A 72,089-nucleotide genomic window follows, 5' to 3' on the forward strand; every position below is an offset into this window, starting at 1 on the left:
CTGTTTCATTCTCAGACTTAATTTTGCTGTTTTCATACTAACACATCCATACCAAACTGTGTTGCCTAGTTTTACATGAACATAACAAAAGTTAGAGTCATTGAAAAAGGAGTGTCGTGGCATTTCGATTATATTTTAATTAATAAAGCTTGCCTGGGAATAAGGAAAGTAAAACAACCACACTGGTCAACCTTACAGAGAGGCAGCAATGACATACATCTTTAATCCCAGTAGTCACAATAACATGCACCTTTAATTCCAGTGGCCACACTAGTTGCCATAGAAACCGGGCAGTGCGTGACTTTAATCCCCAATGGTGCCCGTCTTTCATTCCAGCCCTAGAGAGGATTATAAAATGGGAGGAGACAACTCTCAGTCACAATCTCATTCTGCGATTCCTGGAAGCAGGATCGCCATTTTCAGAGTGAGGTCAAGGCTGACCAGTGGGGCTGTTTTACTCTCTGATCTTCAGGCAAGCTTTATTTATTACAATACAAATGAAATGCCACTATAAGGGAAAAGTCAATTAAGGGTTTTAGTTAATAATGCCATGAAAAAACTGGGCTGCAGGCAAGCCTGTAGGGCATTTTCCTAATTAGCGATTGATGTGGGAGGGCCCCGACCATTATGGTTGGAGCCATCCCTGTGCAGTACTCTGCCATAGCCCCACCTTCAGTTTTCCTTCCCTGTTTGAGTTTCTGTCCTGATTTCTTTGATGATGAGCAATGAGGTAGAAACATAAACCAACTAAATACTTTTTCTCCCCAAGTTGCTCTTTGGTCATGGTGGATTTGTTTTTTTTTTTATTTTTTTGTTTTTGTTTTCTGACACAGGTTTTTCCTGTAATAGTCCTGGCTGTCCTGGAACTCACTCTGCAGAACAGACTGGCCTCTAACTCACAGAGATCCTCCTGCCTCTGCCTTATGAATGTTGGGATTAAAGGCATATGCCACCATGGCCGTGGTGTTTTATCAATAGTAACCCTGACTAAGACAGTAATACTACTGCATTGAAGAAGCCCAACCAATAATTTGAGCATTAGCAGTCTTTTTTGTCAATTAAAAGTCTTTTGATTACTACTCATCACAAAAATCTGATCCCAATGCTGAAATGTGAGTTCAACAATATACAGTTACGACAAATGTAAGCTTCAGTTAAAGCAACCCCTCCCCAGATGTAGAAAACTGTAGTGTTTATCAAATAGTTCCAATCTTCCTTCTCTGTGCAAGTTTACAGCTCTGGAGTCTGGAGGTAAAATATCCTGACTTGTTGGGAAGTCAGGCTATACCTACACCTGTGGTAGAGTGTTTTTTTTTTTTTTTCTTTCCAGGGAGAAGATTTTCAGGGAGAGAATTAGTCAAATTTCAATTCCTTTGAGCCCGGGCAAGCCAGATGGCTAGATTTGTAGGATTGATTGGTTTTCTGCTCAGGTATTGGTTGGTTTTCCTGCTCAGAGATTGTTTAGTTTTATGCTCAGTTGATCAGGAACAGATTTGGCTCTGGCTTTTTCTTTCAATGGCCTGTTTTAGCATTTTGACTCTAGTTTCAGGGCTTTTGTGTGTTTCTTTCACTAACTCTAGTTCCAGGGTCAAAGTGTGTTTCATTGGCTCTGGTTTCAGGGTCATGATGAGTTTCTTTGGCTGGCTCTTTTACCCTACACCCTATCTTCTTAAAATAAATGTCTCTAAGTTAAGTCAAAATGACCAGTATAATAAAGGCTGAGCCACTTTGTATTCAGGGTGACTTTGGATTGCAGGGGTGCCCCATCAACCCCTGAGGGCTTTTATCCAGAGATATAATCTAGAGTCACCTCCTCAGTGTAAAGCTTGCCCTCAATACTCTTCTCAGAACCCTAGCTGAACCACAGGACCCCACCTGTACCCAGTTCACAGACCAAAGGCAAGGCTTTGCTTCGCAAGTGCTAGCATCTGGTTCCTATGAACCATGCAAGCCAACTTTTCTGGAAGGAAGTTGTGGAGGATCCAGCCACCTTCTGTGACCTCAGCTTTCCCTCCGGTTCACCAGTAATTACAAGATGGATTTCTGGGAAAAGGCCAACCACCAGACCATGTGAACTTCAGGGGGTCAAAACTACCTACCGCAGTCATGGGTCAGGCATAAGTGTATTCAGGGTACAGCCATCCCTCTGAAAGAGCATCTCCTCATGAATCCTCTCCAATCTGTGTGCTTTGGAGTGGGTAAGAATTTTAAGAGTTGTTCAACTGGTTTTCTATAATCTGTATGGAAACTTGGCATCTTGTTTGGCACATTGTTTTGGAAAATCACAGCTTTTTTTCTTAGTTCCTCAGATAAACTTCTGACTTAATCATCTTTTGGATTTGTTTCATAATCAGTCACATGTCACAAAAGCTCTTGTATCACTGAAAAGCTGAAAATAATGCCTGCACATATCTATCCATGAAAACATCTATTGGAGTTTCTTAAATACTTTTAAAACCCGATTCACTTTCTAAATGAGATTTTCTTTTAGTATATTCTAAAATATATGGGATAATTTTAGCATAGTTACATAATTGCATAAATATTATGTTCAGCACTTAAAATGTTTACCCTTCCTTCCATTTTGAAAAATTTATTTCACATATTGTTTTTCTATAATGCCAGATTCCTTTTGGCCTCTCCTGTACTTTATTTATGATCATGTATCATGATTATGTAATATCATATCCTATATAATAAGAATAGGAGTATTTTGTTACTTTGAAGTCATTGTATATTGAGTATTAAATTGCCTAAATTGGACTGATGTTTTGATTAGAATAGTGCTAACCTATAAATTGATTTAGACAAGGATATAATCGGGATAAAAAAATTAAAATGAATATTTATAGTCTTTAAAAGACACACTGTAATTTCTTAAATACTTCTCAAATATTAAATTACTTCATTCTCAAAGCAACTACTGTAGATTTAATTATCAGTGCCAATTCATTGCCCCTCCCTGGATCCACAGCTTTTTCATAGCTTCACTCTAGGAAGGACGTATTTCTTACTCCTTGACATTAGTCTTTGTTTTGTGATTTTGTTTATTGAACAATGGGGTGTAAGGAGGTAGGCTGAATCTTCATGTGTGCCTCCTTCTTTGGACTTATATTCCTCAACTAATGTGTCAGTGTCACTGATCACAGAAAGACGAAAAACGCTAGGAGGAAAGCTAGCCTAATTCTGAGATTTGTAAAATTGTATTATCTTTGCCTTCAATCATTGAACTTTGTGGAGATTATTTAATAATAGCTTCTGGCAATAGCTAACTAACATTACACATCTCAGAGTAGGGACTGTTTTTCTTCCTACTTTACAGATGAAAAAACTAAGGCAGATATAGGGCAAGTAACTCATTAGCTAGCAGGTAGGTAGATGCCTACAGTTTTTCATCATTATAATATTTAGTGCTGGCTTTCAAAGAAAAATATTATTCAAGCACATTTGCTTGAATTTTTCAACTTCTAATGAAACTGTACTGCTTATTATGAAGATTCTTTAGGGCTCACCCAGCAGTCTAATACTTTTATTATTTGTCAATATTAATTTTTATAGATTGAGTTAAAACCATTTCCTTCTTAATCCTGCTTCATGGATGTCAATGTGTTTGACCTTGGAATTCTTTTTTTTTAATCAATGTTTGTAAACTCATACAAAAAAAAAAAACACCTGTAAGCTATGTGAGGGACTTTATCCTAATAAGGTGATACCTGACACCCAGGATTTACATTCTATGCCATGGGTCCCCCTTACCATGCCTGGCATTCCTGACAGCCTCTCCCACTTCCTGGTGTTTTTTTTTAATTGTTTATTTTCTTTCCTTTCTGGTCTTTATGTATTTGATTTTCTGCTCTTTTACTGTGTTCCTGTCTTAGCTCCCACCCCTTTATACAAACAACCTTAGCTTCTCTCATGGGCCTACCTGAATGGAGTGGTTCTGGAAACACTACGATCCTTCATGGGAAGCCACGCAGCAGAGTGCTAGCACCAGTCTTCTACTGGGTAACATTTAATTGATGGTGATTAAAAATATTTAATATATATTTACCATATTAGCAATAGGGTCATATTTTTAAATTATAGAAAATTTCAGATTTTGGCATTATAATTTTTTTTCTTTTTTTTATTAAATTTATTTATTTATTTTTTAAAGATTTCTGCCTCCTCCCCGCCACTGCCTCCCATTTCCCTCCCCCTCCCCCCATCAAGTCCCCCTCCCCCATCAAGTCCCCCTCCCCCATCAAGTCCCCCTCCCCCCATCAAGTCCCCCTCCCCCGATTAAGTCCCCCTCCTCATCAGCCCAAAGAGCAATCAGGGTTCCCTGACCTGTGGGAACTCCAAGGACCACCCACCTCCATCCAGGTCTAGTAAGGTGAGCATCCAAACTGCCTAGGCTCCCACAAAGCCAGTACGTGCAGTAGGATCAAAAACCCATTGCCATTGATCTTGAGTTCTCAGTAGTCCTCATTGTCCGCTATGTTCAGCGAGTCCGGTTTTATTACAGGCTTTTTCAGACCTGGGCCAGCTGGCCTTGGTGAGTTCCCAATAGAACATCCCATTGTCTCAGTGTGTGGGTGCACCCCTCGCGGTCCTGAGTTCCTTGCTCATGCTCTCTCTCCTTCTGCTCCTGTTAAGAGTTTGGTTTCACATAAAAATGTTAAATTAAAAAAAGAAAAAAAAAGTCTTCTTTGGCAGTTCAAATCCCCTGGCTTTTTGATGTCAAAAACTTTGCTATTGTTGGGGGGTGGTTAATTTTGTATATTACATATTGAAAGTTCCCTACCTCCTACATCTTTTCTTTTAAAGTGTTATAGTTTATGACCAAAAGTTTCCCCAGAAGAAGAGATGAGTGTCACACACAATTACTAACCCAGGTAGTTAACCTTTCTGGTCTTATGTAACTCAAGCAGCATTACTCAGTAATGAGTTTATTGTTCAGGATTGTGATGGTTTGAATGAGCATCCCCTGAAGATTCATTCACAAGTTCAAGGATCCATCTCCAACCGATACCACCGTTAGGAAGCAATGAAAGAGTTGAGATGGTAGTTAATGGGAGGTTGACAGTCACTAGTATTATGCCCTAACTGTGTACTGGGGAGCCCTGACCGTTTCTATTCTGTCTTTGATGCCCCAGCCTTCCCCACCTTGATGTGTTGCTTTGCCACTAGCACAAAAGCAGCAAGGCCAAAGATCATTGACTGAGCTCCATAAAACTGTGCCGAAGTAAACCTCCCTCTTTGCACTGCCTCCCTTGGGTAGTCTGTAATAGTAATGCAGAGGTGACTGACACAGTCACCCATGTCAAGAGGACCACATCAGGACAGACATCTGTTCTGTATTACTCATGCTTTAACTTAACGTTCGCAATATTTCTTCATTTTTAAGTTTTTAATGTACTCATCAACCTAATGAAGCTCTGATGAGGTTTTAAACCTCTTGTGTCATCCGTAAGCGATTAATGCACTGTTTGCTCAGTGTCTAAACCTGCCTTTGAAATGGGTTGTATCTTCTAAACCTCCGAGTACATGCTTATTTGAAAATAAGCATATATTGACAGAAAGAAAAATGAAACGGCAGGAATACTGTCTGATCGCCTTTTGTAAAACTTAAGCATGCGCAGTTTGTAAAGCTAAAGCAAGCCTGTCCTCACATTACAGGAATGAACAGTGTCATTTCTATGGAGAACCTGAACATGAATGCCACAGAGTGATACTTGTCCAGTTTGCCTGTGGTGTTCTTAGCTTTCCTACGCTCAGATGGGTCACTCATACTAAATGCTCTACTCTGTTCTTAGTTTCAAGGATGTGTCACCCAAGTCTGTCTTTGGATAGAGCTACAGGTCTGTGTGCTGGCCTTATTTAGACTGTAGTAGTGATCATCCTCCTAATTTGTCCTAATTTTTATTTTCCTTTTATATTATCAGATTAAAGTTCTACTTGGAGTTCCCCACATTTGCATCCATTTCCCTCTCTCGGTCGATTAATTTTATTGAGCCTTCAGTGAGCATTCGTTCTCATAACCTAAGCATAGTATTTTAACCAAGGAACGGATTACTGTAAAGAATTCAAACTCTCTAGCAATTGTGGGATTCCACCCTGTACTTCTCCAAACCCTGGCTGAAAAAGAATTCTCCAAGTTCTCCTTCTATACCCTTCATCACTACTTGTTCTAATAAAAAGGTTTCACAAGTTTTAGCCAACTTGAAAGAGCATTACAACCAGTCATACTCATGGGCTGACGTTTCGTTTGTTGATTCTATCTCTATAAATCCAGCCCAGAAGAGCCCAAGCTAAAATAGCATGTCCTACTCAAAAATTATCCATTTCTAATGTCCAAAATGCCAAGTGCCAACTCTTCAGAACTTTCTGGTCCCCTCAGTATCTGATGTTACAGGAATTCATTCATCTCTGTTCCTGTACTGGCCCAGATGGTTCTAGCTAGTTCTCTCTCTCTCTCTCTCTCTCTCTCTCTCTCTCTCTCTCTCTCTCTCTTTCTCTCTCTCTCTCTCTGTGTGTGTGTGTGCCTCTCTTTCTCTCTGTGTGTGTGTGTGTATACGTGTGTTCCCCTCTCTCTCTTTCTGTGTGTGTATGTGTGTGCCTCTCTTTCTCTGTGTGTGTCTCTCTCTGTCTCTCTGTGTGTGCCTTTCTGTGTGTGTGCCTCTCTCTCTCTTTCTCTCTCTCCCTCTCTCTCTCTCTCTTCCTCAACCCTGCCTGCCTTCCTGCTGCCATGGTAATTGACTCACTCTCTGAAACTGTAAACAAACCTTCAATTAAATGCTTTCTTCCTGAAATTGCCTTGATCACAATGTCTTTTCACATCATTAGATCACAATGTCTTTTCACATCATTAGAACAGTAACTAAGACATGTGTCCACTCCATAATGAAATGAAATGGGCTTTATTTATAATTAAGTATTCATAAGCTGCTGAAATAAGCTTAAGAATAGATTCCATGGAAACAACTGATGCCTGAGTATAAGAAAGTTGATTCTAAAACGAGGAAATAACTACTAAGCCGTACATATATTTCAACTTGACATTTCATGAGAGTGGCAAAACTATTGCCTAAAACAAGAGTGCATGAAACCCAACTCCATAGTAGGAAATGTTGAGTGTATGTACACATAATCCAAGCACACAGTCAATAGGATCTTAGCTGCCAGTTGTGATCAGTCAGTGCTTCTTGAATGGGAACAATTTTAAACCCCATTTGTAAGATCTTCTTTTAAAGAGAAAAAGCTTTAAACTCACATTTATATGCACAAATTTTCTGCAAAAAAAGAAGATAATAAATAAAATAATACCCCTTCAGTTTAAAGGTTATTTCCCTGAACTATCTCACCTTAACCGCATACAGCATAAACATAAGCTTTGTGATTTCTTTGAGTTGTTTTTCTCTTCTCCAGAATGCTTTTTTCACAGTAACAATTGGGGCTTGGGCTGGTAGCTGAGCAGAATGTTTCTTTCCCACCATAGTATAGGTTCTAGCAGCAGAAGCATTCTGATTCAGTTGCTCCGTACCACTGATAATTCTGGCTCAGCTGGTCCAGTGTTGTGGAATGGAAGATTGCTCCTCATGGCTGGGGGAGAATGATAAAGTATATGAGGCACTAACCACATCAAGACTTAGCAGCACATGCATGTGCATACAAGTGTCAGTGTCTAGGGTACCATGGCTAGCTCACAGGAAATAGTCCATAAACGTTGGCTTAAAAATTTCTTGCCAGAAATATAAATTGGAATTAACTGTCCTTGTCACACAAGAACACAAACAGTCCTTCTCCTACTTCATTCATGAGCTCTCCAATTAAAAGTAGCTGGGTCTGTCAGAGGATTTCTGTCTTTTCGGCTCTAGCATCCCATGAGGACTAGTGAAGCCTGGAGCCCTGCCCCCTGGTACTCTAATCTCCAGTAGGACTTTCCTTGTAAGTCTAGAAATTTAAACTCTCAGAATTGCTACTCCCAGTTCTAAACATATCTTCTAAATCTCAACATCTCTCCCCTGAGCAACCAGAATAAGCAACCGCCCTTGAGTGCTAAAGAAATTAGTTGCATGAAACAGTAGTCCATCTTCCAGGTTCAGTTTCCGTTTCACCAGCTTCGCCTGAGAATTCGGCAGGAACTGAAGTACCAGGAGGGAATAAAAGTTACAGTTAGATGAAACTTAGAACTCTGACTTCACCATTAATTGAGTCCAACGTGTTGTATGCCAGTCCTCAGGAGGTGTTCAGTGAAGTAAGTGTTAAAACAAATATGAAAGAAGCAAGCAAGCAAACAAACAAACAAACAAAAAAGCATATCTGAAGGATTTTTGACGGCCTCTTCCTTAGAGATCCTGCCTCTGAGCAGTGTTTTAAAAGGCTACAATTTCAGCAAGAGTATGTTTTCTCAAAGGAAACAAGCCACTGTTGTGGGGAGAAGAGAGAGGGAGATGGAAGAAGAAAAAGGGGGAGAAACAAAAAGAAAGAGAGGGCAAAGGGAGAAAACACGAAGGTGCTAGACAGGAAACAATGTTTGCTGCAAAAATTCCAAGGCACAGCTCAGCTGACAAGTGCTGAAGGACTGACCCAACACTACATGAACCTGGCTTGGAAGAATCTTAAAATTGGGGGAGTGGAGGTGGTAGGATCAGAAGTTCCGAGTCATCCTCAGGCACACAGTGAGGTCCAGGTCTCAAAACTACACACACAGATGGGCTTCCCATCTTGACGGTGTAACCCCCCCCCCCATCTCTCGTGTGTGTGTGTGTGTGTGTGTGTGTGTGTGTGTGTGTCTTCCTCCTTCCCTCCTCCCCCACTCCATTCCTGGCCGGCAAATCCCTGAAAGTTTGGAAAGAGGAGGAAAAAAGCTTACACTCTTAACATCTTCACTTAGGAAGAGAGTAAGGGATAAATCGACCGGAGAGGTCAACTGTTGATAGAAAAAACACTACTTGAAAGGTTGTAATTGTGACTGTCAAAAAAAAAAAAAAAAAATACGGAGAAAAGAAAAGGCAAAGTCAGGGAGGGATATAAAAGGAGGAGGCCAGCAAGGAAGAAAAGTGAACAGTCATCTGTTGCTCTTCTCACTTGTTCCAGTGTCTTCAAAAGTTTCGGGATGGGCAAGGGGGGACTTCTATTTGCATACCTAAGGAAAGACAACCTGCACTGGGACATCGCATAGGGGACCCCGGGAGCCGCCCTGCAGCGAAGAAGCCGCCCTTCCAGGGTCCATCCTTCTCCTAGCAGAGAGGAGGGCGGAGAGCCAGCGCCTCCCCCGGCCTGGGCCCGCCCTCAGCCAGCAAGCATGGTTCTCCGGCCGCGGCTGCCTGGCGAGTAGAGAGAGAAGGCACAGGAGTCAAAGTTAAGTCAGCCACCCAAGCTCACGCTGGGGCAGCTGCAGCACCTACGGGGCACGTGTGCGCTGGCGATCACAGGCCAGGATCCCGTGAGTGTTCCCAAGCGCTGCGGGGCAGAGAAGGGATAGCCGAAGAGGTGGGAAGGCCGGCTCTAGAACAGGATCCTTTCTTCGCCCCTGGAGAAGGGGTCCAGGAGATTGACTAACGCACAGCGGAAGACGGGGAAACATCCCTGAAAAAGCCGGGAAGGCGGCCTGCCAGAAGCAGGTCCCCTAGGCTCAGTCTGTCATCCATCCAGAAGCAGGGAGTCAGTCGCTCAGAGCAACTTGGCAAGTCTTCCGGAGTGCCGGGGCCGCGGGACTGATGCCAGCCAGTTCCACCACCCCTGGTGCCTGCCTGCGCATGGGCACAGTTCTACTCCAGGACGAAGTGTAGAGAACTATGTGAACACCAGACGTCCCTGCCCTGTGTGGCTATCAAGTCCTCTCTTGTTTGTTCTTTTCTCTTCGTGAGAACTTTTCGGCGAAGATACTAACTTTTCTGTGGAAACTGCTGGGCGGTGTTAGGCGAGGAAAAAGTGCAAACTGATGGAGAGGACCTGCTCCTTTCTACTTTTTCCAGCATCCGCGGGTTAAACTATCACCTCCAGAGCATCGAAGTTGTGGGAAGTGGAGACAGCTGGGAGGGGAGCAGGATTTCCTTGCCACCTTCAGCTGGATCTAGCCCTCCGCATGCATGAGTGTGCCAACACCAGAAAAGTGGGCAGGGTTCTGCATGTGGCGTCTCTGCTGGGACCCCAGTGAATGGCCTCCAGGGACAGCGCGGAGCCTCAGCCTCCGCCACCTCCTCAGGGCTGGGTGTGGCCTGGAAAGATAGTGGCAGTGGCGATGGGTGCCCTGGCAGGCTTCTGGATCCTCAGCCTACTCACCTATGGCTACCTGTGCTGGGGCCAGGGCTTAGAAGAGGAGGGGCTCCTGGGTGCTCAAGCTGAAGAGAGACCTGAAGCAGGCGCCACGGGCACCGCCCAGCCCCATCTCATTTTCATCTTAGCTGATGATCAGGGATTTAGAGACGTGGGTTACCACGGATCTGAGATAAAGACGCCCACTCTTGACAAACTCGCTGCGGAAGGAGTTAAACTAGAGAATTACTATGTCCAGCCTATTTGCACACCGTCCAGGAGCCAGTTTATCACCGGAAAGTAAGTGTTACCACTTCTAGTTACTATCTGAAAACGTCGTAAACCTTCATTTACATTGGTTTCTCCATCTAAGAGAGAAACAGAAAGTATGGGGCGGTGGGAACAATCCAATGAATAAGGAGATGAGTGGGTGAACGATATACCGTCTGTCAATATTAGTGTGAACAGCGAGGTCCTGTTCTCCCGCCTTTCCTTTCCCTGACAGCCAGCTGCGAGCTTTGGAGCCATGTCAGGCTTTTTATATTCATCCAGCAACCAGAGGACTCATTGGTTGCTGCTTGGATCCTGGTTCGATCCTCAAGCATGTTCACATTTTGTTTCAGGTACAGAGCAGAAATCACAAGGCAAGGTGTCGTTTACAAACTCTTTGTTACAAAAATCTAGAATTGCATGACCAAATCCTCAGGTCACAAAGAAAAAAGAGGCAAAAAAAAAAAAAAAAAAAAAAAAAAAAAAAAAAAGAGACGTTTAGTATGATGGATATAGACTATGCCTCTGTTGGTCTCTTTGTTTCTTTGTTGGTGTATTTTTTTCTTATGGTGCCATATCTAACTGCCAAGGTAATTCTGAAGATGCCTTGAAGTTGAGTGGAATTTGCTGTTGTTTCTCCGAGTGGGGTGGAAGTCTGAGTGACTGATACAGTGCAGATACCTGAAAATGCGTACAATGCTGTCAGTCTGCTAACTAGAATCTTCTTAAGGTGTTCATACATTTTTCTGGTTTTACTCTGTCAGAATATCCATGATCATAACTTGTTTACGTGGTGCAAATTCAGTTTGAAAGGCAGGTAAAGCATTAGGGTCAAGGATCAAGCTACTCCTGAACAGTTCATGCGTCAATCTACGTGTCTTGTGAGTTTGGTTTCAGGACAGAGAATCCTTGCTTCAAGTGAAGTTGTTCTTGGAGTTGGATGCTGTCAGAGTAGCCAGTAACCAGTCTGGAAAAATCAAGACTCCAGTGTTTTGTAGGAATCTTGGTCTTGCAAAGACTTTTGCTTACAGCATAATTTCCACTGCTTAGCACGCTGTCAAAAGTTGCCATCACTAGGATAAATTATTTTTTCATCCTTAGAAGAGCTAGAGTGCAGGGCATGGTGGTACACATTTTCAATCCCAGCACCCAGGAAGCAGAGGCAGGCAGACCTCTGAGAGGTTGATGTCAGCTTGGTGTATATAGTGAGTTCCTGGTCAGCCAGAGTTACAAAGTGAGATCCTATCTCAAACATAAAAAAGAAAAAAATGGTAAATAAAAGAAAGAAGAGGATGGGGAGGAGAGGAGGGAAGGGTCTCAGTGTCCTCAGAGTCATTTTCATTGCATCATAAAGTCAAGAGCATTTGATATTTATAAAAGAGCAATTGTTGGCTGGAAAAATAAGCCCATCTGTGGCCTAGGATTAACTTCTTCATCTCTGTTCCCAGCCGTCCTTATCCTTGGCTCATGAAACGAGCGTGTCATAAAGACACTTCAACTGATTTATAGAATTCAAATTTGCACAGAGAGCCAACAGAAGTTGAAAAAATTATGAAACTGAATTATATAAACTTACTTTACTCAATAAAGTACGTTCAAGGCTTTCCACTGAATCAGGACATTTGGTCCTGAACATCTTATACTGATAAAATATCTATCCTGCCTTTATGGTTATCTGGAAGTTTACCCAATAAGATGGAAGAAGATGAAGATGGAAACGACTCCTGTTTTTCCCCTTTAATCAAGGGCTGACTCAGCATTTTCAGGGCAGCCAAGCATCCAGTAAGAAGATGCTGATTCCTGCTAACATTTCATGTTCGGTCCAATAAGTTGCATAATTGCTTTGTAGACAAGAAAAGTTCAAATTGCTCCTGTGATTTGCTACAGCTTTTTACTTGAGTAAAGCGGTGAGAGATGTCTCACTTGGAGTTTTCCCTGGGACTTTCCTGTAAATGAGTACAGTTGTAAAAAGGCCGTCATGAGTGCCTAGTTCTGGGCTTAATAGCAATGCTTCAGGCCCAAGAATATGGCACTTATCCTGTCTGTGAGAACATGTCTGTGCTTTCCGCATCCTCTAAAGAAAAGAAGGAAGGAAGCGATAAAAGTCCCGGTGGGATGGATTATTTCAAGAGGAAAGTAGGTTATGGGAAATGTGAGAGGAGTCAAACATCTTTACGCCAGTTGAGCAGAGTCTAATGTCTGGGGCTGAATTCACATCTATACCATCAACACAACACTCCTTTTTATGTTTTGGGTTTTTCAATTTTTTTGAATCCAAATGTGAAACTGTTTTTTATGCTGCCTAGCTAATGTAACAAATTCCCTTTACAATTTATGTCACACCGCTCTGACTGCATATCAGTCACTGTCAGGAAGCCATTATTGTGTGCAGACGGCTGCCTGCAGACTGAGGAGCCATTGAGGAACCCTGCTCTCTAGGTGGTGGTAGTTCTCAAACTCAGAAATGCAGACTGAGTCACCTCAAGGGCCAGTCGAAGCGCAAATCTCTAGGCCCACGCATCATTCAGCTTCAGCAGCGATGGGGGTCTTTCCAGAAATCACTAATAATTTTATGAATACGTTCCATTATTCTGATGACAATGATGTTTATGGTGAATTAAATCAAATTCTTTATTTAATAAGCATCTTTGTTAAACACCAGAATCTAGAGAGCGATCATTGTTACACACGTTCCTGTTTTACATCGATTTGGTAAGAGTCCAAGAGGGATAATGATTCAGTGTGGTCAATGGATGCTCGTAATTGTTCTGATGACAGAAAGGACAATTGAGAAAGTGACTGCCTGCATTCAATCCATTTCAAGCTAGCTTTATTATTCTTAAGAAATTGTTCCAAGTGGTAACCCAGAGAAATAACACCACCTCTCCTTTAAGAAGATCATAATGATAGCTTCTGAATCATGGACTCTGCAAACCTTAGACACACATTTCCAAAAACCCAAGAAAGAGAGGCAATCTGAATTGTATTTCTCTCATAATAAGTCAGTGTCTTCCTCTTATGGAGTTCTCCATGCTGTCGTCTATTGATGTAACTTGTTGAGTCTCTCAGTGTGATAGTGTTCCTTTGCGTAAATATGCTACCGTGTTTACCCCTTCTATCATCAAGAATGTTGGTGCTTTCCAGTTTGATACTAGTATGATAAAACTGCTAAACAGTTGCCCATGCTTTGTTGAGCATATCTCTGCATTCGTCTTTTTTTTTAATCAAGTAGAATTGCTGAGGTACAGGTCCATGGTGTGTGACTTTTGTAGATAACTGCCCAGCAGTTCCCAAAGTCATCACTTCTGAGCTTGAACTATGAATCACTGCAACTCTGTGGTAAATTCCATCTGTGCCAACAGCCCGTGCTGTCTCTTTCCATTTTAGAATTCATGGTCATTGCACACTGGTATGCTGTCCTGATTAAAATTTCCATTTTCATAATAACTAATAATGCCGAGTGTCTTTTAGTAAATATTCATGCAAATTGTCCTTCTACTTTCTGTTTAAGGGCCTGTTCATTCCTTGATGGAGTGTGATGATTATTTATATAATCTCTCCCTTTTTCTGTTTGTACTGCACGACTCCTCCACTCTCGCTGGTTCAGTAATGGGGTTGTTAATGACTAGGTTTTAATTTTATTGTAGTTTAATTTCTGTTATTTTCCTTCCTTGCTTATTTAAGACTCTAACTTATACTATATCATCATAATAGCCTTTTCCTCCTAAATCTTTTATTGCTTTGTTTTTATATTTAGATCAACTGGAATTAACTTTTAATGTAGTGTTAAACCAGAATTTCAAAGTATTCACTCTCGTTTGTCTGTCCATTTGGCCTGACATTAAATTTGATCCCCAGAACCCACAAGGTGGCAGGAGAGAACTGACTCCCAAAGGACTCCCTAAAATTGTCCTCTGATCTGCATGAGCAGGTCATGATGTGAGCATGCATGTTGCTGTGGCACATGAATGCCTGAACATGCACACACACACACACACACGCACACATGCATGCACACACGCATGCATACACAGAGGAAGGGGAGAATGAGAGATAACTTTTAAGATCACATGTTCTCCATAACATTGCATAATCATCATCAGCTGTTATGTTTAGTCCATTTCTAGACTCTTCTGTTCTAATAACTATCCTTTTCTCCAATGGAACCTTCGTTGTATGATAAATATTAATGTGTAGACCAGTGGTTCTCAACCTTCCTCTTACTGTGACCCTTTAATACAGTGCTTCATGCTATAGTGATGGCCAACCCTAAAATTATTTCATTGCTACTTTGTAACTGTAATTTTCTACTGTTATGAATTATATTGTAAATATCTGCAGGACATGCAGGATATATAATCCATGATCCTTATGAAAGGACTGTTAGACTCCCAAGGGGTTAGATTGCCAGAAGTTGAAAACCGCTGATCTAGAACGTAAGTCCTCCTAATTGTCCCTTAAAATCACATTGGCTGTTTTTTTATCTTTTCACTCTTTAATGAAAGGAACAAAGATGGTTACAAAGTGCAAAGAGATTGGAAACTTGATTGGAGGACTATGGAGGAGTTCACTTTGGAATCATTCTGCTTTCTATGTAACATGAAAAGTGAGATCACCAACTGAGAATTAAAATTTAGATGTCTGAGAAAGTTGGATATAAAATGGTTTCTAAAGGGACTGAAAAAAAGAAAATGAACTGAGCAGGGAAATGTAGTCAGAAAGCCGGCAGTCCAGGAAACCCACCTGAGCTTTGTGGCTTAGTTTTGCTGGGGTCAGACATAGTGGTTTCTCTCCTGCTGCATTCAGGTGACACAAGGGGAAGCACCTCAGTTGCAGAGCTGGATTGAAGCGGATTGGGAGATTTCCAAAATGAACACAGTGGCTGATCAAGGACTTGACTGTGGAAAGAAGACATATAGGGGATTTATGTTCTGACAGTCAGTGGTCTCTGAGTTTGTGGATACAGGTTGAGTGAATAGATTGCTAAATGAAAGGACAGGAAATAGTGGCTGGGAAAACCCATGATGGGACAAAATTCCAAGTAGGGCAGTGTTTACAAATGATAGAGAAGTGAGGGCAGAGTGAGCTAGAGGGTGAGTCTTTGGAAGTGAGGAAGTTAAGATGTTAGGATAGAGTTCTCAATACCTCATTCCTGTGGACACCTAAACCACTGAAAATTGTAAGAACAACCATAGAGAAGAGGATGGTGACCCAGTGCTGGTCCATATCTTAGGGATAAGGGGTGAGGCACAGAATTAGCCAAAAGACTGTGAGACTAGTCTGTTTTGCTGCTTTTATTTATTTCTTTTAAGGAATTATGCTTCTGAAGGAGACAATAGCAATAGTTGATAAGAAGTGTTAATGAGAAAGTAAGACGATGAAAAAGCAACTAAATTTTGGAGTGACTCTCAGCATAAAGGGAGAAGCTTGGGGACTAGATTTAATTAGCCCGTTGTATGTTGTATGGCCTTGTGTGTCGACACACACACACACACACACATACACAATTCCCATCAACATCAAGGTCGAATATGCTTCCTACTCTACCTACTTGTTGAAAATCCTAGTTGTAAGTAGTGTTCTATACCCAGATAATGTTCAATACTAGTTATTAAAAATTCACTCCTTGCCTTCACAAATATTTAGTTAATGCCGAGGCACTTGTAAAATTTAAATGTTTATAGTTATCTGTAGATAAACAAGAATTTCTTTCAAGCCTTGCTTCACCTTTAGAAGATGAATGAATATAGCAAGCGGAGAGTGCCTTTCAGGTCTCTCTTAGAACATCAATAAAGAACCCAAAGCCAAGGCCATCCAGCAGATAGCTGCTAGTCCTACTCAACTTTTGGATTAGCTGAGAGTAGACGTGTTGATTAGGTAGGCTAGTGGCATACATTGATGATCAAAGTGCTGAATATTCAATGAGCCTCCAAAGACTCATTTAAAATTAGACATATTCATCATCTGGATAAATATCTGTCCAGGTAATACTGTTGAGTTTCTTAAATATGCTATTTAAGATGGTTGAAATGTATCCAGGTGCAGAGGGCTAAGAACTACGAATTCTAGCAAATTTCTACAGACAATTGTGATTTCATCTCACCCTGTGGCTATTTTACTATGATGTAATTAGTTTGATGAAATGTTCTTTTAATAGCCTAAATATTAAACATCCCCACTAGTGGTTTTTCTTTGAGGCATCTGTTTCTTTGTGTGCTCTATTGTAATTAAAAGAAGAAGGAAATCTTTCTTACTCTTGTCTTTTAGCTTTTACCCCTTCCCTCTTCCAATTCATCTAGTACGGTTGCTTTACTAAAACATGAGACCCATAACAACAGCCCCTTCAGCAAACAGCGCCCTTGGTCCCCCAATGTATCAAAAATGAGAAAAGAAATTAATTTTCTCTGAGGGGTTTCACGTGCCTGTTTCTTTTCAAGCATCCTGCCTTTTAATCTTCACACCCAATATTTGAAAATATTCATAAAATATTTAACAAATGTTCTCATTTTTTATGGATAGAATATCAACATTTTAAAGAGTTATATAAGCAGACCATGAGTACATAGCTTCTAAAGTGTAGAGCATGCATTTTGAGCTTAAAGTGTATGGCTCGGCCAATGTCCCCCAGGCTTTCTTCAATACTTTCTGCCTTACATATAAGCTATAATCATACCTTGGCCTAGTTTTTGAGCAGTTTCTTCTGTCTCTACATTTTCAAACTTTCCACACCAGAAGGGACAAATGGCTCAAGGTTTCTAGGGTTCCTCTAACCGCTCCCCATCTCTTTGCTTCACTTCTGGAATTCACACCTTTGCACTGTTTGCCCAAATGCCAGCCACTAGTTAAGATTCAGCAGAAACCCCACATTCCTCATGCAGCTTCCCCTGAGCTCTTAGCCAGAAATAATTTATCTTAGCAGTGACCTTCCACAATTATTCCTATAACTGTCTTATTAGGCATGATTTTCCACTCCTTCACAGCTCTTAGGAAGCTTTTTACCTCCCTTGCTGGCCCTCTGAGAAGCAAGATTCTGATTTATAACTCCATAAATTTCACAGGACCCAGGCCAGGGCTCTGTATTCCTAGGTGCTAAGTAAACATCTGAGGAATGAGAGAAAGAAGAGTTGAATAAGCAATTACTTATTTCCCTTATGTAGAGAATGTGATCAAACCAAAAAAAATGGTCCAGAACTTTTTTATTGAAAATGGATTTTTTAATAAAATATATTCTGATCCCTGTTTCTCTTCCCCTAACTCCTCCCAGATTTTCTCCAATTCCCCATCCACCCAAATCCACACTTTTTCTTTTTTTATTTTAAAATACTAATGAGAAATAATTAATAATGTAAGTAATAGTAATAATAGTTAAAAAAACAGAATAGGACAAAACAAACACACAGAAGAAAAGTAGCTAAAGAAAAGGCCAAGTAACGTGTGGATATAGAGATGCACACATTTACACACACATATAAACTATAGGAACACAAAACTGGAAACCATAACATATATCCTAAGGACCTGAAAGGGAAAAGGAAAAACAAACAAACAAACAATTCTGACAAAGTATTATCAGACAAAGTACCTCTAGAAATGCTAGAGAGTTTGTTTTGTGTTGGCCACATATACAAAACCTGCATGAGGCCTGCCCTTAAGACTGGCCTGTATACACAGTGAGCAGTGAGACTCCATCAGAGAAAACTAAAGTTTCATTTGCGAATGGTTATCAGCTGTAGATAGCTTTTGTGTTAGAGATGTGAGTTTGTGTCCACTTTCACTCTCAGGGCTGGGACCCCATTCATCAAGCCCAGACCAGTGTAGGATGATTTTTTTTCTTAGTTCCATTCATTTACTAGCAAATTTCATTTTTATAAGAGCTGAGTAAATGTAAATACATAGTCATGAATGTATGGGGGTGGGGATTTGGAAAGGGAGGGTCAGATGGAAAGGGGGAGGTAAGACTGTGGGTAATTTAGCTTTGAATCCAATATTGCTTTGTGGTTGACACTTAGTAGTTGCATCAAAACTAGTTTTGAATTAGCACATAACCTAGGCATGGTGGAAATAAAACTTCATGTGCTTGGTGGCCACTATTTCAATAACCTCTTAAAAGACAGGGAATGCTTGCAGCAGAAGAATCCACCCCTACAAGGAATCGGAGTGAAATTCCCACAACACAGCACTGGTCCTGCCAGCTAACACTTCAGCACTTCCAATTCCCCGGAGGCTAAAATCCAGTTCCTAAGTCCATCCGAAGACCTACAAAATCTGGCTCAACATTGATGAATCTACTCAGGGTCAGTCAGCACTGCAAAAGTTCTAGCAATTTCTCACAGGGCTGTGTGCCCTTCCACAGTCGTCTTCCTTGTAGGACAATTCTCCATTCTCCTCTGGGAAACTCCACTGTGTGACTGCAGGCCCTCTACCACTTTCATCTCCTTTCCCAGAGTTTTCTGATTATTTTCTCACCCTATACCAGCAAAATGGCATTCAATTATTGCAATAGGTTGTAAACATGATCTTCTTTCTTCCTAATTCCCAAATATGCAATATTACACTGAATTTAAAATCACATGCAAATATAAATTTTTGACATGGAGGTACACCTTTCATCCCAGTTATGCAGTTACTGAGCCAGGAGAATAATGACTTCGAGGCCAACTTGGCCTCTATACTGGAACCCTAACTCTAAATAAACACAAGCACATGCATATGGACAGCTTTATTTTTAACGCAATTCTGGAGTCAATTTATTTAGGACCAATAGAAACAAATATTTCTCAAATCTCAAGTGTAGAACCTTTATCTGAAATTATGACCATACAGGGTTCTCTTTTTTGATATTGTCTTAATCTTCAGAACTACCATTTTTAATTCTTTAAAATGTGTGTGTGTGTGTGTGTGTGTGTGTGTATCACACATATTCAGGTGCCTATCAAGGATAGAATAAGGTGTTTGATCTCCTTGAGTTGGAGTTACAGGTGGTTGTAAGCTGCTCAGTGTGCTTGTTAGGAACCAAACTCATCTCCTTTAAGAGATCAATAAGTCTTTCTGACTTCTGGGTCATCTCTTCAGCCCCCATTCTTAAATTTCTTAATACTTTTGTATTTGCTTGGTTTCTATTGTTGTGAGGAGACAAGACTATGGCAACTCTTATAAAGGAAAACATATAATTGGGGATGGCTTAGAGTTTCAAGGGTTTAGTCCATTATCATCATGGCAGGAAGCATGACAGCATGCAAGCATACAAGGTACTGGAGAAGGAGTCGAGAATTCTACATCTTGAGCCACAGACACTGAAGGGAGACTGAGTGCCACGCTGGATGTAACTTGAGCATATGAGACTTCAAAGCCCACTTCCACAGTGACACACTTTCTCCAACATGGCTACCTCTACTCCAACAAGGCCATGCCTCCCCCTGGGTCAAGCATTCAAACACATGAGTGTATGGGGACCATACTTATTCAAACCATGCCATCTGCCAATATTGTAAAAGATCCCTGTAAACGTCATCTCTTTCATATTATTGATGGCAAATTTATAAAGCTGCTATCATTGCTCATAAGCCATTTTCTATCTTCCTTCTCGTCTGCCTCAATGTATCAAGAAAAGACAAAAGACTTGACTCCTTCCATTATCTCTCTCCCCTTTATAATCTATATTTATACCCCCCAAATCTTTCTATCAACATTTAGATGAGTTCAAGATGGTTTCTTCCATCTAAAATAAACCAAAGTTCTATAGACAATTGACCCAAATTCTATGCCGTCTTACTTAAGAAAAAAAAAGAGTTATCTGTTCTTGTTAACCCATTACATTAATAACCTATACTTTAATAATTTATGCTGTAAATTTGATAGCATATCTATACTTGTATAATATTAACTAACAATAACTATTTTATACTCTAATTTTATGTAGATCCTCCAATAGATGGATTCCAAAATGTGTGGACCTATCTAAATCTGTGTCTCTATACATTCTCTAAACCTCATTTTGTGTGTGATGAACTCAGACATAGAGAGATTTGTTATCTTGGCCAAAGTCCCAAAGTAATGAAAATGGGATTCTAATTTAAGAACTGATTTTTCCGCTCCATTTCCTAGATGATTGATAGGACAGACTTGGTTTAGCTGCATAGGTTATCTTCAGGGTAGAAGTCAATAATATGTTCCTCCAATAAAAACAACTATAGCAAAATAGACATAATTACTTAAAAATTCATTTTCTAACTGGCTCCCCCATTCAAATTTGGTGCATTGATATAAATTCTTATTTTGGTTTGTTTCATATATAAATTTAAGATGACAATATCAATTTATCTTCCCTTAGTGAGAGACAAAATTTGTTAATATTTTATCATCACTCTGATAACTTAAATGTTCAACATATATAGGTCCCCTAAGACAATTAAAATGTATCTGAAATTCAGCTTTTGTTACTGTATTAGAAACAGCAATTATCTACTTCCTGTATTTTAACTTTGAAAAATTTAATTTCTTCAAATATATTGCTGATTCTAATAGCCTCCTTTTAATGTTTTTATTTGGCTTTGAGACAGTATGCCATGCTGCCCAGGCTGATCTCAAACTTTCTATGTAGCTAAGAATGACTTTAAACCCTGACTCTTCCTGCCCCCACCCCAAAGTGCTAAAATTACAGGCATTTTCCACCACACCTAGTTTGTTTTTAACAAGCTCCTAAGTGTTAATAATTAGAATTTATGACAGTAAATGGCACTGAGAATCACATGAAGGACTTTTTCTGCCTACTGCCCTTGGTTTCTACTCTAGCGGTTCTCCTGCAGAAGGTCTAGCGTGGAATGTGAGGTTTGTCTTTAGCAGTAAGTTCCCCTGTGGTGGGGAACAGGTGTTTTTGAGGGCCATGTTGAGTGGTACAACATCAGAGCTCCAGTCCAGTGTTCTGTATAAGTATGTCTCTCATTTTCCCACTGCCATTGACATAACACCTAATGCAATCGCAGGAGGAAGTTGGAAGACTTGTGTATCGGATTTTATAGATCCCATGTTTTGGAAAGAGATTCCTTTCTTAGGCAAAGCAATTTGTTTAAGATAAAAAGGCAATAGGCTTTCTGAGAACTAAGGCATAAAACTAAAGGTATTCAGACTTGTAAACATTTGGAACATTGCCATTTCTGAACTTTAATACCTCAATTCCAACTGAAGAAAAAGTCAACAACACAGTATGTCAGAGGTAGTTGACTTCTTTGCAAAAGATGAGAAGGCAGGAAGGAGGGTTTAAGTCAGAAATTGTGGGCCAGCAATATTACAGAGATCAAGGAATAAAGGATAAACTTGTAGCTAACTGCTCCAAGAAAGAAGAACAGAAAATGCACAGGTCTTGGGAGAGTGGTACCTCTGATGTGCTCAGGCACCACCCAGAAGTGATCCCAGTGAAACTGGAACAGAGACAGGAGAAATGAAGGGGAAAAATGGGATGGAAGAAGTAACAGAAGCCATCTCCTAAAGGCAAGGAATTTTCCTCTAATTAAGCAGAAGTTTTTATCTTAGGAACACTATGATCTCAAGTAGGTCTGTGGGATTCCTTTAGTAGCTGCACTGAGGATAAATTTAGAGGTGAGGTTTACCCAAGGAAGACCTGCTAAGGATCCCTTTCTTCTGCCCTATTCAAAAATTAATGGTGTCTAGACATTAAGCAATGGGTGAGCTCTGATTGGTTGCTGAACAGATCCAGCAGGCATGGACATCTAAAAGAAACAAAGGGAGAGATCAAAAATCTTCAAAGCCAGAGGTTATTGAGCAAAACAGGAAGTGTTTTACTGAATGGATGTTGTTCAAACAGCAGTTAGAACCAATCAAAAGGGAATGACTGAAAATTATGCTTTTTGTCTTCAAAGCCTACAATAAATAATAACCTTTGGCTTCCCTTTGCCTTTTCCTGGTCCTTTAGGTTTTATAGCTTGAGAAGTTACAGCCATAAAGATGTTTTTAAATTAAGCGCAATAGATGGAGCATAATATCTGCATGAAGTTCTGACATGGACACTCAGTAATATTTTAAAAGAAGACACAGCCACACTGGTGACTATGACCAAGAGGTGTTGCCAAGGGAAAAGTGTTTGTCTGGCCATGGTTGTCCAGGGCAGCATTAACTGAGTGAATGTGAGCTGTCCCTCGTTGGCTCATTTGTCTGAATGATCTCTTTTCAACCAGTAGGGACTATATGGGAGGTGGGAGGCCTGCCAGCTGGAGGTGAGACATCAACAGAGGTCCATTATGAGGTCCTAGCTTCTCCCTGCTTCCTGCCCACCAATATATGAGCATACCGCACTGCCATTGCTGCCACTACCACGGACCAAGCCACCCCACAACCCTGCCTTTCCAGAAATGTCAAAAGAAACCTCCCCTTCAAGTTCTCCTGTTGAGCATTTGGTTACAGCCCTGAGTAAAGTAAAAGACTATGAAAATGAAAGTGCTGTGCTTTTAGATATTAGTCATATTAGATGTCAAATGTCCATCCGTGCATACACAGGCACGCACGTTTGCTTCTTTTCTCTTACTGTAGCAAACGACTGGGCAAGCTGGTTCCACATGGGAAATTTTAGAGTTATAACTTTTAGGGATTTATTTCTGAGAGTATTGGCTTCTCTTTTAATTGTGGCACATATTTTTTCTCTTTGTTTCCTAATTTTCATATGTCTAAAAATGTGCCATTTTGCTTTTATTTTTAGAAAGTGATCTTTAAAAAAAAATCTTTTCCACATGGTGATCTCTTCTTTGTTCTCCAGGACACATCACTGGTTGAGCAACCTATGAGCCAGCCTGGGAACTAATACTGCTGTGTTCTGCAGTGGCTTCTGGGCCAAAGAATAAACAACTGTGCCAATAGTGGAAACAAGTCTATAAAGATAAATGTTTCCTACAATACGCTCTTAGTTACCACAGCAAACTTTGAAATTAAAGTATACAGTCTGTCCAACCTAATGTATAAGCCAAGCATCCATTCTCCTGGATTTTAAAGACAAATGTTATAAAGTCTCTTTCTAATACAAAAGAAAGTTCAGTCTTTCTTAAGTGAAACAAGGTCTAAGGAATTCACTATCGTTTTGAATCTTTCTGTGTCTCTGTCTCTGTCTTTCTCTCCTCTCTCATACTTAAAATTTTCCCAGGCTTTTTCAGACCCAGGCCAGCTGGCGTTGGTGAGCTCCTGATAGAACATACCCATTGTCTCAGTGTGTGGGTGCACCCCTCGCAGTCCTGAGTTCCTTGCTCGTGCTCGCTCTCCTTCTGCTCCTGATTTGGACCTTGAGATTTCAGTCCGGTGCTCCAATGTGTGTCTCTGTCTCTGTCTCCTTTCATCGCCTGATGAAGGTTAATATTGAGGAGGATGCCTATATGTTTTCTTGCTGAACATAGCGGGCAATGAGGACTACTGAGACCCCAAGAACAATGGCAATGGGTTTTTGATCCTACTGCATATATTGGCTTTGTGGGAGCCTAGGCAGTTTGGATGCTCACCTTACTAGACCTGGATGGAGGTGGGTGGTCCTTAAACTTCCCACAGGGCAGGGAACCCTGATTGCTCTTTGGGCTGACAAGGGAGGGGGACTTGATTGGGGGAGGGGGAGGGAAAGGGGAGGCGGTGGTGGGGAAGAGACAGAAATCTTTAATAAAGAAATAAATAATTTAAAAAATTCCATTGGTTACAGAGTGATGCTCTCTGTGACAGTTGGGTTAAAATATATCATATTTGGGTATTCCCATTCCCTCCTGCTATTTAGTGTGAAACTCTGAGAAAGTTAGTTGTCTTATTCTATGGAATTTTACCACTCCCAATTTCTCGAAGCCTCCTAACCCCCCACACCCTCATTGGCCTCTTATGTTGGCCTACCCACTGTCTACACAGAACCACACACTAGTCTACTTCTCCCATCATTCCCATTGCAGTTTGGACTACAGGAGTCGGCAGGTTTGTACACGTTGTCTGCCATAGGTATGTTGGCTTATTTCCTTGTTGGGCTTGAAACTTGTTCTGTGATTTGCTCTTTCTCATTGGGGATCTTCTCGTTCAAATGCCATCTTTGACAGAAAAGCCCAATACATCAGACATGAAAGCAGGGTGCCTGGTAGGTTCCCAGACACCAACTGCTGCCTTCTAAGGCAGATTCACAGCCCGTCCACCCAGGCTTCAGGGCTCCTAGGTCATTGTTTGAAAGACTCTGGTTTTTTTCTCTCTCTCTCTTTCCTTTTTAACATATTAAGGAAGACAAATTACCAAGTTATTTGCTACAAATTAATAAAATGTTGAGCCATAATCATGTTCCAGAAATAGGCATCAAAGTTAGAAAACATAAAAATGACAATCCATCAACATCAGAAACAGAAAGCTACCAGGATCTTAAGCATGTATTTTATGAGGAAATGTGTTGTTGTGGTGGTGGTGGTTTGGTGCAAAGTACGACCTTCATTTTAATGTGTATGCCAGAATTACATGTAACTATTAATGATGAGGTAGTTCAATGACAATATTTTTCATATCTGTCTTAGATATAGCTCTTTATAGTTAAACCATTTTGAATTTGTTTCATCCATGAGAAGATGCACTTAAGATGCAGGTACTATCATCTGTTGCTCATGCACACTCCTCAGTCCTGTCTGACAAAAGCTAGGGGTCACATGCATGTATAAGCATAGCCTTGTCTGTTGACTTTTTGTGGATGGTGATGCTCTGCTCTGCTCTGTTTCTAGTCCTTTGCTATACACCCAGGTAGTTCTAGGGTAGAAAAGGAGCAGGTGGAGATGATAATCTGTCTTTGTTAGGGTTTCTATTGTTGTGAAGAGACACCATGACCATGGCAACTCTTAAAAAGGAAATCATTTAATTCGGGGGTTTACAGTTCAGAGGTTTAGTCCAGTATTATCATGGCAGAACATAGCGGCATGGGAGAAGGAGCTGAGAGTTCTACATCTTGCAGGCAACAGGAAGTAAACTGAGATACTGGGCTTGCCTTGAGCATACATGAGACCTCAAAGTCCACCCCCACTATGACATACTTCCTCCAACAAGGCCACACTCCTAATAGTGCCAATCCCATAGGAACCATTTTCTTTGAAACCGCCACATAATCTTATGACATTGCAGTGCTCCAGAGGATGTAGACAAGAAACACTTAGGCTCAGGTCTAGGACACAAGGAGTATGTGGAAAATAATAACGAACACAGTTACTTCTGGGGTGTAGAGTTTCTCAGACGTCAAAATGCCCAGTTTTTCAAGCTGTTCTCCAATACCATAAAATAGCCACTTAGAAAAGAGTATAAAGTGACAAACTATTGATCCGTATGGCTGAAAAGATGTAGCAAACAATCATAGGGCACAGGACTTTGATGTCTCTTGTGTGGCATGCCTATTGATGCCACATTATACCAACACCTCATATTTAAACATCTTACCATTGCCTCGTCACTGTTCACTTGTTCCTTTCCAGTCCTGTGAAACTGCACTGTTGGCAAAGAAAAGGGAGCTGCTGAATAAAACCTGCAAAAGAAATAAAATACCAACACTGCTAAGAATGGAGAAGTAACTAATCAGGAAACAGCCAGTGATAGAAAGAATCCTACTGAAGAACAGGGTCATCAGAACCTTCAAATAAAAACAAGGGCAGCTAAAAGTTTCAGAAAACATTCTGCTTCATGTTTGGTGGATCAAAACATTAACCCAAATAGACATGAGCCATACTGTGAGGTGGGGAATAACTTTAAACTATGCCATTTGGTTACATGTATTTATGTAATCTTTCAGGGAAAATAATCCATTAATACTACAGTGCCAAAAAAAAAAAAAACAACCAAAACTAAAAAACGGTGAATTAACATAAAGTAAGATACAACAGCTATCTGTAAAATCTTTGTTTAAATGCCACACATGGTAACTGTGAGCCTTTTATGGAAAATCATGATAGGACTTGAGATTATCTGAATAGATGTTTAAGTTCAGGAAAGATAAGACAGGAAAACAGCTTCATGCCGTTTCTCTCTTACTCTAACATCTCATAACAGCTAAAACTTCTGTCTCCCTTGAGACCGAGAAGTTGTTCACAAGTTTACATATTTCCCTCACGTTCAGTTAGCTACATGTCTGTCTGCAAGAGTTCTATTGCTCTGACTCATATTTGCCTAGATGATTCAATACTGGGGATTTGAGTCACCAATTTAAGAGTCTGAATTTGAAACATTAAGCAGACGGCTTCTGAGGAGAAATGGCAGGCGTGGTTAGAGGCTGGGCTGTTAATGAGACAGAGCACTGAACTGAGTGTGAATAGAATTATTTCCCCACAGTCTAACATTGGATGACGTGGTTATGTTCCACGTGAGCCAAGCAGCACAATCCCCTGAGCAACTGGTGGCATATCGCTTAATTCCACAACGTTTGCCTGAAAAAGAAATGTTCTATTCTGAACTCTAATCGTAATTCAGTTTTTACTGTGCTTTAAATTGGCAAAACGGAAGATCACTTAACTACCCAACCCCCGCTACCACCATCACCACCACTACATACTCCTTAAGCAAATGCTTTGACTCTTGAAGGATGCTTAAGTTTGCTGATGGAGTAGAAAAGGAGAGTGTTGTAGGCTAGATGTGGGTTTCAGCCTATAGTGAAGGAGGGAGAGGATACCACGATAATTAAAGGGGCCAGAGGTTCAAAAGGAAAGTGTTTCTGAGATGCAAAGACAAACTAGTGAAAAGTCAATGATTAAATCAGCAGGAGGAGTGAATTTGAATAATGAAACCTGATTGAAATTTTACTTACCCTTGAAAATGCATCCAATGTCGTCATTTTCTTTTCTGCTCTTCCGTGCTTTAACTGAGCTAAAGATGCAGTTGCATGTAAAAATAACACCTAAGATTGAAATAGGCAAGTTCACAGACACAGAGAAAAGCAGCAGACCCATGATGTAGGGTCTAGTCTGAATTAAGGTATAGACATCATCTTGTCTGCTTAAGGGAGCATATTGCAAATAAACATATTAATCTTATACACATAGATAAACATGAAGTCACATGCTACCACTAGTCATAACATTGATGACTCTTTGCATTGCTAGAATGCACGCAAGTCTTTGAACACGGGTTTTTGCTTCTCTATATCTCTTGCCTATTAGACTTGGTTTTTTTATAACATAATGCTTTAAGTCTAGAAGCACTCATACACTGCTGGTCCTAATCTTTCCAGACAAGCACCCTGACCCCAATGAGAGTGAAAGAGAGAAAATGTCACTGGTTGACCAAAACCAGGACAGCTTCTGAAAGCCTTAAATGCTGGGTCCAGTTTGTGTTCTCATCATAGACTCTAAAAGACAAGGTAGGATGGGTAGGATTTTACAGATGCTTACCTAGTAGTTAGCAGGTTGTAAAGGGCAATGACCCATAGTTTTTATTTACCTGGGTCATTCTGATTGAGGTAAAAGTGAAGTCATGCTTGGTAAATAGGCAATACAAGCAGTTCCATAAGTAAATCAGTAAATAAATCATAAATCAATATCTGATAGTTAGCCTTTTCACCTTATTCTACTTAACTCTCCCTCTCCTTCTCCCCTTCCCATTCTCCCACCTCTCTCTTTTTGCTTTTAACCCCATAGTATGTTTTGGAGGAAGAACTCAGAAGAGGCTTCAGATACTGGCAATAGTTGGAAGGCATCCCTAGTTAGATTCCAGCTAACCTCTGGCTGTATTTATAATCTTCCATGTACTGGCTTACCATTTCTTTTTAACTGGTTCCCAAAACAACATTCAAATGTACAAAGATGTGCTGTACTTGTATATGTCATTCAGTGTGGTTGTTTTGCTTGGGCACCTAGGCACAGAATATGAAATGGTAATGGCTAAGGTTTAACCTGGAAGATGTTCCAGACAGGATGTCAGGCTCATGTCGTGAATCAGTGTGCTACTTATTCATAAAACTTTCAAGACTGCCATTACATCATAAAACTAAGAGAGGTACTTAAGCCTTGCAGATGAAGTCCTAGCTTGCTTTTAAGGTTTTTCCGTTTATAATCTTTTCTTGCAACTTGATGTTCCTTTTTTTAAAAGAATCAAAAATTACATAAAATAAGAAAGCAAATCATGTGTTCAGTATGTAAAAGGAAGTCAGTCCCATGAAATATAAAAGCACATTTGTGGACTGGGTTACATGTCTGTGCTCAAGGGGACTCACAGTATACATCCTTAGAGGCTCCACCATCCAAAGGTTGATTTGAGCGGCTTCAGTGGAATTCTACATTGCTACAGAACAATTTGAAAAAAAATTGTTTTTCTTCCAAATAAATAATCATGCTGGGTGCTTTCTTTTCTCCACTCTATTTTACAGTGTTGTTGCCTTTCATACACAAAGAGTTATTTTTTTTTCTGTCTACCTGTCTCAGAAAAGGTCTTTTAAACTTAACTTTTTTTACAAAAGAAAAAAAAAACTGGTGCTAAATTGAATTGTAACAATACTTTTCCAAAAGCAGAATATAAAAGAACCATTTCTGTCACAGACATCAAATACCATGTTGAAGCCTCTGTTGCTATTAACTTTTTGTATAATGAATCTTCCCCAAGGGCCCTGCTCAAGACTAGTGTTACTGAAAGCATTCCACGTGAGTATTCCATGTTGTGAGTGCCCAATTCATTAAACATGTATTTTTAACTCATCAAAGTATGCTTTATTGCTTATTTAGGTTAACATGAAAAGCAAAGGGTTTCATCGTGGAATCTTCATACTGCATGTCATATAATTTTTTTGTGCTTCATTACCCTCAGGGACTATGATCACCCATTTCCCCTCCCCTTTCCCAAACAACTGCTATCATATTACATTGTATTCCTTAATTCCTTAACTTCACGAATTCCCAGCTTCCTTAAGATCTTTTTATTCTCTCTCATGTTCTCCTTTCGAGTTTTGTGAACTACAATAATTGCAATTACACTTGCAATAATTACACACACACTTATACATACACACATACTTTAAATGTGAGTTCATGTGAGAAAAAATGTCATATTTCTTATTCCAATTCCTTTTGCTTGCCATAGTAACTTTTAGTTGCATTCACTTGCCTCCAAATGTCATTATTTCATTTTTCTTATGACTCCATAAAAATCACACTGCATATACATGCCACATTTCCTTTTTCCAGTGTTGAAGGACATCTAGGCTAATTTCAAACCTTGCTATGGTGACTTGTTTTGTAATAGACACAGATATGCAAATATCTCCGTGGTATATTGACTTAGAATCCTTCCGTTTTATTCCCAAGAGCAGGATGAGTGGATTGTGTTTGGGTTTTGTAGGGAAGCTCCACAGTGTTTTTCATAGTGACTGCGCCCGTTTGGAGTCCCACCAGCAGGGAATCTGATGTCCCTTTCCCTGCGCCCTCCACCATTTGCACTGATGTATTTCTTCATGGCAACCATCAGAACTAACCTAGATGGCATCTCAAAGGAGCTTTCATTTTCATTCTCCTCTTGACTTAGGATATTGAAGATTTTTCAACTTGCTTTCGTATTTCTTCTTTTAGTCTCAACAGTCCATTTACTGATTGGATGATGGGGTTGTGGCTGAATATATCCAGTTCTTTATATATCCTAGATACTAATCCCCCTTTGACACACAGTTCTTCCCATGTTGAAGGACACCTCATCACTCTGATGATTTGTTCCCTTTTTTGAGCAGACACCTTTCAGTTTGAAATAATCACAGATGGCAACTCCTGAGTCTTTCCTGTGCTGCTAGATACTTGTTCAAAAAATCCTTAACTATGTCTGCATCCTGAAGGGTCTTCCCTAGGGTTTCCTCCAGTAGCATCCAGTTAACAGTTCCTACCTTAAGATCTTTAATTTCTAAAACTGTATTTTTGTGCAAGGTGAGAAATATGGTTCTAATTTCATTCTGCCTTTGGAAACACAGTTGTACTGCAGAAGACATAACCCCATTTGTGTGAACAAACAAACAAACAGGCAGTCGTGTGTGTGTGTGTGTGTGTGTGTGTTTAATAACTTTGTCAAAAATCTAAGTGGCCATAACTGCAGGAATTTATTTCTTAACGTTAATATTCATCTTCATTTCCTTTGTCCAGTGTGACTCCATTGCAAATGTAAGATTGGTTAACTTGGGCTACATGAGACCATCTTAAAACAAAGTAACAAACAAAATGAAAGTGCTCACAAAATTAGTTAGATGGAATGATTTTAGCAATAATTATAAGTGTTCACAAATTAGTTAAAAGCAATGATGTTAGCAATAATTATAAGTGTTCACAAAATTAGTTAAATGCAATGATATTAGCAATAATAAAACATGAGAGTTAAATAAAGAGAAAAAAACCCTAAAGCGAAGTCAGAATACTACCACAGGCAAGCAAAACTTTAAAAAGAAAGCTTCTGCCAGGCCCCCGGCCTAGGGTACCTGCCTTCCCCACGATCTGATATCTGACATCTGACATCAGACTTTGCCTTCTCACCCTCACCAGCTGGGGGGATGTGTCAGGACCCATGGAGCCCGGATGGGTAGATGCTCGGACCTAGTAAGCTTCCAAAGGCCTCCAGGGGTCTGGAATCCAGCTAAGGGTTGGACCTGGCTCAAAGGTATTGGGGATCACCCTTTGTCCCTGCTATATGAGTTCCATCGAGGATGGCATATTGGGGGACCTCAGGTTGGACTGGGCCTAGTGCTCCAGTTGGCCTGCAGACTTTGCAGCCTGAGGGCCAGGAAGGAGCCAGATTGGAGAACAACTCAGAGGCGGCCTTTCCTGGGCCCTGCACTGTCTACTTACTGCTGTGAAGTTAGAAAAGGTGGAAATAAGACCCAATTATCTCAGCTCTAAATGAGGATTTTAACAGTTAGAGCAGTTAAACAAAGCGACACTAGACTGAAAACACTGCAGTGGAAAGTGCTGCATTTTAATCATACTTTACTTGGTATTTTATTAAGCACTACCCTTGGAAACATGGGGCTTCTTTTACAAGAAAAACCACATCCTGGCCCTTGCAAGATGGACTAAAGCCTGGTTTCTGAGTGTTTCTGTTGACTTTTCCCAGCCCGATTCCTTATTTAATTATACCATCACTGAGATGATCATACACAGTTAAGACCTTATAGAGCTTGGTGTAGTGTGCGAAGTGAATATCTCCATAGCAACCAGGATGCTCCTTCATTTTGATAAATGTTTGCTTACAATTGACGGAGGGAAGGCCAGTGTAGCGTTTCTCCTGGGCTATTAAAAGCCAGACTCATCCTGAGTTTATAAGATGCCTCTTGTTTGGTGGAAGTGGTTTCAGTATATTCCTGACCAGTGTGTGTTTTCCTGGCCCCACCATCCTTTCACCCTTCTCATCCTGCACGTTGTAAAAAGCACGCTGACTTTCTTTTCCTCAGATTTTCCCAGTGATGGATTGTATCCATCTGGCTTGGGCTCTCAAACAGGTGCTCACGCAAGCTAAAGAAAACAGTCCAGAAATTGAGAAAAAAAAAAAAAGAGAGAGAGAGAGAAAAGAGCAGAGCTCCATCTACAGAAGGGAACAGAACAGTAAACTAGGGCTAGACAAATAAGTGCACAGGGATCAGCGAAAGGAAGAGCGCTGCTGCTCTAGGACGGATCCCAGGCCATGTCTATGAGGTTGCATGGCTCCTAGAACACAGGCAGAGGTTGTCTGTGGGCCTCTTTAAAACAGCCCCACTGTCGGAAGCTGCACTTTGCTGCCTGGTAAAAGCTGGGAGCAGCTTTCCTGCTGCTATGAGATTAATTTCCACCTATTGTGCTTGTACATCACAAACACCCATAAGAACTATGGGCATATTCATCCTTGGAATAGTATGTACAGTGAAAGACAAGAGAGAATGTGTTTAAAGTACCTCTGTATGGTTAAACTTTAAATGCAATAAAGAAAAAAAATCTTTTGCTATTTGGAGTTTCCTAGCTGTTCTTCTTGAGGCCAACTTTGGAATACAACATTTTTTTTTTTGATTTTTTTGGTACTCATGATTAATTTTGAATAATATTTTACAAAATTGAAAACATAAGCAAAGAATGTGAATTAGGAGCCAATAGTCCTTAAATAGAGAGCATTTTAAACTTCATACCGCCTGAACATTAGTGGAACTTTTTTTTTTGAGAGAAAGCAATTATGGAAGTGACATGTGTTAATTTTAAAGAAGAATTAGGAATTAGGTAAAAGTAATGTCATATTTGTGTGTGATAGGAAAGAGGAGGTGGAGCCAGGGGTGGTCATTACTACTAGCTTTTATGTATTTAGATATGTAATGAATTAATTCAAACATTTACAGCATTAGCCACTCTGGGAAACCAAAATACTGGTTTTTCATTCAGAAGACTCCAGATAGATTATTGTCCTAACACAGTATTTATTTATTATTAATTATAACTTGATAATTTGATATTTTAATTATTAATTAATTATTATATAATTAACACATTAATTATGCTTTTGCTAAGAAAGCTCCTAAAATCCCAGAACAGTAAAACTACAGAGAACTGTATTTACAAAAGAATTCTGCTTGTTACAGTCACTTATAGTTCACTATATGGTACTTCCATGATGCATAGAAATACTGCCTTTTGAGTTGCAGGCCTTCTCAAACAATTTTATTTAAACGCATGCCATGCATCTTTGACCACAGTCTCCTTATCATTTTGAATCATGTTTATTTTTCAGAGTACTTGGCCTTTGCTATTTTGGTCAGTTCTTTAAAGGTTCGTTATTAAGCGTTCACTGATCATCTTAAACAAAGATGTATTTATTATCCATCCACCCAGTTTTATAGATGAACACATTAAATGTGTTTCTAGCCTTCTAAGCGTACCTACCCTTAATTTTATTTGAACACATCTTCTCTAAAGTTAGAATTGTTACTGAAACTTCTCACTGCACTTATTTATGAAATTCAGAGAGTTAAACTAAGTCTTATTTATTATACTTATATGGCATATGCTTTCCTTATGACTTTCAAGAAAACCAAATGTATCAGTAATTTTGTTTGCATCGCCAGGTATACAATGAACTTCCAATTGTGAAGGATTAATGAAGCCCGAGTTAAGAGAGAAGACAGACCACCTCTTTACAGAGACTCACAGGGATGGCTGGCTCTTGGGAGCAGATTTTTACCACACTCCTCCCTGCTCATGTTTCCTCCCAGGCAATCTCATTACTAAAGTCACGTGCCGCAGTCCTTCTCCACACAGTCAGTGTTCTGCAGTGCAGCTGACTTTTCCTTGTATCTTACATAGCTCTGTTGTCTAAATTCATGTGGTAGATAGTAGGTGTGTTTAGGCTATTAGTGCTGACTCTGCACTATTTTGATCTTGGCTTTAAATAGAAATGTCCACATCAACCATCACACCAAGGCTTCCATTGTCAAGACTATTGTCTGACCTCCATCCAAGACTTAGTGGTAATGTCTGACATTACTTTGTGATTGGTTAAGTGTCTCCTAGCTGATTCATCCTACATTCTGGTTCTGTCCAAGTCATATCCATGTCCTCATGGGATTCTTATCTAGACTGTAATTTGGGGATAAGCCTGAGTGAGATTAGCCTCCCCTACAAAGAGGTAGGAACTGGTGTTTACTCACCCATCTGGAATGGTCCTATTTGTCTATTTGTCCTTTTGACCAGGCCACTGCTTTGTACTTATTTCTTAACCCTCTATTGCCCTCTAGTGACCACCTCCAGCACTACCTCGCCAGGGTTTAACCTCCCACAGAAACCATTGATTGTCTTTGTTAAGGTACTGTAAGAAGTTAGCTGAATCGAGAAGCAGAATGGATTCAATTACACACTATGTTTAAACACAAGTACATATATGAAATTATTAATATAAGACATTGAATACTCACGACAATCAAGGATATAATACTGAAGGTGTAGAACGGGCCAGTGTCAAAAGGACAAACTCTGAACCTTAGAAATAGGACTGATTATTACAGTCACCATGATTAATTTTTTGTTAAGTAATTGATTGCATTGAGGAAGTCCCTAAAGGCATTAGCGATCACTAAGAGGTACCCTGTATTATTTGCCAAGAAACCATGCTGCAAAACATCATTTGAATTTGTTCTAGTATAATGACATCAGAGAAAGTTAAAGGTAAGCTATTTCCTAGTTTCAATATGGAAGACTTATAGAAAAGGGTAATTAATTTAAATAAAAGGCAACAGTGAGCGATGAGTAAAATGCTGTGCCATCCAACGTGATTTTACTATGTATCATTAACTGAAGTACTGTTACTGCAAGCTCTAGCATGGTTCAGAGGAAGGCACGCGATCCCTAAAATTCAGTAGAGGGTTTGGTGATACAGTGAGTGAGAAAACAAACACTTCAAGAAGCAGAGAGTGCGGAGAGGAAGACTCAGAAATGGGAAAATTCTATAAAGATCAACAATTGAACCGCTGTTCTACAAGATGAAGGAAACCTAGGTTAAGGACAACTTAGATGGAAAGAAAGTATCTTGGGATTTTTCTCTGCCTGGCAGTTCACAGGAAGATGCCGAAACTTCCCATGGAGGAAGGTGATAGTCCCACTGAATGCTACACCACTGAGAACACATTCAGAATACTACATTCAACTCAAAGTGAGATGTTCTTATAGAAAAAAAAAATGTTCATTTTGAAATAATTTTCATTTAGAAATAGAAAACCTCTTATGGAAGAGGAAATGAAAGAGAAACACAAAGTATACAGGCAGCATGTATCCTGAGCTTCTCACACCCCATTTGTTCACGAGTTTCCACAATGAGCAAGCTCTCAGCCACCCTCAACAATGTTATTCATAGGGATATGGGCCAGTTTCATAAAGAAGTCAATGAGTCCCGTGATAGCAAATCCTCTGGCTGTGGCTATGGCAATCTTCTGGGATTCTTTTCTATTGGGTTTGGTGTATCATTTAACCAGCCAAATTGAGTCCTTTATGAACTGCCAACTTGACTCAACAAACTGCATTACCTGATCATGGCTGAATGCAGGATGGTGATTTGAGAAGGTAGAGACACCTAGCATAGAAGAGGATTCCACCGTACCATGTTTTAAGAGCAGATTGACACAATGAAACATGTGCTAAAGACAACTGACAACCACGGAGCATGATGCTTGGCAAAGTAACAGACAACTCAGAAACATGTGAGCAATCATTACAAGCGTGAAGAACTATAATCTGGGGGTGGGGTTGGAATTCTGCACTTACTGAGACACCAGGCAAGGAGAACCTGGGTGAAGACAAAAATAACAAACTCATTATTAGTAAATAGCTCGGATGGCCTGGAGAGGTGGCTCGGTAAGTTAGTAGTGCCTGCCGGGCAACTGTGGATACCTACTTGAGATTAGACTCAACAAGCCAGAGCAAGTCTGTGTGTGTGTGTGTGTGTGTGTGTGTGTGTGTGTGTGTGTGTATTCCCTGCATTGGAGGCAATGGACACAGAGGATTGGCAGGGCTTGTTGGTTATCAGCCTAGCAGAAAACACAGGAGCTCTGGGTTTAATGAAAGACCTTGTCTCAAAGGAACAAGGAAGGGAGTGAAAAAAAGGACACCTGGTTCCCTCCACTGGTTTAGTATGTTTTCTGGGATAGTTTCATAAAGCCCTGATTGACATCAAAAGCTGATCTGCAGTACATTCATACCATGGATTTCTATTGGCAGAGCTCACAGGGTTAATAATACACCTTGAGGTCACTTAAGACGGAGGTCCTACTCTATATTAAGCCCATTTGGTTAAACTTCCTTGACGAGAACAATTAACCTTACATGCCTTGTATTTACCAGGTAGTCAGCTACCTAATGCAAAAAAACACCTAAAATCTGATGCTGTGTTCTACCATGCTCCTGACCCACGGTAATGTGTGATAATGATCATTTGCTGAAAAAAAAGCAAGCACAGAGGTTTGAAGCAATCTTATGCCATGAATATCCACCATAAATATTGAACGCAACAATCAGATATTAGTATATAAACAGTGATGTTTGTAATACTGTTATCTGGGGCAGTTGGAGTCAGTGACTCAGTCTATTTTAGAACCCTGTTACGATTCCTCTAACTTATTCCTCATTCTTTCCCAATGTGATCTTTTCTGTGCTGTTTAGTAAAAGTGAAAGAAATACTTTATTCAGAACCTTCTTTGGAGTTAACAAAGATTTGAACACTTCTCAGAACCCTAAGGGTACATTAAACCTTGTGTTTTATAGTTTCTAGGAAGTTGTAAAATAAAATGTTAATAGTTTAGTTTATCTAGATAATAGTTGGAAATATTCTAATATTTTGCCCACCCACCTTGATGATACCCTTTTGAATCACTTCTCTATTATGCTTTCGATTTAATTATCTCTGTGTATCCAGGACACCGTACTTTAGAACTAAATTCCAGTGGACACACTGGAATACCTAACAAGTACATGGCCATAGGATTTCAAAGAGACACGTGGTGCTCCGTGCTATGGAGGAGTCGGCAGCAGCTCTCCTTTAGCTCTTTTTTTTTTTTAAATCTGTCTGAATATTCTCATGTCCTCATAACACCTAGTCCTCATGCTCTTAAGGAACTATGGTAAGAAGCCTGCTGCATCTTCCAGGCCTGTTTTTTCTGCTTATAGAATTGAAGATATTGGTGCACATCAGAGAAAAGAACAGCTCTTCTTTGTGCTTGACTCTCATCAAAAGTTGGAAAAGGGTTACATAGATATGATGTGTGGCAATGCACAGTCGACTCTCTTATGGCTAAGGGAGGTTCGTGATCGGTGAACACTCATTGAGACCAGTGCTCAGTGAACATCCATTGTACCGTGGGTACTACAATTCCCAACTTTAAAATGGAAATCGTGTGAGCAGCTGAATGTTATGGAGATATTCTCCAGACCAGCCTCTGTGTTAAGGGCTTTACCTCCCCATTCTCCACTTCTCACCAAAAGCACCTCACAGGATAGATGGATAGATGTATTATTTGCACATATTGGTGCCATCTTGAAAATGAAGAAACAAAGATGTAAAAACATGGAATAGGTTCACTATATGGAAAGGTGCTGATGGCACCTTTGAAATCTGTGCCCTTCTCCATGTATTATATCTGCCAACACGTCTGTGAGGTTAAAGGGCACCATCATGGCTCCCAGTCTCTCCACTTGATGTTAGAAGGTGTTCTTTAGAGAAACACAAGTATGGAAGATTTCCCTCAGTTGGATTTTCCCAGTTTTTGACCTGAGAAGAAAGTTATACACTTTAAAATTTTAGGTATATAGCAATGCATGGCTCGCAAATGCAGAGCTATCTGTTTTGGGGGGCAGTAAAAGAAGTCCTGATAAGATCTATTGAAAAGTGGTTACACAGACTATTCCTGCCCAGCTGCTGACAGGCAGCGCAGTTCTCAGCTTGCCTCTTCTGAAGTGACTCCAGCTGTCGAGGCTGCCCTGAAGGGAATCCATCACAGAAAAGAAAGGAGCTTCCAATCTTCTCTTGCCCCATTCCTTTGAGGTTCCCCAATACCTGCACCCAGTAACTATACCCTTACCTCTGCTTTATGGCCTGAAGAGAAATACTATTCCCATCACAGCAGATGCAGAAGCACCTTCCAGAACTATGAGTAGTATCAATTTGGGATGAGAAAGGGCTCCAGAGAACTGTAGGAAAAAAAAAAACTCTGAATCACAGGGTTGGAGGGGAGGGGGGAGAAACACCAACATCTGGGAGACAGACCTAGAAATAAAAGAGTGAACGGGGGAAAAATAAAAAGGGGAAATGAAGCCGGGCGGTGGCGGCGCACGCCTTAAATCCCAGCACTTGGGAGGCAGAAGCAGGTGGATCTCTGTGAGTTCAAGACCAGCCTGGTCTACAGAGCTAGTTCCAGGACAGGTTCCAAAACCACAGAGAAACCCTGTCTCGAAAAAGAAAAAAAAAGGGGGGGGGATGAGAACAAAGGGCTGGTAATGAGAAGGAGGTCAGGAGGGCAAAGTGGCAGAGGGAGAGAAGATAGAAAGACACACTTGCTGATTCTGAATGCAACAGAGAGTCTTCCAAGTACAGTCTTTTCGAATGTGAGAGAGATTATTCCATCCTAATACATGGCCACACTACATGTCACTCCATTTGCTAACTCTTCGACTTTAATGGATAGGATTTAATATATTGGCATGTATTTTGTTGTTTGTTTTTATATTTGTTTTTGAGGGGTGGCTTTGGTTTTTAAGGAAGAATTTCACTATGTAGCCAAGGCTAGCCTTGGATTTGTGATCCTCTGGTCTCAGCTTCCTGAGGGCTGGAGATACAGACTTGCATCACCAGGCCCAGTTCTGAAGGCATTAACCTTTAACTGTGGTTGAAATGATGTTCCGACTTGACGCTTGTAATTTAAATAGTAAGTACGTATAGAAAGAGGAAGTAAGAAGCTAGAGACTTCTGTGCAAGGAGCAGGAGAGACACACACATGTCACATCAGCAACATAGCTGCTGCTTCTTGATGTGAAAGGTACTGCTCGACTCTAATGCTGTGTAGAGAGGAATTATATAATTTATGCAAACAAAATGATGAATATATTGCTATTATTATCAGGCAAAGAGAAACGTAGACTATGCAAATTAGAATGGAACTCGGAGCTTGACATATTAAAGACATAAATTATTTTCCCTTATAGATGTATGTATGTAAAAAGAACCTTTTATTTTATTATTATTCTTACTCTACTTGTTCAGTGTTAGAATATGAGATGGTAGCTCATTGTTGAAAAGATGATGGTTTAAAGTTATTGCCAGTTTCTTTGTCGTTTGGTGCATTTGCTGCTGCTGTTAAAATGTCATTTTATATATGTCTCCTTCATATAAAACCCTTCTGCGACTGCATTATTGTATTTATGCTGGCTGCAGGTAAATCAAGGGTGGTGGCTGCATTAGAAAGTCTGCTTGCTTTAATTATGGACTAGAACGAGCACCGTCCCTGCTATGTGAAGTTCAAGGTAAACAGAGGATGCATGTAACAAAATTGAAAAAACACACCAGAAAGGGTGAAGAAGGAGACTGAATTACTTCTCACTGTCTTTCACTCACCCCGGGGAATATGGTTAAATGTGATTTACACTCCTTTATTTTAACTTAACCATTCCAATAGCTACAAAGCAAATTACTTTTATGCCAGGAGGGAAAAGTGATTCTGGAGGGAAATTTTTTTAAAGAATAGAAAGAAAAGTATTTTATGAGAAATTGTTTTCCTAAATCACTCTGCCAGCAACTCTGAACCAATCGATATTTTCAAGCCCCTCGGGGGTCCCATCAACAACCAAAATGGTTGTTGGTTAAAATTACAGAAGAAGCTGTGTGGAAACTACATAAGAGAAGTGTTTTTGCCTTCCTGCAGAAAGAAAGAAGACAAAGACAGACCGTATGCATGAATCCAGGCAATTTCTAAACAATAATGATTGTATTTTTTTGTATAACAGATCTATACAAACTTAAAAGTAGCCTATGTCAAGCACGTTGATATTTCAGAGAGTTTCCTGAGGGCAATTAAGTGAGTTTTGTCATGAATATTTATAATGTCTCTTTGAAAATTTCAATTCCATCCCTCAACCCCTCCCCCAATTGGGATCAATTCCATAAGTATTCCATGATGGGAATGGTATTATGAATGTCAATAGGAAAGCTTGTTGTATTTCTATTCTATCTTGTCTCATTGTCAGAAAAATATTTGAGAATGAGACTAAAAAATAACTAAAGGCATCATTTGTCTATTTGAACTCAGAAATGTTTGTTAGTTTTTCTGTGCACAACTGTTTTCCAGGCTAACACATAATTTCAAAAGCTAAAAATGTTATTCTCATATGCAGAATTAAAACATATCCAATATTTTATTAAAGCCATAGTTTTAAGAAATGAAAATACCACTATTTCAAATGAGAATGGGGGAGTTATGTATATCATCAGAAATGTTCAAGTGAATTTGATGCGCATAATACCATTTAGCATGCTTTAAAACATAGTATTTGAGGTAGTTTTTTATATGAAGAAAAGTAAATTTTATCTCTATTGAACAAATTCAGTTGCAGTCATATGGGTAAAATAGTTGGTAATGGCCTCAATTCTCTACCACTTATAAAATACCTTTGGCAGCCATATCGAAAGTATGGCTCTCGTGATCTCAGCTAAAGCCCTCTGCCTCCCGTCCTACACCTGAAAGGACACTATGTAATCTCTTTTTAGGCCACAGACAGCCTCTCTTTAGCACAGGACATAATTTCACTGGACATATTGGCTTCAACTTTCTTTTTTAGTGAATGGGTATCGTTGGTGGCTAGCTGATTCTACAGTTGTGAACTGAGCCATTATGTGAACTCCACCAAATGAAGCAGCTTCCAACATCCAGAAAGATACAGGACTTTAAAAAATGGTATTCTGTTTTTATTAATTCAGGACAAGGGGAACTGTGCTTCAGGCTAGGTGAACATTCCAGAGAGTGCAATGTACTAGCAAAACAGGGATGAAAACAGAAAGAGAAATGTGGGGAGCCAATGGGAATTATGGATACACAGGTGCTCAGTTCATCTGGGGTGTGTGATTTGCACAAGTTAAAACTCAGGTGGTGTTAGAGTTGAGCACAGCAGTGAGGAGTGATGCAGACATTGGGGTGATGAACATCATCAACAAAGAGGCTGGAAAAATGGGTGTTTTAGGGAATGGGGTACTTGTTTTTTGATCCCTGAGTGGATAGATAGAGTATGAATAAATTCTTAGGAATAGATACATATATTTCTCAATGGTTAAGAGTGTTTTGTTTTACATAGTGACATGGCATAAGCATGAATTCCCAGATAGCCACATAAAAATCTAGGTATTGCCATTATGGTAGGCAAACATGGAAGAATTCCTGATTCTGCTATCCTGTTGACTCTTAATCTCAGGGTCATGGGTTCATGGCCCACATTGCATGCCAATTTTTTGTAGGAGGCCGCTTGTTTGTTCCCAGCTGCTCAGCCCTGAAACAACCACAGAGAAACTATATTATTTGCAGTACTATTTGGCCAATAGCTTAAGCGTATTTCTAGCTAACTCTTATACCCTAAACTAACCCATCTCCATTAACCTGTATATCACCACATGATTGTGACTGACCGGCAAAGTTTCGGCATGTCTGTCTCTGGTAGCGGCTCCATGGCTTCTAACTCAGCCTTCTTTCTCCCAGCATTCAGTATAGTTCTCTCGGCCTAGTTGTTGTACTATGGCCTATGAACAGGCCAAGGCATTTTCCTTATTCGTTAACTAATAAAAGCAACACCTAGACAGAAGGACCTCCCACACCACCATCCTAATTCAAGTTCATTTAGAGATCCATTCCTGGGGAAGGAAGGGGCAGAGTGACAGAGCAGGACACCCAATGTCCTCTTTGCAGCCTCCACAGCATTAACGGCCACTTGTGCCAGCATACATACGAATGCAAGCACAAGTTATGCACGAACAAAAGCTAATAAATAAAAATGAGATAAGACTTTCAAAATGTGAAAATATTTAACATTCACCAGAAAACTCTACCTCGAGCCATTTACAAATTAATGGGCTGGGAATTTAGCCTAAACTGATTCAGTTTACAAAAGAAAACTCTTGCTTAGGGAATGTTTTGTGTGAGTTGTGTCACATCTAGGTTGTCATCGTGACTCCAGCATTCCATACATGTTGTTATCATGTTCTCGAGCAGATGTGCTGTTTCACTTTCTGTAACAGAGATAATTTCCTGCCTCCTCCATTCCCCTTCAGTTCCTTAGAATCTAAGTCTACACTAAGTAACATTCAGCTGGAGCCTGGTTATGATGGATGTAGTCCTCTGGCTGAACTAATTTTCTGGCCCAAGTACGAGTGCTAATTAGTTAAAAAATATATCTATTCTCAAATTCTGCTTAGCAACAACATTGAGGCTGAAAATTAGATAATTGCCAGTTGTCTAAGTAATATCAAGTTGTTCTCCTCTCTGAGATAGTTCCTGGCTCCTTTCCTCCCTCCTTTCCCTTCCTTCTGACCTTCTGATGAATTCTGTTTGTAGTCGTTGCTCCTGAACAGCTCTGCCAAGAGGCAGACTGGCCCTAGATTATACAGAGTAGAGTTTGTTGGAAATTTCCAACAGAAGCACGGTCCTAGGGGACAGCAAGACCAGTAGGATCTCTGGAGTTTGGATCTAGGCGACTTCATTCAACCTACTATGTACCTGGTTTTTAGTTTATTGTAATATCAGAGTCAAGTACATTCCTGATACCAGGTTTAATGTGAAGATACACACATCACCCATATAATCTGAGCATGCATGAAAAAATCCAGCTGGAACAGAATTACTCTAGGGCAGTCAAGGGGCCACAGTTCATTACGGTTGCAGCCATGCTAGCTGAACCCACTGCCATCTATCTAGTAGCCCCTGTTTTACTTTTGTGCCCCTTTGTCTATACTTATTTTTTTCATAGGTTCTACGTATCAGAAAAAATGCAATGCCTACTTTTCTCAGTCTGCATTATTTCCCTTAATTCAATGACCTCCAGTTCTATCCATTTTGTTGCAAATGCATTAGTCTTATTCTTCTTTAAGATCGATTAAAACTCCATTGTGTGTGTTGTGTGTGTGTGTTGTGTGTGTGTAGGGAGAATATGTTTCATATTTTTGGTTCACATGAACACCTAGGATATTACCATAATTATTTAGCTATTGCTAATAGTGTCATGATAAGTGTGAGTGTGTATCTTTCTCTACAGTGAACTGACTGATTCTTTAGAGTATATACCAATAAGCAATATGGGGGGAAAACACCTAATAATTTTATTTTATATATTTCAAAGAACCTCCATGCTTATGTCTCTAGATGGTAGACTAATTTACACTCTCACAGACAGTAAATAAGTGCCACTTTTTCTGTTCATCCTCACCCAATATTTGATGTTGTTTTCTTGAGAGAAATTTCTGACTGAAATGAAGTAGAACTGTTTTATCTTTGATTGGCAACTCCTGGCAGCCAACAAAGTTCAGCACCATTCTGAGTTATTGGTTTATTGTAAGTTACCATCAATGGTTCGTGATTAAAACTAATAATTTCCCTTCTTTTACATTTCAGTTCATCTTAAATAAGAAAGTAAAATTACACTTTAATATCTTCCAGATGAAGCTATCTCTCACATTTCAGCCTTATTTTAATTTTTATTTATTTGCCAGCTAATGCCTCTTTGTTTTTACAAATGTTCCCATCCCCACAGCACGACACTTTGTTTGCATATGTCAAGATTCATCACAGGAAAGCCATTTAACCTCTTCTCACTTCAAAATCTAGAAGTTATTTTTAACCATAACTAGGTAAAAATAGTTTCCTAAATACTTATTGAAAAAAATTCTGGCAATCTAGTATCTTTGGGCCCCTTTGTCAGTTGGCTTCACTCTTGTCTGCCTTTCTTTTCCTTTGATTATCTCATTGCTAATTCCCTTCCCCTTTTATTTGCATTTACCCCTGGTCAAAGCAGAGAGCAAAGCTGTTTTAAAGAAGAGGGAACGTCCAGTTCTCTCACTGTCCTTCCTGTTGAACATGGGTGTGTTTCAAAATTGTAAAGCCTGAGCCTTCAGCCATCTTTGCTGCTGCATGTATTTACTTACTAGACTTTATTAAAGGGATATTTCCAAACAGTTAGTAGAATCAAATACATATGTGAACCATGTTGAAAATTAGTATTAGAAAGCAATACTTAATTGTTGATACTATCATGTGATATTTTCCTTTTCAATTTCCATGGTTCATGGGCTAGTATTTGGATTTTAGAAACTTCAGTGAAAACAGATATCTTTCACGGGACCTTAAGTAGCCAGATTCATAAGGCAAGCCCATTTATCGGCGATTGCTTATTTGTCAGTCTGAAGCATAAGTTTTTACCTAGTAGAGAATGTTATTGTCTTTTCATAGCCATGGTTTCCCAAACGAATAGGAGGACGTTATAAGCAAAACCCTATTCAGTAAGCTTGAACTAATGAAGATGCTTGAGTCAAGTGTTTTGCAGTTTCATAAGAACAAATTCCTTTGAATGAAAGAATTTCTAGCACATATCTGTAACATTTGTCTCTAATGTATATGTGAATAGTTATGTAAGCATGAATTGCAAATAAAAACACATTTAAATATGCAATGTATGAAATAATAGCTTTGACAGAGAAATTTTAAAAGAATTATAAAATACATACAAATTTTAATCTTTGTGGGTTTTGCTTTATAGCCACCTTGATGTGATTATATCCAGTTTGTAGATTACTAACCAAATACCTGTCATAGCATCTAGACAGAATGAGGGTCGGAAAGCCAATGCAGCTGAACTACTGAGCACTCGGGGAACACAAACATTAACAGTGTCCCCCTGGCTCCCCTTTCTAGGTTATCAATCCTCACCTTTAGTTGCACACTCCTTTTGGAGGAAGTGTGGCTGTTACTGTTCGTCAACAGTAGATGCATCCATCCAATGCCTTTGACATACGTCTACATTCTTCCCTTACTTGGTTACTTTTGAGCTCTAATTTTTGAAGGGAATAGCTTTTGCTTCTTCTCGAGTCTGTGATGTTATTCTTCTCACACACCCCAAACAGCAGCTCACATGTTTGTCTGTCTGTAGAAAAGCTAGCCTTGATTTTAGAAGATCCTCTAAGTGATTGAACATTGTCAAAAAAGAAAGAGAGGAAGCTGGCTTCTGGAACTTGGACTATTGGCTTCAGGCTCTGTTGTAGGAGGCTGCTTGTTTGTTCCTGGCTGCTCAGCCCCAAAATTACCACATAGAAACCGTTTTTTATATGTAATACTGTTTGGCCAATAGCTTAAGCATATTTCTGGCTAACTCTTATATTTTAAATTAACCCATCTCCATTAATCTGTGTATCGCCATGAGGCTGTGGCTTACAGGGTAAAGTTCTCTGGTGGGGCTACATGGCTTCTCTCTCTGGATGGCATTAATCAAGATTCTATAAAAAACAGAACAAATAGGAAAGATGGGGAATGATTTACGTAATTACCTTATAGAATTGTGGCTGCCACAATCCCAGCTTCCATACGATAACCAGGCACCCAGCAGGCTGGAGACACAGGAAGGATGTGGTGATGCCGCGGTTTCAAATCAAAAGGTGTTCTGCTGGCAGAATTATGTTTTCAAGAGAGATTCACTTTTCCATCAAATGTCTGGATGATTCCACGAGACCCACACATATTGCCATGGGTAATCTGATTTATTCATAGTCAGCTGACTTAAGTCAATCTCACCTAAAATTAATCTCAGAAACAATCTAGAATACAGGGGAATGAAATATCTGGGTGCCTTGCCTTAGCCAAGTTGACTTGTTTCATCCCACAGTTTTTGTACATACAGCAAATTGTATTCTTCCATGGAGTACACTGGAAGGGAATTTGATTAAAGAAAATTGCCTTATATAATCACATGGAGCTCCATCACTAGGTAGAGCTTTCCAATTCAATTTTATATTACATAGTTTCATGGTATCCTAAGACATTTGATACCATAATTTCTTGTTTGCTATAAGATAGGAGTATGTGTCTAAAGACCATAAGGTTTGCAATCACCCTAGTGAAAATATAACAGTGATTGATGAGAGCTAAATCCACCATTGCTTATATCTAGTACCTATAAAACATGCCTATATATTAGGTGAAGTGTAAGAAGACAGAAACGAGATCAGATAGGATAATACTGTACTACACAGGCCATTATTAAACCAGAACAATAGCTAATCACAAAAGAATATAGAAATATTTGATAGTAACTCTCTTCTTTACATTTTAAGTATGAAAATTAGGTGTTGAATTATATTTATTCCTTGATTACAAACTCTCACAAATTAACACTAACTAAAACTGAGTGACAATATTTAATTTGCACTGGTTTACAATTTCACACCCCAAACTCCAACATCCAAAGGGATGAGGTTTAAGTTAATAAGACTGTTGATTTGGGAAAAGAGTTAGAGGCATCTGTTTCATGGGTTTCTTAAATGTTCTAGCTTGTCATCAACACCGTACTTTCCTTGCAGTGAAGTGACATTGATGGATCCTAAAATGAGCTGGATCGTTGTGTGTTGCCGAGGCACGCTGCCTGTTATTTGACTTGTTCTTGCGGCTCCTTACCATGGAATTCCTTGGTAGAACCCCATTTGGGTAACACAAGAGGCTCCACTCAGTGCATGTCACTCACCAGGCTGTCTGAATGTGTTTGTCTGCTGTGAAAGAGGGAGATGTGGTTAGAAACTGCTTGCTGCCGCCCTTGTTCAGGTAATCTGTGGAAGAGAAAGCTGAACTCAGAAAGCTGAACTCAGGGCATCTGCTCTCTGACTGAGAAGCAAAGCTAACACAGGCTGGGAGACTGTTCCGAGGGCTTCCGACTTTTCCTTAGGCTACAGCAGCAATGCTTTCCATAACAGCCTGTGGAGTGAGCGTGGTGGTATTTGGAGCTTTGAACCTCTTGGTTAAATTTCCATCTCTGGCAATTTAAATGAATTTTGTCGTTCTGGATGAGCAACTGTGAATGTGTCCTCTCTCCCTCTTCACGGGCATTTAACAGAGAATGGGAAAAAGAGGACACAAATTAAATGAATTTTACTGGCATTCTCTCCTCAAGATGGCGGGCTGACTTAGGCCCTGTTCTCTCCACTCTTGTGTCCTGCCAACAGGAGTGATGCTCAGCATGGTGGCTGTAAGGCTCTGTGCCAAGACTCCACTCTCAGGGCTTTCTATCAAATATTGTTGTGTCCTAGTATCACCCAGTGCTTGAAGCTTCTAATATTTATTCTTTACCGTTTTCCTGGGGGAATGAGGGGCCCAGACTAGCCTTAAACTCATTGTGTGCTAGAAGCTGATGTTGAACTCCTGATTTCCTTTCTCCACCATCCAAATGCTGGGGTTCCTGGCAGATATCACCATGTCTGGGACAGATGTCTAATTCTTATTTCTTTACTTTGGTTTCCCAGTCATGGACAATTAAAGTAAGAAAGTGTGTGTGTGTGTGTGTGTGTGTGTGTGTGTGTGTGTGTGTATTATCAGGGCTCCAAATTTGATTCTTGGCCTCCATTCTGTCTCTATATGATCCGATGAAACTGTGTCAGCAAGCTAATGAGTCTCGAATCTCCCCTGCTTCAGTGTTACCTCTGAGGCAAATATTCTCTTCTAAGTACTTCTAGCAATACAAATAGGACTCACCGTCCTCCACTTCATACCTATGCATCTTCCTGGGTTGCAAGAAACCTCCTCACACCCAGTGTGTGCTGGCTTTGACCAGTGTTTCCCTTGCTCGCACCCAGAGTTTATATCCCTATCCAGAGTCTACCATAAACTCAAACATTGTATCTCACCTTCGCTTAACCATTCTGTTTCTGCTGTCATTGTTTGTCACAATTATGCCTTGTTTCATTAGACTCTGTCCTCACTACCACCTCGGTGCGTTTCCTAATGCAAAGGTTTTACTGTGCATTCTGTTTGGAGCAGCACCGCTGTGCCTGCCCATGACCTACATGAAATTGGTTTGCTCTGCACTGCAATGCAGTCTGTGTCGTTTCACAGTCTCCTTTTTCTGTTGAGCACTGGTTCCATCAAGGCGTGTGTGAATCTTTTATATTCCAAGTGATTCATCAACAGAGGGCCACACTGTAATACCTGCATTCTGCCCCTGTTACTGAAATATTCATTCTTTATTTTTCTTTGAGCCCTCACCGGGATGATGCTCCATTTTGAATGACCTGTCTCAGATGTGGGTCCCCATGACAATGTGCTTTATTGTACTCTTCCCACTGCTTGTGATACTTGCCTCTGATCAGCATCTCCAGATACTCCATCTGTACTGAGTTTCTAAACAGAGACCGTAAGGCGTGGTCTCCAATCCCGCCTGGAAACACTTAAGGAATCCTTTGACTTTTAGCTGGGGGTGCTTGCTGCTAATCAGGTGGTCCTCTAATTGCTTTTGTTCTCATCCACTAAACTGAACATCTTGAGAGCAGAGACCATTTTAATTATTTCTGTGGCCCCCAAAGTAAGCACTGTGTCTGGGAGATAGTAGGAAAATGAGTGTTAAGTGAGTAATTTATCCTTTCATTCACCAGATGAAAAAAAATTAGTCTTTCTCTTGTGACACTCCCACCCAACTGCACCACCCTCCAGGGGGTAATTAACTGAAAGACGAAATTAAAGCCTATAAATAGAATTATTTTGTGAGACAGCAGAGTCCACTGAAAGCAAGTGATAAATGAATACATTCTTCAATATGTAATATTAATTGTTTTGTGCATTATGAATATCTGTTACTTGATTTATAAAATACAATCTCACATTATCTGTTTCCCCCATATTATAATCAATTTGTACTGAACTAGTGTCAAGTAACTTTTAAAATGGTTCAAGAAAAAAAGCATTTCTGACTATCCTTGCAATTTTTTTCTATAAATATGAGATAGTTTCAAGGATAGTAAAAATATATAAAAATAAGTATAATAAGTGAAAAATATTTCTGATAAAAATTTCAGTTAGACTTGGCAGTGGTGGAGCATGCCTTTAATCCCAGCACTTGGGAAACAGAGGCAGGAGGATCTCTGTGAGTTCGAGGCCAGCCTGGTCTACGAGAGCCAGTGCCAGGACAGGCTCCAAAGCTACAAAGAAACCCTGTCTTGAAAAATCAAAAAAAAAATCCAATTAGTTTAGGGACTATAAATGAATCCAAGGAATTAGATCCCTTAACTATGAATTCTTGAATTCAATAAATAAAAATAGAAAACATAACAATGAAAAAGAAAAAATAAGATCTAAAATGTTAATAAGAACTATTGGGATTAATTTTATATGCCATTAATAAATGTAAATTAAATGTGAAATATCTAAAAATAATAATTGAGCTTATATTTACAAACAAGAATGCATTCTCTTTTAATATAATATAATTTCTTTGAATCATAATATCTAATACTTAGTGATACAAATTATGATTTTTGAAAGATTATAAACTTCCTCATATGTTCTTCTGCCAAGCTGAAAGACTCATTTAGCTTGTTTCTTTTAAATTGACAGACAAGTGATGGCTATTGTCTTCAACAGAGCTGGCATCAATGCCTGGTTCACTCCATGTCTTATCAAAGTTTCTTTCCATGACAGAGGGACAAAAAAAAAAAGTCCACTATATTTCAAGAATATTTTCTCTATTTAACATAGGTAATGAAAACTTTCAAGTTATGATCTATAAAGAATATACACTTACATATTAATCACAGTTAACACAAAAAACTCATTGGTATTTTAACACACATCATACAGACAGACAGAGAGACACCCATGCACCATCTACTGCAAGAAGAAGCTTCTCTTGATAGTGGCTAAACAAGGCATTGATCAATGGGTATAGCAATACAATTGGGAGTCATTTTATTGCTATGTTTTTTAGCAAAATAATAGTATTAGGCTCCCCCCAGGGTTCATGATCCATCTAGTTTCAGGCTCTTGGCCACTTTAGCAATGTCGAGCATGCATTCCACCGCATGGACTAGATCTTAGGCACAGTCAAATGGAACTTTCTTTTGGTTACACTCATTGCATATTGTACCAGTATATCTTGCCGGAAGGTCACTGTTGTAGATCACAGGGTTTGTAGCCAGGTAACAGTGATGATGAACTTTTTCTTCCAGTAACATACAGAGTCCCTTCAGAACCGTGAATGCTTATCAGCAGGTGTAAAGCATCCATTAGGAATCAGCTTGACCTCTCTGTGGTTGATAACATGAATAAGTGTTGTAGTCAGCAACAGGGACTTAGTGTCAGGTTGTAGTTAGTGAGCAGCCAATAGCCTTGACCATAGCCTGTAATGTTAAGGGAGTCCATGGGACCACTTTGATCAATGACTCATGTAACTCATTCTTGCCACTGGTGATTTTACTTTGTAGAATAAGATGTCAATCTGGAGCATTATCTCCCTCATTATGGGTGATCTCATTTAGATTACTTTCATATATGTATATAAATTAGGATACTTATAATATAGTAGGTACACATATGGCTTTTGAAAGGGCTTTTAGTATTAGTGCTTCCTCTCCATATTTGTTCCTTTACACTGCTCTTTCATCCCCTTCCTCGTTTAGCCCTCCTATTCCAGTTTCAACTTTATCTCTCCATAGCACTAAATTCTTTGTCCCCTCCCATGGGAGATCCTCTTATTCTCTTGGTCCCTTACTCGGTACCTAACTTGTGTGGTTGTTAGGTTGCAGCACTCACATATTTTTTATTAAAAAAAAAATTTCCGCCTCCTCCCAACATCCCATTTCCCTCCCCCTGTCTCCCATTTCCCTCCCCCTCCCCCAATCAACTTCCCCTCTCTCATCAGCCCAAAGAGCAGACCAGGTTCCCTGCCCTGTGGGGAGTCCAAGGACCGCCCATCTCCTTCCAGGTCTAGTAAGGTGAGCATCCAAACTGCCTAGGCTCCCAAAAGCCAGTATGTGCAGTAGGATCAAAACCCATTGCCATTGTTCTTGACTTCTCAGCAGTCCTCATTGTCCGCTATGTTCAGCGAGATGGGTTTTATCCCATGCTTTTTCAGACCCAGTCCAGCTGGCCTTGGTGAGTTCCCGAAAGAACATCCCCATTGTCTCAGTGTGTGGCCCTGGGTTCCTTGCTCGTGCTCTCTCTCCTTCTGCTCCTGATTTGGACCTTGGGGTTGTAGTCTGGTGCTCCAATGTGGGACTCTGTCTCTTATGTTTATTGAATTTATAGTAAAAGGGAGCTAATTCCTTGGATTCACTTATTTCATTAAACTAGTTGCAATTCTAACAGAAATAATTTTCAGTCATTATAATTATTTTTATATATTTTTACTGTAGTTGAACCTATATCATATTTATAGAAAAATGGCAGGGATAGCCTGAAATAGTCTTCCAGATAGTTGCTGCTGTCATGTGCAAGTCAGGTGAAAGTCATGCTCATCCCAAATAGTCAGGCAAGTATTTCTTCCCCTTCCTGTTCTCAATTAAAACAATCTACCAACGTTCTTGACCAGAGAAAGCTTGCTTTCCAAATGACTGGCAAGCACTGTTCCCATCACCACTTGGTCTTGGGGCAGGAGGAGTTGTACCTTTATGTTGCCTCCACTGTTAGTGCTGTCTTGATTGGGACACCCTAGGAAATAGCAAAACTTTAGGAAGGGAAGAAGGCACATGTGGGGGTGGGCTGGAGACATGTGATGTAGGACAGCAGCACTTTCTTTTTCCTTTGCCCAAATGGGTCCTGCCCAAAATGCTCAATCATTCATCTACTTCAAAAATTTTTCTCAATTATTTCTGGGATAGGTGTAAGCCTCACTATCTGGTTCACTTTCGATGGCCCCTGGATGTTTTCAGAAGTATTCACAGTAACTAATAATTTAAAACACTGAGTGAGTAACAGACTTAGTGATGCTACTCCAAAATCAGTAGTATCACAGCTTGATGGGAAGTTAAGGCGATTCATAAAAACACCACAAATCCATTGTGTAAATGTACCACATTTTCTTGATCCATACTTTAGTTGAGGGGCATCTAGTTTGTTTCCAGGTTCTGGCTATTACAAATAATGTTACTATGAACATAGTTGAGCACATGTCTTTGTGGTATGATTGAGTTTTTATTGAGTATATACCCAAAAATGGTATTGCTGGGTCTTGAGGTAGATTGTTTCCTAATTTTCTAAGAAATTGCCATACTGATTTCCAAAGTGGCTGTACCAAGTTTGTTGTCCCACCAGCAATGGAGGGGTATTCCATTTACCCCACATCCTAGCTGGAAGAGTCTGTCATCAGTGATCTGGTCTTGGCCATTATGACAGGTGTAAGATGGTATCTCAGAGTTGTTTTGATTTTCATTTGTCTGTTGGCTAAGGATGTTGAGCATTTCCTTAAGTGTCTTTCAGCCCTTTGAAATCATCTGTTAAGAGTTCTGTTTAAATTTATTCCATTTTTAATTGGATTATTTGTTCTTTTGATGTCAAGTTTCTGGAGTTCTTTGTATAATTTGGAGAACAGTCCTTTGTCCAATGTGGGGTTGATGAAGATCTTTTCTCATTCTGTAGGCTGCCATTTTGTCTTATTGGTCGTGTCTTTTGCTTTACAGAAGTTTCTCTGTTTCAGGAGGTCTCATTTATTAATTGTTGTTCTAACTGTCTGTGCTACTGTGGCTATATATAGAGAGTGATCTTCTGTGTCAATACATTCTAGTGTACATCCCACTTTTTCTTCTGAGAGATAAAAAATAATGGCATCTTGAGATTTTCAGGCAAATGGATGGATCTAGAAAAAAAATATTGAGTGTGATAACCCAGACCCAGAAAGAAAATATAATATGTACTCATTCATAAGTGGCTTTAGACATAAAGCAAAGAAAAAGCATCCTACAGTCCACAACCCCAAAGAACCTAAACAACAAAGAGGACATTAAGAGAGACATTCATGGGTCTAAATAGGAAGAAGAAAAGGAAAAGACCTCCTGAGTAAATTAGGAGTATGGGAGTCACGGGAGAGAGTAGAAGGGAAGAGGGAAGGAAGGGTGGGGAGCAGAGAAAAAATATATAGTGCAATAAAATCATTTAAAAAATGCAAAGCAAAACAGAAAACACCAAAGCTCTCTGCCCATCTGCTTTCCCGGTCATGAAATGATGACACAGAGTGTGAGTTGCCCTCACTGCAGTATGGAGGATGCGGTGCAATTGGACATTTGAAAGAAAATCTGTAAAACTTTCTACAAATGTGTCATAACATAGCACTCTACACTTTGGGGTAGGCACAGTGACAGTTGCCATTTACTAAACTGTTCTCCTTAACCTAGACTCCATGCTCCTCTCCAGGGCCTACCATGCCCCAATATATCTCATCACTCAGTGTTTCTGATGAGAAAACCGAAGATCAGAGTTAATGTCTGCCCCCAGTCTCACAGGTAACTGGAAATCCAAACTCAGTTATGTCAGATGTCAGCACCTGACAGTGACCCACATTCTTTTCCCAACTCAACAGTAGTCTATAGTCTCAGAACTACCAATAGAGAAACCAACTTGAGGAATTTCTCATTTGTTATGAGTTGATGACAAGCCTTTATGTTATTGAGTCTACATTTCCCAACGTGGAAACAGTTCTACCTTCCAGAGAGGCAGAAGCCTCTTGGTTCACTAGTGACCCTAGGACTCTCATTGATCTGCCAACGTTACACCGTCTCCTGAAAGCAGTTTTCTCTCCTCTCCCCTCCACTCCCCTCCTCTATTTTCCCTTCCCTCCTCTCCCCAACCCAGAACATTTTTTATATTTCGATAATCATCTTTTTACTTTACCACTAGGTGAGAAATAATCAATTTAATTACAAAACTTAAAATTTTTAGCCTTTTGAACAATTAAAAAACCATTCAGATTAAGGATAAGATAGTTGTATGATAACTATTTATTTAATAATGTATCCCTGTGAATTGATGCTAAAATTTTTACAAATAAACACTTCTCCCCCTTCAGTTTTTTTTCCCCAAGTTTACATTGGTAGTCACTTCATGACAAGTGATTGTTATGGATCCTAAACTAGACCAAAATTATGAAGAACACCTTCTGAACTGGATGTGTAAAAACACTTGTGAAAGGTCTTTACGAGTATATCCATCTCCCGTGACCGTGATTGCTAGGACATGCTAACTACTAATGATGAGTAGAGTAAAGGGCAGATGCAAAAGCAGCTTTGAAGAGTGAGAAGTCCTCACCAGTGCCGACTAACTCATCAGCACGCATGTGCCATCAATACTCAAAAGTTCACACTTGCATGACATTACCTGCTAGGCATTTAAACACAAATCAGACTAGTCACCCAAAGTATATAAGACATGTTACCCTTGCAGAACAGAATACATCACTGTAGACAAAAGGTGTCTGTTTGGGAGGCTGTGTGTGTGTGTGTGTGTGTGTGTGTGTGTGTGTTCTGGGAGGTCTATGTGTGTGCAAATCTGTGGAGCTCAGTGAATCAGATAGACGTCTGGCCACTTAGCTCCAGGGATCTGCCTGGCCCCGCCTTTGCTGGGGTTACAGACGAAAGCCACCATGCCCAGCTTTTCCTATATGGTTTCTGAGTCTCTAAACTCAGGTTTGCATTTTACCCACTAGACCATCTCCCAACCCAAGTTTGGGTTTTCTGTCTTAGTTTTCCTCTTTACAATTCATTTGATTCCAAGACCACTTTCACATTTAACACCTTCCCCTAACTGTTTGTATAGCCTTTGTGTTTCTGTTCTACTTTAAAAGTTATTTAGGGAATATGCGATAACTTCTGTCAATTCCTTTTTAAAGAATCACGAATGAACAGGTGTAAAGGGATTCACATGAAGCTCACATGTTTAATATGCTAGCAACCAATTCTCAGGGGAAATCTCTTGGGAAAACGTGTAGGGAAAAAAATCTGGAAACCAGCTTCCTTGTCATTTTAATATAGAAAGGTTACCTTGCTTTCTTAGATTCCATTCCAAGTGATTTATTGATGGAGGCAGGGGAGACACAGGCCAACAGAAGCACATTTACTTCCTGTGGCACTGGAAGAACTGTTGCCAACACTAGCTACAAACACCAAGGTTTGGTATAAGCAGCCAAAGCCACTTCCTTTGTCAGAGATCCAACGGGTCAGGGGTGAAGTGTGAAATGATGTTTGACAAGCTACCGGGAGACTTTTTCATAATAATCCTGCCTGTGTTCTAGAACATGAGAGTTAGTTTGAAACATACGCTCTCAGAAGCTACTGTGGCATATAAGACTCCAATTCTGTGCATCCTTCTCTGTCTCGCTAGCACTCTGTCGTGTAATTAAAAGACTAAATTTCATTGTCGTTCATTCCCTTGTAAGGACTTTAAAAAGACTTTGAGATAAGCGGTAAACATCTTAGTTGCCAAAGTGCTGAAAATGTACGCCACCTGTTAAGCATGAAGCCAAATTAAAGCTTTGGAACGAGAGTAGAGCTGATCTTATCTATTTTGAGGTTGAGTTGATCTTCAGAGAAACTTTATAATTTTAGAATCATCTGTATAAAGAATTTCCCTTTTACCCTGCCTTGACAAGATGTTTACTCTTCCCTTAAAGGTATCAGATCCACACAGGACTCCAGCATTCTATCATCAGACCTACCCAACCCAACTGTCTACCTCTAGACAACGCAACCCTACCTCAAAAGCTGAAGGAGGTCGGCTACTCAACTCATATGGTTGGGAAATGGCACTTGGGGTTTTACAGGAAAGAATGCATGCCCACCAAGAGAGGATTTGATACCTTCTTTGGCTCCCTTTTGGGAAGTGGAGATTATTATACACACTACAAATGTGACAGCCCTGGGATGTGTGGCTATGACTTATATGAAAATGATAACGCTGCTTGGGACTATGACAATGGCATATATTCAACACAGATGTATACTCAGAGAGTGCAGCAAATCCTAGCTTCCCATGACCCCGCCAAACCTATATTTTTATATGTTGCTTACCAAGCTGTGCACTCACCACTGCAAGCTCCTGGCAGGTATTTTGAACACTACCGATCCATCATCAACATAAACAGGAGGAGGTACGCGGCCATGCTCTCCTGCTTGGATGAAGCGATCCACAATGTGACCCTGGCTCTAAAGCAGTATGGCTTCTATAACAATAGCATTATCATATACTCCTCAGATAACGGTGGACAGCCCACAGCAGGAGGAAGTAACTGGCCTCTCAGAGGTAGCAAAGGAACATATTGGGAAGGGGGCATCCGGGCAGTTGGCTTTGTGCACAGTCCACTTCTGAAAAACAAGGGAACGGTGTGTAAGGAACTTGTGCACATCACAGATTGGTACCCAACCCTGATTTCATTGGCAGAAGGGCAGATTGATGAAGACATTCAGCTGGATGGATACGATATCTGGGAGACAATAAGTGAAGGCCTTCGTTCACCCCGAGTGGATATTTTGCACAACATTGACCCCATTTACACCAAGGCGAAAAATGGCTCCTGGGCAGCAGGCTACGGAATCTGGAACACGGCAATCCAGTCAGCCATCCGGGTGCAACACTGGAAGCTGCTCACAGGAAATCCTGGCTACAGCGACTGGGTCCCCCCTCAGGCTTTCAGCAATCTGGGCCCAAACCGATGGCACAACGAGAGGATTACCTTGTCAACTGGCAAAAGCATCTGGCTTTTCAACATCACCGCTGATCCATACGAGAGGGTGGACCTCTCCAGCCGGTATCCTGGCATCGTGAAGAAGCTGCTGCGGAGGCTGTCACAGTTCAACAAGACAGCCGTGCCAGTCAGGTATCCCCCGAAGGATCCCAGAAGCAACCCTCGACTCAACGGAGGAGTCTGGGGCCCGTGGTATGAAGAGGAAAACAAGAAAAAGAAAACCAACAAAACCAAGGCAAAAGAAAACAAGCGAAAGAAAAGTAAAGCGAGGGCGAGAAAACAACCGGCGGCACACTCTTCAACAAAATACCACCCAAGTGTTACTGCCGGCTGAAGGCAAGACTTGCTGACTTGGTTAAGCTTAAATGGCCTGGTTTCTAGGTAATTCAAAGAATTTGCCTCAGAAATACCACTGCCAGTCAGTCCCCTTGGGCGTATTTTCATCTTGCTCTCTGCCAGCGGCTTCTGGCACCTGGCTGCCAGTGTGGACCAAACTATCCTCCTCCTGCGTGCCAAAGGCATTGCTTCTGTGGGCCACACAGAGAGCAGAGTGCAGTTATTTATTTCTCTCTGTCCCGTCAATGATTAGTCAGTTGACAAATCAGAATGCTTTGAATTGCAACAGAGACGGCGACCCGTAGAGGATGGAAATCACAGCGTAACATGGTTAGAAATGACATTTGACAACAGTCGAAGACTGTGTTACCTCAAAGGCCTAAAAACAGTATTTCTAAGAGAAATTTTTTATCTGTATCATATGCAACTTGGGCTTTTAAACTAATTCTACTTTGTGTTGCCTTTGCCGCTTCTCTTAGTGAACAGTTTGCACCTCACCTCATCCTACTTAGAGCAACAGCGGATAACGTCTGAGCATTGCCAGAAATGAATGTAACTATACCCCAAACACTTTAATAGGACAATAATTTCAGGAGAAAGTGCCTAATTTATTTTTCAAAAAAAGTTATGCAGATGATTTTAATTATTTTAATTAATTAGTTTCTAAGTAAGAATTGTATTCCAATTCTTTAAAGTTACTAAGCACTGTCATGCCGTAAATCACTGTTATATTATGTATGTTCATAAAATATAAAAGGAAACTCATTCAGAAAAAAATACAGCCTTCAGTTTTTCACCATTATTTGAATGTAAGACGATAAATATATTTTTAAAATTTTGTAAATTTGTGATTGTACAGAGTTGATTTTACTTTATTGTTTCCACCACGAACTATTTATATATATTAATTATTAAAGTGATTTATTTTATGGCATTAGTGTGGCTTTTCCAATTTCATTATTACACTTCTAGATACAATTGTATTATTCATTTTGACAAATAGAAATCTTCTTAGTGATTTTAGCTGCCCAGGCTGGCCTTGAATTTGTAATTACAGGTATAAAACAAATGCCTGGCAACAGGCAAAAGTTTGTGCAAATAGGAAGGGACGGTGTGCTAACATGGTAACAAATAAAGATTTTGTAAATGAAGAGAATTATTTTCTCACATGGCTACTGCATTGAGAACAATGTTTTGTTTTGAGAAATAACATATTATTTATATATATTATATATGCATATGTGTATGTATAAACCCTCCTCTTACATAAAGTATAAGATAAAAAATAGAAATTGAAGATGCAGATAATCTGAAGACAGAATTGAAGACAGGTGACCTGAAATGAAGCCAATCACAGGGCCATGGAGCAGCAACTGTTCCTGGCAGCCACGGAGGTTTTTTTGACATGTCTCCTCTTAATGCAGAAGCTGGGAAGCCACACCCGAAGTGCCACGGCAGCAGAAACTGTGGCCTGGAAACTAACAACCATGATAAAACAGTTGGTGATCGAGAAGGTGAGTGGGGCCTGCACCGTTTATCATGCAAATATGAGTCAGCAAAGGCTGTCCTTCATGATTCTGAGAACTTGTGAAGGCGTCTGCTAGCTACCAAACTACCAAAATGGGCTTAGTGGTTTGTTGTTATTGTTGTTGTTTTAAAGTGCTTGATTGAACCATTTTGTTTCTAAAGGGTATAGTTCCATTTTGCTCCATGGCATTTCCTGTAGCTTTCTCTCATGACAACATTGTCAGTCCATTTCTTTGTGGGATGCAAAACAGTGCTGTGACTGTTTTAAGAGATAACATAGGCTTTGTTAAAGTTATAACTAAACTAAGGTTTAGAAGAAAAACTGGTGTAAGTGATGCTTGGTTGATCCAGGCATGGTGGCTCACACTTTTAACCCCAGCACTGGTCTCTAAAGTGAATTTCAGGACATTCAAGGCTGCCATACTGAGAAACCTTGTCTCCAAAACAAAATAACAGATTTTACCATGTGGTCTTCTCTATGGTTCTAGTAAGGAAAGGGAGGAAAAAAGAACAAGGAGATAAATTAAGATTGTATTAACCCACAGTGGAGCAGAGTGGAGCAGGTAAGTGCTACCTATTGTGTTAGGATTATAAATAACTATAAATAACTGCAAATTCTTAATACTGTATACAACCAAAAGATTTTCTGCCAGAAAATGGCTAAAGTGATCTGTTGCCATTATGAAAATATTTTTATTTATTATTTGGCAGTTTACTGCGTGTAAACAATGTATTCTAATCAGCCCCCATTACCTACCCACACAGCCCACAGAACCCTCTTTTCTCCCTCCTGCTCCCTTTAAAAACAGAACTAATCACCTTTTTTCTTTTTCTTGAGACAGTATCTCTTTGTGTAATCCTGGCTGTCCTAGAACTTACTATATAGACCAGGTTGGCCTTGAACTCACAGAGATCCTCATGCTGCTGTATCCCAAATGCTGGGATTGAAAGAGCTTGCCATCACCAAGCCCAGATTTTCTTTTTGTTTCTAAACCAGGTCTCATGCAGCCCAGGCTGACTACTAATGCACTATGTCCATGAGAAGGACTGTCTCAGTTACAGCTCTATTTCTGTGAAGAGACACCATGACTAAAGCAACTAATAAAAGAAAACTTTTAATTGGAGGCGTGTTTACAGTTTCAGAAGGTGTGTCCATGACCACGATAGTGGGGAACACAGCAGCAGGTAGGCAGGCATGGTGCTGGAGAAGTAGCTGAAGCTTATATCTTATCTGCAAATTGAAGGCAGAAAGAGAGAGAAACTGGGCCTAGAGTGAGGTATCTAAGCCTCAAAGCCACTCTCAGGGACACTCCTTTTCCAAGAAGGCCACACCTCTTAATTCTTCCTAAACAGTCCATCAATTAAGAACCAAGCCTTCAAATATATGAAACTACGGGGGCCATTCTCCTTTACACCACCATGGTGGTCTTGAGCTTCTGATCACCCTGCCTCTACTTCCAAGTGCTGGAATTACAGATGTGTGCCACCATACCCACCTTAGAATTAATTATCTTTAATACCATTCCTCATAATAAAAGAATTGACACAAAGTTAAGAAGTTTCTAGAAGTATAAAAACTTATTACTGGAACATGGAGTTACAGTTAAACGTTCAGCAAAAAAAAAATCAAATAAAATAGAAAGCAAACCTTATCTGTATCATCTTTATTTCCTCATAACACAGACCACTGCCTTTCTAGCACAGTGCTGAGGGTTACAGAATGCACAGCCTTAAAAGTGATCTCCAGAAGAGAAGCATCGTGAATGACTTCTTTGTATCACTTTGGGAAAAGGAAAAACTGTAATTATCAGATAAACATTTGTGTCTCTGTAGAAATATGGATGCTGAATGATTCGTGGTTCAAATATTGGTATTTTTTTACGAAGCTATCCAGACTTACAGACTATGAATCTTGTTTCTGGAAAAAATGTGCCCCTCTCACCCAGCTTACTGGCCATCTGAGTGAAGCTGATTCATTGACTGAATATGATGTTAATCAAAGCACATACTCAAGATGTTCTCTCAGAAAGCTGAGCAGATTAGATCAGACTTATCTAAATCCTGACTGCACTCCTCTGACTAGAAGTTTCCTTGCTCTCAAATTTGCCACCATCCTGTCACAGTCTTTGTCAACTGGCAAATATAATTTCAGGGAACAATAAATTCTCTGTTAAAATATAATAAGAAAATAGTGAAGGCTCATTAGAAATGTCCTGCCTATTCATTCACTACCTTCTTTTTTTTCCCCAACTGGTAATTAAGTGGAAAACATGCATCTCACAAATCAGAAGTAAAATTTGTCTTCCTGGTAAAAGTCCAAACACAGTCATGAATGCCAGTATGTCATATGACCTTCTAGGACCAAAGCTTTCAGAATTAAAGCTACCTGGGGAGAGCCAAGTACTGACACCTAAATTCTAAACAACCATTGAAGTCTAATGCCCGAGTGTGAAGGCACAAGAGGAGGTTTGCCTGTGCCTTGGGAAGGTATCCAGAAATGATCTGCTGTCTATTTAATAGGAGAAACACACTAATTAGTTCTGTGCACATAAGTATTCATAAGGTGACTTTGTGCCAGAGCAACAGGAGACAGAATCCTCTACCCCACTTCCCAGAGGGGAGGGTGAAGGCAGAATGCAGACAGTTTGGGGGCACAATGGTAAATGATGTGTAGGAGAATCAATGGGCTTGGAGACACTTTGAAGGACAGAGTCTACTGTGCCCACAGAACAAAGGATTGCAAGGAATTCTCTTCGGAAGACCAGAATAAACTGGTTCAAAATAGAAGAAAATGTTGTGTGACAATGGTGTGTATGACGGTGTGTGGGTAAAACTTGTTTTAAGATTCAGCAGGCTGTATCTACATTTTGTTAGCATGTATGTATAATTAAATATATATATATTTAAATAAAGAGACAATGAATTAGAGATGAAGTTAGGAAATACAGAAATTAGAGGGATGAGTATTAAATGATATAAATGTAATTTCTGTTTACAATTATATATATACACTTATACACATATATGATATGTACACATACATAGATAATTTTTAAAGTAATTTTAAAACATACTTCAGTCTTACCTCTTGTGATAGGAGCTTAACTAATGAAAACTCTAGGAATGAACCACAGAGAGTTGCCTTCCTCTTTGGCAGATCAATATTTTGGCAAACAAGTAGATCTCACACTAAAGCGTCCTACATCTTGTGGTCTATCACAGTGAAGCTTCTTCCTACATCCTGTGTTTTAAATTCCTTTCACTTAAAACTATCACCTTGTGATAGTTTTATTACTTGAAACTACTTTTTATGTTTTTTCATGTCTCTGACACCAAACATCCAGAGAGTACCTAGCAGAAGAACTAGCTTAACATCAGTCATAGAAAATCCCTCTCTCCAACATGGGCACTGGTTGTCTGTGTTTAGCATTTCCTGGTAGGAAGAATCCTGTCCAACATCTATACAGAGAGAAAGGTAAGCACATTCACTATTCATTGCTGGGCATTTAAATTTAAAAACAGCAGAATAATGTTATAAATTATTTTTCTTTTCTTCAATTTTTGCTGAAAGCTACAGCTGCCACACAGTTCCAGATGTTAACTTGGCGGCTGCCGAGGTGTCCCGCTGTCTCTCTGCTGGCTTCAGGCAGTGCGGACTAAGTGATGAGCAGGATGAAGACGAACCACCCTTACCTACACTTGGCTTTGTGTTTTCCAGTTCCTGACGTCCACACTGGCCGCCAGCTGTGGCTTTCTACATCTCCCAAACGATTGTGATCGCAGACTCAACGGTTGTTCTTAGACACCAGTCTCAGTGCTCCACTAAAGAGATGAATGATGGGGGGAAGTAGAGAAATGATACTGAATTACTGTGGTTGCCGAAAGAGGGTGGAATGATCCCACGTTCATCTCTGGGAAACTGACATGAGCTTCAGGGTTAAATGGAGGGAGAATCGGGGTGGGATGCAGAAGGTATGCACAATGTAGCAGTCCTGGTTATGAGTAGAGTCTCCTTAATTATGGTCTCAACTTGGGTTCTGCAAGGCAGTTCCAAGAAGTTCCTTGCTTGAGGAAACAAGCCAGTTCACATGGGATGATTACACCCACTCCAGGGTACACAGCCTCATTTGTAATTACCCTCATCCACTGAGGTTCTTTTTGGCTAGACCTTGTTCTTCCTAAAATCCTAGGTGAGTGCGTGTTTAGGACAAAGGATACAGACTATCAAATGCCTTTTTGGGGTCTGGTATAGGACCCTGCAACACACTGCTGATAAGATGGCTCATTTATCATTATGCCCACAGCCTTGAAAGGGAATAAGAACGATTGGGATTTCCTAGCCTTTGGACGGCTACTCTTTGTGCGATTCTCATGGCTGCCTGCAGAGAAAGCAGCGATGCAGAAGTAGGTAGAGGTGCCAAGGTCGATCCTTTTGTTACCCTGCAGGCCAGTTCTCCTTAGCCAAAGCAATTTCTCAGTACCTAATATACAGGTATGATACATGTTTGGATTTCATGAAACCTTGACAACCTCCAGGTCCCCGCATCCTTTCCTGACGTGAAATAAGGCTCATAGAACCCAGGTAAACAGTGGTCAGTATTTGGTGCTTCCTCCCTGAGGCCTCTCAGCATAAAGAGATGGATTCTAGAGTTACCAGAACACCTGGTGGTCAGACCTGTGCCCCACCTGTAAACCGTAAAAGGCATGAAATGAGGGCAGAAAGGAAAGATGGGGGGTGGGGGGACTGTCTATCCACAAGTAAGATCCAGGTTTTTGGTTTTTTGGGTTTTCTTTTCTTTTTTTTTTTTCCAGAACAGTTTAGGAGTTGGAGCCCCTAAAGTCATTCTTAGCATTGGGAGCAAATCCATTTTCTCTTTCTGTTTAAAAAAGAACAGCAAGAAAAGCAAGTTCTACTATTTGAAGCCTCCCCAAATCTCACTTTGGGGAATTCTCATTCTCTCTCCAGGACCTGGGAGAGTTTTAAGATTCTTTCTCTTCAGAAAACCCATGTTTAGAAAGTTTCAGATCTTTTCTTTCTTTCCCTAGAAACAAAGTCAGCTTTCAGTCTTCCTGACCCACAGCCCTCAAGCCCAAGTCAGCACTTTCTCTGCCCACTTCAAATGTCTGCAGCTGGCCCTGTTGGCTTCCCTCAGATCCTGGTAGTGAAAAGTGGGTCCCTCCCCTGTTTCTTCTAGACTATCATGTTCCAAAACCCAGCCCTGATGTCACGAACTTAGAATTCCAGCACTAAGGAGACTAAGGCAAGATGGATGCTTGGGATTCAAGGCAACTTGGGTGATATATGGCAAGACTGTTTCAATATGAAAAAAGGAGGGATGAAGAGAAGGAAAGCGGCAGGAGAGAAGAATGAAGGGAAACAGGGAAAGGAAAGAAAACGAGAAGAGGAAAGGGAATCATATTTTAAATAAGAGGCCATCTTGTCAGCAAAGTTGGCCTCCAGGCCATTGCACCGGGTTCCCCTCTTCTTCCCCTCTTCTCCTCACAGCTCGTTCTGGTTATGCCCATTCTGGACTCCCCCAGATGCCCTGTCTCTGCCTCTGGCTATGCTTTCCCACACATATACAATAACCTTTTCCTCCACAATACCTTAGAGCAGTCATAGTCCTTTCTTTATCATTTCCTTTTTATTTCTTTCAACATTAATTCGGTGCCGACACTCGGGAATGGCAGAAATGAGCTCCCTTCTGGGGAACTCTGCCAAGCTGCTGATCTGACTCTCCTAAATGGATATTGGTTTCTCCTGGCTTCTGCCACTCACAAAATTTGGTTCCAAATTCTAGAGTCTGATTCTCTACCTGCTTTCTCTGGCTCTGCCTTCTCCTTCTCTTCTGGGTAATTGTCACTCAGCGTCACCTGCTCTGTGTACTGTTACTACCAAAGCCTCATTGGTGTGCCAAGAAGCTCCTCTTGCTCACCCTGAGCTCCAGTCAAAGAAGAAGAAATGCCTATCTTTTGTGATGTGGAACATGTTTCTCTCTTACCAGTTTCCCATCACGCTTAGAAATATCCCGGATGGAAATTCTTATTACTAAGGCATTTTACTCATTCCAGCTCCTCACTTCTCTCAGCTGCAGTAGTCTGGGTCTCTCCATTCCCCTCCCCTCACTTTCTCTCACCTCCCCTAGTACTACAGACCACCCAGCAGGACCACTACCGTTCTCTCTAGCCTGCAGGTCCTGCAGTTTCAGCTCTCAACGCCTACTTCCAAGTTTACGGGGACACCCCTCCTCCACGCAAGGTTCTGTTTTGAGACCCTGTCCCTCTCTTATACGGATTCGGAGTTTATTATTACAGTTTGGCTTTAGTGCAGAGCAATGGTCAAAAACTGGCACACTTGATTTCCAAGTTCTCACAGATTGTAAGAACTGCACAGACAAATGATCCCCAAATCGTTTATATCTAAGCCTGCTCTGCCCTCCACTTCCAAACATCTCTTATCTCTAAGGTACCACTCCAGAATCTGCTGCCTCTGTGATTTCTCTATGTTCTGCTCTCAAAATATCTCCTAAGACTGCTGTAAACTCTGCCTCAAGATTTATAAATTCACTGGATGTGCCTAAGAATCTGTAAAATGTTAGCAAAATAGCTTTAAAACTTATAACAAAGGTCTTATAACTAAAACTTATACATAGAAATTTTAATTTGCTGCAACATTCTATATATGTGATTTGGCTCTTGTTTAAAATATACTGTATATATAATTTAGATTCAACTCTTGTTTAGAAAAAAAAAAGATGTCTTTAAATAATAAACAATATGGCTTTCCTTGATATTGGGAGATAGCTTCAGTCATCTGGCCCAGGTTTGAAACCTCACATGCGCTAAACAGGCTTCTTAGCGATAAGTGAAGTTTAGGGTTGCTAGGATATAAATGTTCATCAGAATCGATGAGCCTTTAGGCTTAACTTCCCTAACAAAGGAAACAACCCTGACTTACAAGAAGGTCTTAGGCTCATGTCCCTACAGGCAAGCCAAGGGGCAACACAGGGTGACAATCATCCTGAAGCCTTGGCCTGCCATAATGCTCCCAGCTCTCTTCTTCTTTTTTTTTTAATTTTTTATTGAGAAAAAGAAAAAAAAAGTTTCTGCCTCCTCCCAGCCTCCCATTTCCCACCCCCACCCCCCACTCATCACCCCCTCCCCCCACTCCTCTCCCCCTCCTGCTCCAGTCCAAAGAGCAGTCAGGGTTCCATGCCCTGTGGAAAGTCCAAGGTCTCCCCCCTCCGTCCATGTCTAGGAAGGTGAACATCCAAACTGGCTAGGCTCCCACCAAGCCAGAACATGAAGTAGGATCAAAACCCTGTGCCATTGTCCTTGGCTTCTCATCAGCCCTCATTGTTCGCCATGGTTAGAGAGTCCAGTTTTATCCCATGCTTTTTCAGTCACAGTCCAGCTGGCCTTGGTGAGCTCCCAATAGATCAGCCCCACTGTCTCAGTGGGTAGGTGCACCCCTCGTGGTCCTGACTTCCTTGCTCATGTTCTCCCTCCTTTTGCTCCTTCTTAAGTGAAGCCCAATCCCTCCATGTCTGAGGAGTCCACCCTAGGTAACAATTAACTGAAAAGAGCAATGCCAGTGTGTCTAAGAAATAATCCTAGCAACCTTCTCAGAAATTGACCACATGCATGGTAACAAAACAAACCTCAACAAATATAAAAAATGTTGGAATAAAACCATGTGTCTTATCAGATCACCATGGTTTAAAACTAGAATTCAGCAGCAATATGAATTCCAGAAAGCCCACAAACACATGAAAATTAAACAATGCTCAGCTGAATCATCAAAGGGTCAAAGAAGAAATAAAGGGAGAAATTAAAGACTTCCTAAAATTCAATGAAAGTGACCACACAACATATCCAGATTTGTGGGATACAATGATAGCTGTGAAGAGGAAAGTTCATAGCACTAAATACCTACATAAAGAAGCTGTGAAAATCCCACACTAGTGAATTAGCAGAACATTTGTAAACTTTAGAACAAAAAGAAGCAAACTCACCTAAGAGAACTATATAGCAGGAAATAATGGAATTGAGAACTGAAATCAACAAAATAGAAACAAAGAAAACAATACAAAGAATCAATGAGACAAAGAGTTGGTTCTTTGAGAAAATCAACAAAGTAGACAAACTTTTATCCAAACTAACCAAAAGGCAGAGAGAGAATATCCAAATTAACAAAATCAGAAATGAAAAGGGAGACATAACAACAGACACTGAGGAAATAAAGAGGATCATCAGGTCATATTTCAAAACCTGTACTCCACAAAATTGGAAAATAAAGGAAATGGACAACTTTCTGGATAAATATCACTCACCAAAATTAAATCAAGACCAGATAAGCAAATTAAACAGACCAATAACTGCTGAAGAAATAGAAACAGTCATCAAAAGTCTCCCAACCAAAAAAAAAAAATAAAAAGGCCCAGGACCAGATGGTTTCAACTAAGAATTCTACAAAATTTTTCAAAGAAGAACAAATACCATTACTCCTCAAATTATTCCACACAATAGAAACAGAAGATAGAAGTCCTGCAAACAATGTCCTCTGGGAATTGAATGCATTGGCCCAAAAGACCACTTCCTAAATATAACCCCAGCAGCACAGACACTGAGAGAAACAATTAATAAATGGGACCTCCTGAAACTGAAAAGCTTCTGTAAAGCAATGGACATGGTCAATAAGACAAATGACAGCCTACAGAATGGTAAAAGATCAGACCAAGATTTGATCTCCAAAATATACAAAAAACTCAAGAAATTGGTCACCAAAAGAATAAATAATCCAATTCACAAAATGGAGTACAGACCTAAACAGAGAACTCTCAACAGAGGAATCTAAAATGGCTGAAAGACATTTAAGGAAATGTTCAGCATCCTTAGTCATCAGAGAAATGCAAATCAAAACAACTCTGAGATTCCATCTTACACCTGTAAGAAAGGTCAAGATCAAAAACACTGATGACAAGTTATGCTGGAGAGGTTGTAGGGAAAAGGGAACACTCCTTCCTTGCTGGTGGGAATGCAAACTGGTATAGCCCCTTTGGATGTCAGTTTGGCAATTTCTCAGAAAATTGGGAAACGACCTTCCTCAAGATCCAGTAATACCACTTTTAAGTATATATCCCAATTGTGTCACAAGGACATGTGCTCAACTATGTTCATATCAGCATTGTTTGTCATAGCCATAACCTGGAAACAACCTAAATGCCCCTTGACAGAAGAATGGATAAGGAAATGTGGTACATTTACACAATGGAGTGTTGTGATCTAGCTGCCCTCACTCCCCTTGACTGACAGCAGAGCTTCCTTGTGGTCTGTAATCGACAAGGATGTTTGTGTTCTTTCTGGCCAGTGATTTTCCACAAAAAAAAGTAGAGGTATAAAAGGCTTTAGCTCAGGGCAAAATACAGGTTGCTGTTCTGCCACCTGAAAAGAAGCCTCCCTGTCTCAATCCCAGCACCCCTCACTAGTCTTGGCATCCAGGCTGTGCTGGTGGCACAGCAATGGAGTACTACACAGTAGGAAAAAAAAGACATCTTGAATTTTTCAGAAAAATGGATGGAGCTAGAAAATATCATTTTGAGTGAGGTAACCCAGACCCAACAAAGACAAGTAACACAGGTACTCACCCATAAGTGGTTTTTAAACATAAAGCAAAGAAATACAGCCCACAAATCACAATCCCAGAGAACCTAGACAACAATGAGAATCCTGAGAGAGACTTACATAATCTAATCTATATGGGAAGTAGAACTAGACAAGATCTCCCGAGTAAATTGCGAGCATGGGATCTTGGGAGAGGGCTGAACGGGAGGGGAGAAATAGGAAGGGGGGGCAGAGAAAAATGTAGAGCTCAATAAAAATAAATAAAAGAAGAAATAATCCTAGCAATGCATTTGCCGTGGAAATCTCCCATCTGCCTAAGTGGCTAGACTGATAGTCTCCTGATTGTGTTTAAGTTGTTCAAAGTATAACCTGGGACTGGGGCAGGAAAGCAGTTTTAAGTGAGCCCGTATAGGTGGAATGGATAAGCGTAAGTTCTATCTATACAGGTTAGTAAATTTTCCTGTTTGAGGCCAGTTACCCTTTGGGCATTAGCCAGAACCGGATAAATTTTGCTTATAATTAAAGTGCTGCTTCCTCACGTTTCCTCTCTGCGTGTAATGAGTTCTCACAGGAGGAGGCTAGATTTCTCTGCTTCAGTTTCACTGTCCTTATGTCTTCCTGTCATCTTGAAGAAGTGAGTCTTCAAGAACACAAGTCACAGTCAGCACAGCAGAGCAGTGTACAAGGCATACATTTAAAGCTCATGCAGAGGTCAAGGGTCATTACTGGATAGAAACTCTGCAGTTCTGACCCTAAGGTCGAATAAAAAGAAAAGCACAACTTCTGCCCACCATCCCTATCTTCCCTTCCTGAGATGGGAAAACCTCCTTCTCCTTCAGTCTTTTAAGTAGGGAGCTTCACGTGTGTGTGTGTGTTTGTGTGTGTGTGTGTGTGTGTGTGTGTGTGTAGCTCTATCCCTTTCCTCTGTCACTCTCCTCCATGGTTTTCAATCTCTCACTGATTCCAGAATTTGTTTACCAATTGGCTAAATTGAATTCTGGCAATCCACTCTCTGTTGTGCCCCGGCACCACTAGAGCTGAGGTTACAGATATGTGTCACCATGACCGTTTTTATTTGACTGCTAAGGATGCAAACACTGGTCCTCATGCTTCCATGGCAGGCGCTTTGCCGACTGCGTCCCCCCTGACATTCTTTTGGCAAGCCTTTGAAACCCAAGTGAATTTTCTCAGAGAGGTAAAAGAGTTAGAGAGAAACCCAGACTGCCAACCATTTGGTTCTGAGGGGAAAAAAAAGCTTATTTTCCTTTCCCACAAGTGTTCTTTTGCCCAGGTGCTGGCAACATTTGCTCAGAAGGCTCTAACTTTTCTGAAACATAAGAATATTTGCTTCTTCACATTGCTCAGTGGCTGTCTGTGGGTGGAGGCTGGGATAGGGATCAACCACAGATAGGTATGACGGAATCTTTTGGAATAAAGGGAGAATTTATAACTGAGCCATGGAGATGACTGTACAGCTGCATAGGTAATGTACTAAAGACTCCTAACGTATACACTTACAAAGAGCAATTTATACAGTGTATAATGGATTAAATGAAGGTTGCCAATTGGGAAAATTGTCTTCAGTTCATACATTTCACAAAATATTAATTCTTGAAATACATAAAAACTCCTACAAAGCAATGAGAGAAGTAAAAATTGTTTTATGAAATGACATATGTATAAGCAACAAATTCATAAAAAATAAGATCAGAGTCATTAAATACCACAGAAATACACCTAAAAACCATAGCATTCCTGCTATGCACTTCTATAGGAAGTGAAATGAAAGACACTATAAAATAGCACCAATTATGTTGAACAAAAGAATCAAAGTTAATGCAGTCTCTTCATCTGAAACCTTTTGGGCATACCAGTGAAGTTGAGCATATATCAAATATTTTTGGTTGCATTAATCCAAGCTACTAGTGTATGCCACTATGGCCTGTAACTTATACTTCTAGGGATATACCCACAAGCAGTGTGTTTCATATATTCAGCAAAATTGTCATAAAGATGTAAAAAAAACCCAGTATTCTAAATAGCTCAATTCTGTAATTTTTTCCAAATACCCACCAATAGGAGTGCAACTGTGGTATGCCCTTAAAAAGAAATGCTATCCTATGGAGGAAGGAAGTATTAGGAGCTTACTGAAAGGGCACAGTTGGGGATTCTGGGTGTAGTGGTTTGAATTTTAGTGGCCTTTATAGATTCACATATTTGAATGTCTGGCTTGGTCCCAATGGATGGGACTTTCTGAAAGAATTAGGGCATATGACCTTGTTGGAGGAGTTGTGTCACTGGTGGGGACTTTTAGGTTTCAAAAGCCCACACCTGTCCCAGTTAGCCTACCCCCCCAACCCCGTGTCTCTGCCTCCTATCTGAGTATAAGATACAAGTTTTCAGCTACTGCTCCATCACCACATCTGCCTGCTTGCTTCCATGTCCCCTGCTGTGATTAGTCATGGGTTCACCCTCTGAACTGTAAACTCTCAATAAACTCTTTCTTCTGTAAGTTACCTTGGTCATGGTGTCTCTCCACAGCAATCAGAAAGTAACTAAGACGTGATATTTTTTCTTTGTTTTCATCTGAGAGCCATTTGTGAAAGTACAGTCATGTTCTTGAGTTTTATGGCCCTGTATAACTGTGCTGCTGTTATTCCTGTTTTAGTGCTTCACTTCTTTCTCAAAGCACCTCTGCCGAGTCCCCTCCGCACGTCAGCATGGCTACTCTGTGCATATGTAGTTAAGTAGGATTCCCACTTCCAGGTAGCTACACAATTCCAGCAAGAAAAACAAGATGCAGGTAGCAGAGTGTCTTGCCCATTATGGTATCCAACGAGCACAGAACACAGCATTTGGCAAAGCAGCTTCTCCACTGAGCCACCTCCATCGTCCCTATTACAGTCTGAGTAGTTCAGATTAGTTCCTTTGCAATTGCAGCAACAAAGTGAGGCCACGTAACTAAGATCATATGAGTAACATGAGTACAGTTAATCAGATTCAGAAGTGTAATGGAGCCTACATGTGTATTTAATTCACAAATGAGTCATGTCGGCTCGTCACAACCCAAATTTTAAAATTTTTAAAAATATGCTGTGAAACAATCTTTGTACATTGTAAGTATGTTTTACTCTCATTGGTTAATAAAGAGCTGGTTGGCCTATAGCTGGGCAGGAAGAGATTGGGCAGGAGAGCCATATCAGGAGAATGCTAGGAGGAAGAAGGTGGAGCCTGAGGAGTCGCTAGAAGACACAGAGGAAGCAGGACAAGAACATGCTGTACTGAGATAAGGTACCAAGCCGTGGGGTAGAATGTAAATTTTTTTTAAAAAAAGTTAATTTAAAATATAAGTGTTAGTTAGTAAAAAGCCTGAGCTATTGGCTGAGCATATATAATTAATATTAAGCCTCGTTGCGGTTATTTGGGAGCAGTTGCCGAGACACAGAGAAACTCCAACTACAAGAATTATGGCCTTGCATGTATGCTATCATATTAATTCCTCTTGATTGCTCTGCTATGCTAATTTATCCCCTGGGTCCATCCTTCTGTTCCCTGGGTCATCCCACTCTTCCACTCCTTTTTTCTCTATTCACCTCTTCTCAACACTGACTCTTCGCTTTCCCATTTCTTCCTTCACCTTCCTACAACAGTTATAATCGGCTTAATAACTCTACTAGCTAAAGGAACTTGTTTGCTTAAACACATTAGAATCTATGTGCGTGTTTTCTGTTTTGTTAACTTTTAGGTTACCATACAGAGCAATCTTATTTATGGCACTTTTATATGCATTTTGTTCTCATTTACCCCTGTGCCTCACTCTCTCCTGTAACCCCTAATATTCAAATATTAGTATCTTCACCTTTAGCTAAAGATCCTGAGGATATCTAATAAGTGCAAAAGGCTTAATTAACTACTATCAGATTCACA

The 72,089-nt window shown here is 40.2% G+C and overlaps 1 protein-coding gene and 1 pseudogene across 1 annotated transcript; one reads left to right on the top strand and one right to left on the bottom strand.

Annotated features, from left to right (window-relative positions):
* The first annotated feature begins 9,275 nt into the window (after positions 1-9,275).
* On the top strand, positions 9,276-57,940 carry Arsj (arylsulfatase family member J). Its single transcript, XM_050147163.1, has 2 exons — positions 9,276-10,542; positions 55,605-57,940. The coding sequence occupies exons 1-2, from the start codon at positions 10,145-10,147 to the stop codon at positions 57,007-57,009; spliced, it is 1,803 nt and encodes a 600-aa protein (XP_050003120.1). The 5' UTR covers positions 9,276-10,144; the 3' UTR covers positions 57,010-57,940.
* On the bottom strand, positions 35,288-37,986 carry LOC126501851 (protein transport protein Sec61 subunit gamma-like; annotated as a pseudogene).
* Positions 57,941-72,089: the final 14,149 nt, after the last annotated feature.

Source organism: Alexandromys fortis, unplaced genomic scaffold (genome assembly GCF_014885135.2).
Source record: "Alexandromys fortis isolate MF-2015 unplaced genomic scaffold, M_Fortis_MF-2015_v1.1 scaffold_19, whole genome shotgun sequence".
Classification (NCBI taxonomy): Eukaryota; Metazoa; Chordata; class Mammalia; order Rodentia; family Cricetidae; genus Alexandromys; species Alexandromys fortis.

Excerpts from the sequence above, each read along its gene's own strand:
- Arsj (XM_050147163.1), top strand. The coding sequence starts at position 10,145 with ATGGCCTCCAGGGACAGCGCGGAGCCTCAGCCTCCGCCACCTCCTCAG. Across the intron at positions 10,543-55,604 it reads AGCCAGTTTATCACCGGAAA|GTATCAGATCCACACAGGAC; the intron begins GTAAGTGTTACC and ends CTTCCCTTAAAG.